The sequence below is a fragment of the Felis catus genome, chromosome D4 (assembly GCF_018350175.1).
Source record: "Felis catus isolate Fca126 chromosome D4, F.catus_Fca126_mat1.0, whole genome shotgun sequence".
In the NCBI taxonomy this organism is placed as follows: Eukaryota; Metazoa; Chordata; class Mammalia; order Carnivora; family Felidae; genus Felis; species Felis catus.
The window spans coordinates 30,234,771-30,295,718 of NC_058380.1; the positions used below are offsets into that span (position 1 = coordinate 30,234,771).

Sequence of the window (60,948 nt, forward strand, 5' to 3'; positions counted from 1 at the left end):
ATATCCATCTCCCTCCCTTTTCTCCCCCCACCCTAACCCCTAGCAATCACTAAATGTCCTCTCCAGCTCTATGATTCTGTCATTTCAAAAATGTTACATAAATGGAATCATACACTATGAAATATTTTGAGATTGCCTTCTTTCTTTCAGCCTTATTCCCTTGAGATCCCTCCCAACTGTTGAATGTATCAATAGTGCATTTTTATTGCTGAGTAGAATTCCACAGTATAGATATTCCAGTGTGTTTCACTATCTGTCCATCAAAGGACATTTGGGTTGTTTACAATTTGAGGTTATTTCGAATAAAGCTAATACGTATATGCCGTATATGCTTTTGTGTGGACATAAATTTCAATTTCTCTAGGACAAATGCCCAGGAGTACTATGATTGGATCATACAGTATGTTTAGTTTTATAAGAAATTGCTAAATGATTTTCTAGAATGGCTATGCCATTTCACATTCCCACCCAAAAGGTCTGAGGAGATCCGGTTTTTTCTCTGCATCATCACTAGCATTTGTATTGTGACTATTTTTTATCTTAGCTATTCTAACAGGTGTGTAGCGATATCTCATGGAGACTTTTCAGAAATGGTTTATAATTTGCTGCGTATCGGTTCAACTACTTTGCATTCCTGTTCTTCCTCTGAGTCCCACTTCTAGAAAACTCATGAGAGAAAACTCATTCCACATCCCCTTCCCTTTCCTCACTTCATTATTCCTCTTGGAACTAAAGGAATGTAGGAAGTGTCCCCATTTTCTCTTGGGTCGTATTGCCCTAACAAAGCCGCAGTTCCGGCCTTTCCTTTGCTTTCACCACTGGCCCTGCAATCGGCAGGGAAGGAAGGAAAGATGCAGCTGGCTAGAGGAGCGAGCCCATCCTTTGTGGATGTGGAGATTAGTTTTCTAGTCACAGAGCAGGTTGTTTTGCTTTCTGCTGCTTGGAGAGAGAGGGAAATGTAAATGTACTTGCTGTCATGTGAGCCTTCTGGACAGTGAAAACAGAGGCAGCTCTACTGCCTTTTTCCTAAATAATGTCAGCTAACCTCTTAAGAGAGCTCTTCAAAGATGATGTACACGTTTCAAAGAGTTTTGAAGCTAGAAGGGGTCCTGGGCAAGACCCTCAATAAACATCACTTATGTGCCTACTGTGTGCCGGGCTCTACGAGGGGCACCGCGCTGGAGCCCTGCATATGAATTAGCTAGACTCTTCATCTCCTGTCAGCAGATGTGATTGAAGCAGGTGACGTGTTGAAGCAGAGAGGAACAAGTGGCTGCTGGGAGTCAGAATAACCCCGCAGTTCATTGCCAGGAATTGGGGAGCTCATTGATCAACTCACCCAATTCTTCTCAAGCCTGAATGAGGCTAAGAACCATGTGGGGGGCCTGCTAAAAATATAAATTCCTGGATCCCCCTCCAGATGGACTGGATAAGAACCTCTGGAGGAAGAACCCAGGAAGCTGTGTTTTAAAACAAGCTGTCCATATGTGCTATGGACTAAACTGTGTGCCCCCCTCGCGAAATTCATTTGTTGAAGTCTTAAACCCTGATGTGATGGTATTCGGAGATGGGGCCTTTGGGAGGTAATTAAGTTTAGATGAGGTCATGAGGGTGGGGCCCTCATGATGGGATTAGTGCTGTTATGAAAAGAAACACCAGACACGTGCATACACAGATAAATGACCATGTGGGGACACAGCAAGAAAATGGCCATCTGCAAGCCATGAAGAGGGCCCTTACCAGGAAATGAATCAGCCAGCACCTTGATCTTGGACTTCCAGCCCTCAGAAGTATGAGAAAAATTCCTGTTGTTGAAGCTACTCAGTCTACAGTATTGTGTTATGGCAGCCTGAACAGCCTCATTCAATACGATTCTTAGAATTATGCTGATTGAGAACCATTGACCCAACCCAGCCGCCTCATTTGACAAGTGAGGAGACCTGAGCACAGTGAAATTAGAAACCTCATTTGGTGTCCCCATGTCTAGTGAATGGCTTGCTCATGATTGAGTCCAGGTTCTCTGACTTTTAGACCAGGGCCCATTCTGCAGCCTCTAAGATGACAAGTAAGTATGTGCATGTCAACTCTGGTTGATTGCCAGTGGCTACCAAAGGGACTGTGTCCAGAAGGGATCTGACGACAACTCCAGGCTCGGGTGGTATGGATACCATGACTGGCAGAGGAGGACACATGGAGAATAAGAAGCATCATGATTTGGGTGGGAACCCTGGACTTGGAATCCAGCTACTCTGTTGGATACAAAGGCTCTCCTCACTTGAGTTCACCAAGAACAGTACAACTTGAAGGTGTGGCCCATGACAGCAGCAGCAGCGGCACCTGGGAGCTTGTTAGAGATGTAAATTCTTGGGTCCTACCCAGAGTCACTGGACTGGGCTCCCTGGGAATGGGGCCCACAAGTCTGTCCTGATGCTTATACATGTTCCAGCTCGAGTAGCGCTATGCTAGAAAATAAGGACAACAGCACCAGTGTCTCTGGGTGGTGACTGTGAGAAGATGTCATAAACTAAAATATGCTCTACACATGTGAACTAATGTCCCTCTCCCTGGCAGGGGTCTTATTCCGCACATCGGTGGAGAAGCGCCTGGACTCCCCACCCACCTTGGGTCTCAGTATTTAGCAAGGCGCCTCTCATGTCCACTCCCCTGATTGCGTGTGGAACAAATGGAATCCCTCAGAGACCTCCTGAGAATGTCAGGATGTTTCTTCCAGCCCTCATCCCTCATAACCAATGAAAAAATGCCAGGGCTATGTATTTTTAGTTCAGGACATCTGTATTTGCCAGCCCTGAGCCCGCCTCCTTATCACGTGGCCCACATTGTGCAACCACTACACTCCTTTATTACAAACCCTTCCATTTTCTGTTAAGTAATGTGTTTGGAAGCCTGGGTGAATTAGAGACAGTAAGCATTTGATTGCTTACATTATTTTGGTTCAAACATGGCTCAAGGCCCAGGACTAATTTATTTATTTTTATATGGTACATTTCTATTTCACTTGGGGATTTGCCACCCCCATTCTCTCTTCCAGCTGCTCTCCCTTCGCCCGTCCACTCCCCTTGCCACCCTTCTTTCCCAGTCTGACTCTCTTGTGGGGTGGAAAGTTTGTAAAAGATGCCCCATCAGCAGCCTCCAAGCCAGTGACTCTGTTCCCTGCCAGTGTGGTTTGCTCGCACGTTCGGCCGCCCACCCAGGGCCTCAGACCACCTACCAGCGGCTCAGCAAAGGCATGCCTTTCCCACGAGCTAGCCAGCCTTCTCCCTCTGGGTGCACATCTCGGCGTGTGGGTGCGGGTCTGAGCTTTCAAAGGGAGGACCCTTCTACCAGGAGCCCCCAATCCTGGGTGAGAAGGTTGTGGCAGGTTTTTCGCTCACCGTCGTCCAGGGGAAGGCAACCAGCAACATGGACATGACAGAATCAATATCCTGTTACAGGTCCCCTGAGCCAATCTGTCCCCTGCCTACCCTTGCCCCCATTTGCAAAAACAGACTGCTCTGCATATGGGATGGAAACTGTGTCCTGGCAAAACACAAAAAGTAAATATTTAAAGGGAAAAAGGCACACACAAGGAAACAAGATGCCTTGCGTTTATGTTTCCATGGTCTGCTGCCAAGTACCTCCCAGCCTCTCCCGGCTCGTGTTCAGCATGCCATATGGTTTGAGACCAGTGGATTAAACCCCTCCACGGTTGTGAAAAACATCAGTCCATTTGGTCTGGCCTTTCTCTGCCTGCATTTGTTGTTCATTTGCGAGTTTCTCACATCCTTCGGCCGACTGCTGTCAGTGTGTTTACAGGTTTTAGATTTCTGATGGAATCTAAAACACCACGCCACACAGAGCCTGCTGCAGACCATCTCCAGGAGGAAGGAACCTCCTGGCGCCCTCAAATGAACATTTGCAACAGAGCCCTGTGACACGTATGATCAAACCAAGCTCCCATTTTGATGTTTCAGTGATGAATACTTCCCCCCAAAACTCAAGCCAAAAAAAAGTGATTTTCTGTGTTATCCCCCACTTGGCCTCCTACTGTGATACTGGTGACCCAGAAGCTTGAAGTGTGAGGCCTTGCCAGGCATGGGGTGAAAAACTGGCCAGCATTGGAGGGAAAGGTACAAGACAGGAATGATGGGTAAACCAGGACCATCTAGAACAAAGTCTCTCCCACTTCTCACTTGGGGTTAGAACTAGACCCCTAACTTCTCATGTTGACGGTATTATAGTAAGTTGTCATCAGAAATGAAATGAAAACATCCCGTACCAGGTCTCACACATCCTCACCCCAATCCGGAGGCTGAAAGCACTGCACGTGTGTGATGATCAGGGGAGACAAACAGATATAAGGGAATGCCTGTCCTACTCAGGAAGCCCAGAGTGTGCAGTTGGAGTGTGATTTGCACATCCAAATGGGACTTCTAAGCCTGGCGCTCATCACCTTTTCCCACCATCCCTCTTACTTTGCCTAGTGACTTCTACAGACAGAGCCATATGGAGAAAATTCCATTCTTATTTCTCACTCAGCTCTATCCAGTTCACACTGGGATTCTGTTTGATTCGGGCCCTATAACACATTGAGTTGGTTGTGGGAGATTATTTAGCAGGATTCATAGGCGCCTCTTGGCTGTGGATATCTGGGTGGGCTGAGGGGCCAACAGATGTGTGTTCATCTTTGAAGACAGGGGAAGACATAATACAAACTCATCACATTTATTTTTTTGTAGATTCTAGCCTGGGTTCACAGAGAGGCTGTCACTATCATGATTTGGAAGTTCTTTGATTTGGAAAGCTAGGAAGTACACTTCTTTATTATAATAAATCATGCCTTGAAGTTGTATGATTATTAGAGAAAAGGCTCTAGGGACCTTAAGAAGTCATTGCACGTTTGCCTCTGGTCCTTTGAGTACTAACTTTCAGTTGGGACTTTTACAGGACCCCTGATTTGATAAAATGTCCTAATGTGTCCCAAAATGTCTAGCATCATTCACGTAAATGAGTGCTGTTCACTAGACCAGAAGTGATTGGCCGTTAACCCCTGGGTATCCTAGTAGAGAGGTAACGCCATGAGCCAACACCACCAACATAGCTACGTAAGACTAGAACCACGTGCCACCAAATAAAGTAAGCCCGAGAATGGGCATGAGAGACAAGTGAAGGAACACTTATTTATTTTGAAAGAGAGACAGAGAGACAGTGAGGGAGGGGCAGAAAATCCCAAGCAAGCTCCACTGTCAACACAGAGCCAGATGCAGGGCTCGAACTCATGAACCATGAGATCATGATCTGAGCCAAAACCAAGAGCTGGATATTTAACCGGCTGAGCCACCCAGGAGCCCTAAGACAAGCAATCTTAATTGTGATACATACAAACTAGACATTGAATGACATTCTCTTGAAAAATACTAACATCATTTAAAGACCATAAATTTTCCTCAGTGTAATGATCTGACCATAGCTCTTACCTTTGGATAAGAAGTTTTTTTCTTTCCTTAAGTTCAAGGTAATTTATCATTTTGAATTTGTCTTTTTATCCTTTTAGTAGCTACCACTAGATTATTTTCCCAGAGTGTATGCCAGTTTAGACCCTCCCAGCATCATAAGGCATGAGAGAGAAGTCTTCCCACATCTTTACCAGCATTGGATATTATCACTATTTTTATTTTTTGCCAAGCTGATTGACAAACCACTGGATCTCTTTATTGTTATATAACACTCCCCCAAATACTAGTGATAATACTAGTGGAAATTCAAATGTTTGACATTCATTTTCATTTTAACTTCAGTGAGTTGCCCACTGTCCTAATTTCTTTCTTTTTTTGCTCAATAATTTGTACTCTCAATAGTAGAAGTACTAATGCTCTATCATATGTGTGTCAAATATTTTTCTAGTCCCCTCATCTCTATGTTATTATTTTTGTATTGTATTTGGCCCTGCAAAAATACTTAAGTTTTATGTAGTCAAATTTGTATGACTTTTTCTTTCAGACATTCTGGTTTCCTATCTTGCTTTAAAAGGCCTGCCCACCCTAGACATGGACAAACATTATCCTAAGTTCCTGATTAGAATGGCGTTAAATTAGGCATCAAGTTAGAAAGTTTTGTGTTTATGTTCTTGTCTTCCTCCAAGGAATCGATGGCCCGGGGGCCAACACCAGCCCATCACCAGTTTTCCTAAATAACATTTTGTTGGCTCCAGACACGCTCATTAATTTGCATATGGTCTGTAGCTGCTTTTGCACTACAATGGGAGAATTATGTAGTTGTGACAGTTGTATGGCCCAATACCCTAAAATATTTATTATCTGGTTCTGACAGAAAAAGCCTGCCAACCTTGGCATTGTAGGATCTCTGAATGTCTGTCCATTTCTTCAGATGCTATTTCATTTCTTTCTTTGAATCTCTGTATGTCTCTCCATTTGTTCAAATCCTATTTTATTTCTTTCAGTAATGTTTTATAATTTTTCATCATTTTTAGAAGGAGGCTAATGACAGTACCCATCTTATTGTTGTGCAGATTAATTAAGTTAATTAACATGAAACGCCTAGCACGATGCCTGGCTCATTAAAAAACTCTCAAAAAAAAAAAAAAGATAGCAGCCATTGTTTTACCCTGGCACAAAGAGGTGCAATAGACAATAAGGCAAAATTCTCACCATTCTGAATTTCCTGATTACTGTAGATTTTCTTTAAGTCATCAACTGGCTTATTAGAATTTCTTTTCCTGACTGTAAAATTAATGCAAATTCATTCCAGAGATTAGGGGAGAGAAATCAAGCAGGAAAGTTTTAAAAATTAAAATCTCGTCTGACTCCCCTACCCAAAGAAACCGGTGTTACTATGTTGATGTGTATCCAGCATGGTTTTCTGCTGGTACATATGCGTGTGTCCGTGTGTCAGGTGGAATCGCACTGTCCCATGAGGTTTGGGTCCCGGAGACATCACGTCTCGTTTTCTAAATCAAATCTCTGCCTGGCTGAGCTTAGTGAGAAGGCAACTGTCGGTCATTTGGGGGCTCCATCCTGTGCTTATAGTAGGCCAGTTAAGGATGCGCACTGCTGTGCTTGGGGGCAAGGACAGGCACAGTCCCTGCTGCGGGTGGTCGCCACTGACATTATGCAGCATCAGACAACGATGCTGCTGCCACCAGATAGCAATTCTTCATAGTTGGTAGGCACTGCCACCCCAGAGGGCACCGGGACACCCTCCACAGTGGTCTTCCCTGCAGACTACTTGCTCAGCCCCAAAGATGTTTGCTGCCATTCCAAAGCCATGGCTTAGTGAACCACATCAGGCAGCCACCTGGGATTGTGCCTGAGAGCAAAGCTTCCATGCTTTCACAAGGTCTTGAGGTATCTGCCAACCCACCTTCTCAGTTGGGCACCCTGCCCCTCTCCACCTCGGAAGCACAGAAGTTGTGCTTTTCTTCAGAGGACTCAACCCTTTTCAACAGAGACCCAGGTGGGCCCTGAAACATTTTTTAAGGGCTGTTACATATTAATCCCCCCCCCACACACACACTAGTGGGGCATCCTCAAGAGGAGGAAAAGAGATACTTCCATTTTTCCTTGGTACATCCACAAATACAAAGTAAAATTTAAAAGATACTGGTTGATTTTCCATTTGAGATGATTCTCTAACACTGTTTTTGCAACCTACTGTTACTGAATGAATAACATTTGGGCATGTTTCCATATTCTTAAATAACCTTTAAATTACATTAATAAGTACATATATGTATTATATTTGTGTGTATGCACATGTAACTATACATATATAACAGTTTCCATTAAATGTAAGAATGTACCTATGTTTGGATTCAACCTTGGATTTTTGCCAAAACCTTCTTCACCTTTGGCATCAGCCTTTGGAAGGCCAAGGAGCTGAATGCTGACTTCAGCATCATTTCCAGGAGCCCCAAACTTGGGTGTGACCAATGATTGTAAAAGCCCATAGATTCTCATCATTTCTAATCAGGAGAACAACAGTAGTAATATGAACAGAGCAAGATGTCATTTGAATTGAGAGTCGATATCTTATTATTTACTTTAAGGTCTAGGTTAGCATTCTGGGTATAACATGGGGCAAAATCTCCTTATTTATTTTATATGTTAAAATTCTGTCAGTCAGTTGATACATAAATAAGTAAAATGATGAAATAAACAATATAGATTGTGGAAAAATGTTAACTTCATGTGAAAAACAATTACCAACAACTTTCTAATGATTAAATGGGGGCATAGATAAATGATTAATACAAGTGTTTAAAGAGCATGTTAGCTAAATAACTTTAAAAAGAGTAGTTTATTGGGCCATCTGGGTGTCTCAGTCGGGTAAGCATCTGACTTTTGATTTTGGCTCAGGTCATGATCTCACAGTTCACGAGATCCAGCCCCACATTGGGATCTGTGCTGACAGTGCAGAGCCTGCTTGGGATTCTTTCTCTCCCTCTCTCTCTGCCCCTACCCAACTCTCTAAATAAATAAATAAATAAATAAACTTTAAAAAAAAGAATAGTGTATCTTTTTAAAGCCAATACACAGCAATAAAAATTTAAATAATACAAGGGGGAAAATAACCATTCATTTGTACTAGAATTCTAATATTTATAGAATTATTTGGCAGGGGAGCAAAGCAAACTTGAAGAACTATGTTGAATTTTTGGTTACTTAATTCCACATAGACCATGAGTCTTTTCAGGAAAGTTCCTATTTAGGAATTCTTATCTATGAGGATGAATTCTAGGCAGAATTTCATTATTTGTCATCCCGAAATTTCTTAAGGAGGAAAATAAATCCAAAGGCATGCACTACAACCTACATGGCTTGATAAATAACTATTAATCCAGACACAATAAAGAATGAAAATTAATTAACAACAGAAGAAAGTAGCACAGATAAATGAGATGCCCAAAGTGTATGTTTTCACTAGCCAAATTTCAAAACAACAGAGTTTGTATTAATTCTTTCAACAGATAATTTTTATGGTTTGATGTCTATGGAAACTAAAATCTTGAACAAAAACTCGTCAAAATGTTGTTCTGGTGAAGACTGTTCTCAGTAGATGAAGACAAAAAACTTTTGTGAATTACTAGAGTGATTAGGTACCAAATTCCTTCCAGAAAACATATTATTAAGAAGCTTTTTTTCCTGAATCATATTCTGCTGTGTGCAGAAGGTCTAGTGGTGTTATTAAATGTGCTACTTTTGTACTTTTTACATCAGTTTGAAGTCCAGTGCACTTCATCTATTTTGATGCCAACAGGCTCTGATCCTTCCCAGCAAAGTGAATTTTATTGAAAAAAATATTTATAAAATGAAAAGCCCATCAAGAAAAGTGTTGGGCAATTGCCTCTGACAAGAACAAACACAGTGAAGGCTACAAGTGATTTAGGAGTCTCCAGCATCCCACGGTTGTTTGCATTCTGCAGCTGCGTACTAAGACAGCTATTATGGCACAAAACTGCTGCTTGTAACTGCCAGGGAGTGGGCCTTCCATCATTCTTTTCCACCCAAGAATAAACTACATGACATAGAAGAGATTTTGGAACTGCCTTATCGTGTAATTTTACAACATGTTCCAACAAACTGGAATAGCCGCTATTATGTTTTCAAAGGCTGCTTGGGCAAAAAAAAAAAGCCTTAAAACTGCGCCATGCAGAGAATGCCAATCTAGCATGAGTACAAACGACCAAAGTTTGCTTGCAGAGCAAGTAGCTCATTGGTGGACTGTGCTGAGGAAGGGCACCACATGATGGGCTTTGAGAAGGCAAGCATCTCATTCTCCATCCTGCTGGAAGGTCCTCCTACATTCCCACTGCCAGAAAGGTATTGCACTTGGCACGCACACCAGGGAAAGCTGAGGGGTAGGTGGAAATCCAGATGATAGTGTTATCTTACAAGCCAATTATGTTGCTCCTCTGCTCTATTTTTAGAGTGAACGCTTAAGGACAAATTTTTCCTCGAGTGCATGCAAAAATATTAGAAATAAAGATGACTGGGGCACCTGGGTGGCTCAGTCGGTTAAGCATCCAACTTCAGCTCAGGTCGTGATCTCACAGTTCTGAGTTCAAGCTCCACATTGGGCTCTGTGCTGACAGCTCAGAGCCTGGAGCCTGCTTCAGATTCTGTGTCTCCCTCTCTCTCTCCCTCTCTCCCACTTGCTCTCTCTCTCTCTCTCTCTCTCTGTCTCTCAAAAATAAATAAACATTTTAAAAAATTTACAAAACAAACAAACAAAAAGAAATAAAGATGATGGAGGTTTGTTCTTTCTCTCACCAAGGTTTGTTGGAGTTTGGGTTTTTCTTGCTCTAAAGGGCCTGTAGAGTTCTCTCCAGGCTACTTCGTAGCAGGTTGAGTCTTGAGCATCACCTTCCACTGGAATCTGACTCTAAGCCTGGTCTGTGACTGGGCTTTCAATGGACTCACCAAAGCAAAGCAACTTTACCCAACCTGCGCCCCGGAGTCTTCTTAGATGCCCAGTGAAGAGAATTCCCAGGATGGCTCAGCTGCCTCTCAACCTATCTCAGAAGTATTAATAAAGACCTGTGGCAAATTGACCCTCAACCCTATTATCAAACTCCCCTCCTCCCCTCTATCCAAATATCCACCACAACAGGAGGACAGAGAGAAGAACCTACAGGGGCTTATTGACTGCACATTCAGCAGGAAGAGGGGTGGAGTAAGGGCATCGTTAACTGCTCGGAAAGAAAGGATGGAAATGGTGGCGCGATTTATTAAGTACCAGCACTACCTCAACCAGCGTTCCATGCTTCAGAAAGAACTATGGCAGAAGGAAATTGATGTTGACTGCATCAAGAGTGGAAAGATCTTGATGTAGCTGTCATTATTGGTTGTATCATAGAGATCTTTCTGAAGATACGGGCATGGAGAATAATTACAATACAGGGTCGATGTAAACAAAAACCCTATTTTTGTACTGTTTTTCCCTGCTAGTAATGTGAGGATCATTATGCAGCAGCTTGGGAAAGCTGCTCTACATTAGGACAGACTGTATAATATTTTGATAATCTCTGATACAAGCTCTGCCTTTTTTTGTGTCTTTTCTACTTTGATACCAGTAATGTGTGAGGAATCCATGGATTTTGTGTTTGAGTGACTTCAGTATACTTTACCTCCACTTTTTGATTTGACCCAAAGAAGCACTAATAGGTTTTGAGTGTTGCCTGTGTGTTTTAGAAGCCTGAGGTCATTCAGATAAAACCTAACATCAAACATTGGAAGTCAAGTAGCTTGTACAGAGGGAATACATAGAAACATTGGGTGGTTTGGCTACAGTATAATCAGGGCAGTGTGCACAAACTAGATTTTCTGGTTTTCAAAAATTTGAATGGTAACAAAAGTTTTTTGGTGTGCTCTTTCAATGTGCAGTAGCAAATAAATGTGTGTGTGTGTGTGTGTGTGTGTGTAGAGGATCTTATTAAAATTGAGACTTATTTGAAAAGAAAAAGAAAAAGAAAGATGACCAAGTGAAGGCAGCAATCCGAGGTTATATTCAGAAAGCCTCTTCAAGCAGTGCATTCATTGTGAGTTTGGGGGTGTTCCAGCTCCACAGACCAAACCTTCAGGCCCCGGAGATGAAGATGGCAGGAGACTTGACTTTAGCTGGGTGTGTTTACAGCAGGGTTTTTCAAGGTTTGCCCTACTGGCATTTCCAATTAATAATTCTTTGTTGTGAGGAGCTGGCTGTCTTGGGCCCTGAAGGATGTTGAGTAACATCCCTAGACTCTACCCAACAGGTGTCAGTAATACCTCTACCCCAGCTATGACCATCAAAAATGTCTCCAGACATTGCCTAATGTCTGCTTGGGGACAAAACCACCCCAAGAACCACTGGTTTAGAGGAAGGACATATTAATCATTGGTAGAGACATTTCTTATATGATAAATCTCCATAAAGATCCTGCCATCAACACCCCCCCACCGGCCCCTCAGGCACTAGCATCTTCTACGATACCCAGCACTGACAAAGTTGCCACAATTCACCTCCCTTCCTGCACTGATTCCAGTTGCAAACAGGCTTCCGTTTAGCTCACACACGTGAACACAGGATCACAGGAGCACTCTGTTGGTTGATGGTACTGAGATGTCACTGTTACTACACTGTACTATCAAACTTCAAAAAGTTCACTACTGGAGTTCTTTAGTGAACACTGAAACATTAGCTAAATTTTTAAATAAGATTTCAGATGTATCCATGAAGCCCTGAAGTGCTAAGATGGCAATACGTGGCTCTCATGGGATATCAATTTACAAACACGTGCATTCAACGTTGGGTCAAACTATGTGTTCAGAGCACATGTCTGAGGAGAACCATCCTGAGGTAGCACTGGGGCCAGGGCCACAGCGGGCACCATGGCAAGGTGCTCAGTAGTGTCTGCTGAATAAATGCTTTGCTTACCCAATCCTATATTGTGGAGCATTGACGTTGTTTGCAATAATTTGGTCTTATGGGTTACTTTGTGACAAACTTTTTAAATTAGAAAGCAGTGAGATCCTATTTCATTATTGTCTTCAAAAAAGTTTCCAGAAGTAGAATTATGACATCAAGAGACCCAAACACTTTTATGCTTTTTGATACTTATTATTGTGTCCTCCAAAAACCTCATTTACACCATTGACAATGAGTGTCTTGGGAGACCCTGGGTACTATCATTTTTTCAAAGACCTTTACTAATATAACAGGAAAACACTGTATCTTTTTTTTATCATTTCACATTTCTCTGGTTTCAGAACAAACGGCAACTATTACATGGTGCCAAAACAACCATTGATCACCATTCCTTTAGTTGAGCTTCTGATGAGATAGTTGGATTGCAGTTAAGGTGCATGAGGTATGAAATATATGCAGCCTTAAGCCTGAGAGTCACACATGGGCTGCTGAGATGTTTGCACCCCGGGGGCACGAAGGAACTGAGATCTGTGGGGGAGAAGCATGTGCTTGTCCCCCAAATACAGGTTCACTGAATGGAAGAGTGAACACACTCAAGAGATTTTCAGGCTGCCTTCTTTGAACAAGATATTTAAACACGCTGGGACACATTTTTAACTTTATCTGTCTCCCCACTCTCTCCTTGCCAAGCACGGATAGTTGGATTTGCAAAACATGAACTCACATTGGACGTGGCTGTGACACTATAATACTTACTGAGTCGCTGCCCTGTGTCATATGTCATAAGATCCCACTCACTCTTTGAAACAATCTTCCAGGTAGGCAACATCTCTCTGTGTGTTGTAAATAAGGAACCTGAGCTTTAAAAACCTGGTCTCAGGTCTGAGGCTAGTGAGGAGCCAATCTGGAATTCACATCCAGTTGTGTCTGAGTCAAAAACTTCTACTCTTTTATTTCCTATATGTTATACCACTATCAGCCTCAAATGTTCACGTTTTCTCATGATTCCCACCTTCCCTTGAGAATGAACAGCCCATGGTTCTCTCCAATTTGAGCTCAAAGAAAGCTGCTGAAATTAATTAATTATTTTGATGACTATTATAGACCATCCGGTTCTCCTTTCCTCCTCTGTTTGATGGCAGGGAAGAACAGGTGGGGTTGTAACAGAATAAAAGGGGAATTAAGTTGCCCAGTATGAGGAATCACAGCATATCACAGAAGTAAACACTTGTTCATTTGTTTGTCTCTCAACCCCCTCTGGTTTTCAACTTGGTGTCACAGCGACATGATGTGAGCAGAGCCTGGCCCAGGCTATATTTTCATGTTCCCACTGGAAGATGTTCGAAAGGGTGAAATCATTTGCTTCCTCCCCAGCAGGACTCTCCCTGGCATCCTGGAATGGTGTCCCTCTGAGGCCATCCTTCTGTGATTATTTCTGTCTAGCCCTCACGGGCTCTTGCAACTAGAGTCACTATTATTAAACAACCATGGTATTCAACCTGCAAAACAGGCTACCTCGCCAGCTCTACAACAGAATTCTCAGTCTTCCAGGGGTAGGAGAATGGGCAGTTCCTGTCCAGTCCCCACTGAGTACCAAAAAGAGACAGGTGCTGTGCTCATTTCTTAAGTTAGATATGGGGGAAGGACATCAAGTGCCTGATGATTTGCGTTCCAATTCTGGAAGAGACATTTTTAATCGTGTGACCTGGAGGAATGGCCTTAACATTCTAGACCCTTTATTCTTGTGAAGATCCCATAGAATATACATGTCCTGGTCCATGGAAATCTTGAAGCCTCACACAAACATAAGCTACAGATTAGTATTACTCAAATAACACTTTCACCATCTAACCTACTATATGTTTGACTTATTCACTTCATTTCTTTTTTATCCTCACATTTTCCAAACTCCCTTCACCCCCAATGTAAGTGTAATGTAAATCCCATGAAGGCAGGGATGTGGGCACTTTCTGATTATTATATATCCCCAGAGATCAGAAGAAGGCCAGGCATAGAGTCAGCACTTTATAAATGTTTGTTGAATGAATGGATGAATGAATTGATGATAATCCCTCTGGAGAATTACCAAAGTAGCCCATAAAACTTTATTCCCTGAAAGACGTTAAAAGAAATGTAGGCAGAGCGCTATCCAAATGAGTTTAGTGATAATACTACCTTCAGGACAAGAGTGGAACCAGGAAACTCTGACGGTTACTTTTAATCCTGATTCTATGGTTTTATAGCTCTCTATCGTTATTGGTTCCACTGGACCAGGCCACCCTCCATGTTCAGGTCAGGATTCAAAGACTGATCACCACATTCCTTTAAAATCTATAAGGGGCACCTGGGTGGCTCAGTTGGCTAAGGTTCGGCTCAGGTCATATGGTTCGTGGGTTCAAGCCCCACCTCGGGCTCTGTGCTGACAGCTCAGAGCCTGGAGCCTGCTTTGGATTCTCTCTCCAGCTCTCTCTGCCCCTCCCCCCCCCTCAAAATTAAATCAACGTTAAAAAAAATAATTAATTAATTAATTAATTAAAAAATAAAATCTATAAAACTTGGGCTAAGAAAATCTTAAAATCTTGTTATAGACTGATCCTTTCCTCACTTATCCTGGGGGGGGAAAATGCATTTACTGATCATAGATTCAGCTACTGGACACTCTAATACACCTGAGGCACCAAGTGTGTCCAGGACTTTTCCAAATTGCCTTCAACCTGGCAGGCTGGCCAAGGCGTTTCCAGGATGCTGGTGACGAGCCACCAGTGGAATCCAGAACTGCAATATTTAGTCAGCAGCATTCAGCTTGTACATTCTGTCCCCTCCTTCCCCCCTCCAGGAAAACATATGGTGAGAGCTGCTTTTTTTGGAGCAAATCCTTAAGGGAAAACAAACTTTTCATCTTAAAAAAAAAAGTTCCAGTAAACCCTTCTTACTGATTTCTAAAGAAATCACTTCAGAGCTTAATTTTGCATTTCCCATCAGAGTAATCACTTCTGTTACTAGAGAAAGTGCAGCTGACGAGGGTTTTGAGTCAGCAGTGAGTGTGGGCTTGAGCGCCCAGGTGGGCTTGAGCGCCATACGTGTGTGTGCAGACCAATGTATACAGTACGCTTATTAATCACTGAAAGCAGTGCTCAAGAATAGTCCACTTGCTTTTCCAAAAATGGCCAAATCATGACATTGTTGACAGTCCAGCTAGGCAGCATCCGCTGAAATTTTGGGCCCTGGAAATGCCAGGTGTTGATGGCTCCCTCCTTCCTCGGTGCCTCTGAACACTAAGGGCTCTGTGTGTGTCTGAGGGGCAGACACTGTGCACACAGAAGCAGAAGGGAAGGCAAAGGTAGGTTCTCTGGGTCTTTGCTTCCTTCGCTTCCCCAAACAATGGCAGGAGTCAAATGCCAAAGCCTGTACTGAGGGCACCAAGCGTCAGCCCTACAAACAGAAATGCATTTGAAATTAGTGCCGACGTGAACTACGCTGAAAGAGAAACTCACTTTTGTCCTGCATTTGGAGATCACGTCCTATAGGAAAGCCCTGTTTCTTTTTTTGCTTGCAGTGTTCAATGCAGGATTTTATTTTTTTCAAGAAATAGATGGAAGTTTAAGTAATATTGTTTCCTTCTTCTTTCCCCAGACACCTGCAATGTCGGTCTCACCAATACAGAAGCTACCGCCTTTCACTTTTCTAAAAGCTGATACTTCTTTTCACCGGCGCAGGTGTGCCCAGCTCTGCAAGACAGGGAGGGTATCATCCCTCACTAACTGCCTGGTGGGCAGCTCAACCCTGATTCTCTCTGGAGCCCCCACCTATTCAGAAATGCAGTGATTCTTGAAGGGAGCTGCATGAATTGTTGAGCAGGTAGACCTCTAAAGCCATGTGTGGGGCAGTAATATCAGGCACTACCAGCTGCAAGGGCTACAGAGAAAGGTCCATGCCAAGAACTGAGCATCAGGCCTCATGCCCAAAGAAGAAACACTCAGGGGCGCCCGGGTGGCTCAGTCAGTTAAGCATCCGACTTCGGCTCAGGTTATGATCTCGTGGTTCGTGAGTTTGAGCCCCGCGTCGTGCTCTGTGCTGACAACTCAGAGCCTGGAGCCTGCTTTGGATTCTGTGTCTTCCTCTCTTTGCCCCTCACCTGCTAGTACTCTGTCTCTCTCTCAAAAATAAATAGTAATTAAAAAAACATTTAAGAAAAGAAGAAGAAACACTTGGTAACTGATAGCTCCAATTTTTATCATAAAATATTAAACACTCTGGCATTTATTAGTTTCCCCCAAAGAAAGAATAGAGCCAGAAGTCAGAAAGATGAAAGTGGGGGGTGGGGTGTGCACAGGTGTTCTTGACATGGCTTTTGAAAAAGTCCAGGAATGTCTTTGGGTCTCCACTTAGGGTTTCCTGCATCAGGTGACACAAGAAGGATGTCATTTGCTTCTTTATATCCTTGTCCAGTGTCTTTAGTCCAGTGCTAGGCTGGTCTGGCAAGGAACTTCAGTGCACCAAATTCACAGCCACAAACGTGTGGGGTGCCTCTGCAAGAATGAGAGAAAAAGCACCCCCTATGGGTGGACACGGCCCTTCACCAGAGTGTACAGCTTGGGGAACAGAGCAGGTAGAAGTCTGGCCCCTGCCCTGTGGTGGGGACCTTCATGTGGCGCTGAAATTGAATAAGTGGGCACAGCAGAGCCCACAGATTTGAAGGTGAGGCTAAGGAAGGGAGAAAATAGGGCTTTTCCATCATCTTGGGATGCTACCAGGGAGGCATGGTCCTATTGGTACATTTCAAGGAAATCCCCAAACTGGAAAACTGGCCAACCACAGCAGTGGTCTTCTTCACTTCCCTGCGTCAGGAATCAGAGTCCACCTGGCTTTCTCTCTGTCTTCTATCCATTGCTGGTATCCAGTCTCACACTCAGTGGAGCTCTGGTATACAAAAAGTGCTCAATAGACGTTCGGAATTGGCTGAACGGACTTGCTAACTCAGCATGCTCAGAGAATGTGAACATTTTCCTCAGGCAAGCTTTCCCCTGCTGGATTCATTGACCCCTTTGTTTCAGAAGATTTCACGCAGGGATGGCTTTCTGACACGCATCCTGGTTTTCACGAAAATCCACAAATAACAACAGATGAGGTCTTCACTCCACACAGTTAGCACAACCCAGACCATCCACACTCCCAACCAGCAGGAAAAAAATTAAATTAAAGCAGCAGGCCAGGAGCAATTCAAGTTCATTTCACCCTGGCAAGACTTCTTAAGATTGAGTCGAAGAGAAGTAAATGTCTCTAAGGCAAGAAGTCTGGTGACCTCCCACTGGTCCTGGAGGTGATTCAACCACAACTCCACAAGACCCCTGCCTCCCCCACCACCCACAGCATCTGTACAGTCTTCGGTGCAATTGTAGTCGGTATTTGTTTGTGGTTTCCTCTGGGCCAGGGGGAGGTGGGGGAGAATGCAACTCAGATATGAAGAGACTAAAATACAGAGACATTTATTGGCCACAGCGAGTCAGTTCCTTTTCTGCTTAGAGCCACTTCTCTAATTGGGGTGTTGATAGAAACCACGTCAGTAAATGTGGTTTTTCCAACCAGAACAAGTCCGAGGAGACAAATACAGACATTGGTACCTGCGCCATATTGAACCCCTGAGCCCACTGCTTATGAAAGCTTTGAAGTTGAAGCCGTATTGAATGAAATCCGACTCATCACTTCAAGGTTATATAAAGTTGGGGGCCACCCTAACATCGTCGCGAGTAGAGAAGCAACAGGTCTTTTCTTCCCTTGGGAACTAAGCCATATTTTCACAGCATGTTTCAGGCTTCAAGTGCTATGTTAATTTACATTTTTAGGTAAAAAATGGTTTTTTCAATAATCGTCTCTTGATACGTTGTCTAATTTCTCCCTAACCCCACCTGCCCCTCTGTTGTTCGCAACAGGGCAAGTTATTCTCATCAGTGAGTCACCTGAGGAGCTTTGGATAAAAGATTCTGGTATGTCTTTTGGCGCAGGACTCTCCCAGAACACCACTGGGCTGGTGACTGTGTTGTAAATGGGCAAACACCTCTAGACACGAGAATCTTCATCAGGGGGCATTGGAGAAGGGGGAGGGCCACGAACGGTTTATATCCACAGAGCTCAGGCATGCTTGTAGGCAGAGAAAGGAACTTACTGACATGTCCAGGATAGAGGGAGAACAGGATGCAAGCAGGCAGGCTTCTCGGGTGGGAATTTCTACCCCTCAGGACCTCTGGCCACTAGTGAGAAAGACAGGGAGGGACAAACAAGAAACATGAAACAGAAGGCACGTGATTCTACTTTCTCTGTCTCGTGTCCTCCTTACACAACCCGTACCCCAAAAAGTGATTTCTCTCTTTTTTTCTTCTTCTTGCTCTTAATGGGGATTTTACAATACACCTTTTTTTGTGGTTCTTCATCCAAAGTCTACATTGTTTGCTCTAAGGCCCCACCTACACAGAGTTGTGTAACTTTGTTTCCAAGACGAAATCCAGGAACGTCTCTAAGAAAGAAGTCACAGAAGACATACAGTTTTTATTGCACATAAATGGAGGGCAGAAAGACGGAGCAGAATTTCTGTAGATTTCCTGGGAGCTTATAATGCCCTCATCACTTATTTTTATTTATTTTTATTTTTTAAAGATTTTAAGTAATCTCTACACCCAGTGTGGGGCTTGAATTCACAACCCCCAGATCAAGAGTTGCACTCCACCGACCCCACCCTCATCATTTATTATCTGTGTTGCTCCCTGTAACTGTATTTCTGATGGTTACAAGCAGTGAAAAAAAATTGAAACTGAAGCAAAAGTGGCAGAAGGTTTCTGGGATTTATTTTGGAGGGCAAGAGAGATACATTGTACCTCATTGCCCTCTGTGTAACCAGGAGAGAGAATTCTGGTAGAAAAGCAAGAGGAAGGCAAATTGGAAAGAAAGGCAATGGCTTAAGTCCTCTGGGAGAACAATAAATAGAGGAAAGGAGGATTCGCTTTTGAAGAACTGGCTTTGGGGAATCTATCTCCATGAAAGTCACTTTCTGACATCCAGTCTTAGAAACTTCCTGATAGCTGTTGTTGAGTGCTTAGCAGGTGTTGAGGTTAGGCAGAGCAGTGCCCCTTGAAACTTCACTCTTCTGATTACTAACAGTTCACTGAAGTTAACATCATTTAAAACCTTCTTTCCCCAGAGCCAGAATTAATTCCCAGTGAGAATTTTCAATGAAAGCTGCAGATTTCTCACCTAGTTGAGTGTCTGTTGTTCCCCACCTGTCAACATTGGCTTAATAATCTACTGCAAGTTTCATCCTTATAAAACAATAATAATAATAATAAACATTGGCCAACATTTATTGAGCATTTAATACATATGAAGCACTGCTTTATGTGCTCTGAGTATAAGAACTCATGCCTCACCACATCTCGTAGGAAGAGACCACTCTTATTACCACTTTACAGATAAGGAAACTGAGGCTTAAAATCTTAACTAGTTGGCAGGGGAGCCCTCCGTGCTTGCAGACAGTGATTGCAGAGCTCTTAAACTCGTAAACACAGAACATCTAAACACTAAGCATCCTCCATCCAATACAGACTTCAGGCTGGGTTTGCTGTTTTCCCAGACCACCCACAGTCCTGTAGCTTTCAAAATGTTTAACCCCATGAGCTCCTTTCTTCAAGTAAAATCTTGCACAGAAGCCACAAATTTACACTAAACAGATAAAATGGAGGTTCCCGGGTCAAATGAGGAGGAGAAGCAAGGATTCCTGCCCTTTCCGACCTCCAATCAGCCCCTCGCTGGTGCCCTAGAATGTTCCCCAAGGCTTCTGGGGAACACAGTTGGAAAACCCCTGGACCAGTCTCTTATCTAGTCTCCTTCCGCTGGTAAAATTGCCAGCCCCAGAATTTCTTTCCAACTTGCTTCCAAAACTCCAGTGTTTCCTGATGCTTTCAGGATAAGTTTTGAAATTCTGCACTGGGAATTCCAAGTTTTCCAAATCCTGTCCACCATGCACCAGGCTTTCCTTGCACACTCCCATCCCATCCAGCTGGTCTGGCCTCCTTGCCATCCTCAAATAGGTATCCTTCTTTGAACCATCTGAAGTGACCTCTACTTTATCCTCTGCTTCTGGAAATTCTAACAGCAGAAAATGAGTGGAGTGCAGTTTCTCCATAAAGCCTGAGTACTCTAGTCCTGCTCATGCTCACTCAGGCCCTGACACTTCCTGTAATAATTAACAGACAGGTTCCACTACCACAACAGAGACCAGAACAACAATGACTTAAACAAGATACAAGTGTCTTTCTCTTGCAAGAATTATCTGAGCATGTGCACCCTGGGCTGATATGGCAGCCCCACTGTGGAGTTGGCGGGGGGGGGGGGGGGGGGTACCCATGTTTCTTCCATGTTGTTGCTCTGCAGGCTCTCTGTGGCAGCCATGGCTCACCACCACAATATCTGAGTTCCACCAGGAAGGGGAAGGGGAGAGGAGGACACATCCTTCTTTTTAAGGGCATCAGCCTCTACTTAGAATTGTATCCCACTGGTGAGATGAGAATGGGTGTTTAGAAAACTAGCAATCTCTTCCACATTGAGCCATCTCAAGGAAAAGGAGGAGAGGCATTTTCTCTCATCTCCTTTATAAACTCCTGGAATAAAGGGTCTCTGTCCCACACATTGTACCCCCCACATGCCTGTGTAACCTTGGTGTCTTTCTATATGCCTTCAATGTACTCAATAAATATTAAAGAATGAATAGATAGGTATAAGTATTAGTGAATGAGAAAACAAATACATGGACATTTTTGGAAACCAAAGATAATGTTGAATTTCTTTATATCAGTGCTAAATTTAAAGTGTCTAGCTACTGGGTCCTAAATCTAAAATGGTTTTACAATCTTGCTTTTAGAAAAGTTACCCTAAGAAAATATCTGAATGGGTAAGACTTTTTTGAACTGCCTTCCTCCTGCGCTCTCCACACACACACACACACACACCTCCAATTTATTCAAATATAGAATCTGAGAAACAGCTTCATTTATACACATACCTCTTTCCTAAGACAGGTAATACAAAAGCAATGAAAGGTTTAGAAATCTGAAGTTTAAAACATAAAAACATAATGATAAAGTGACCCTCCCATGTAGCCGTCTGTGGTGATAGCATCTTAGATGATTTACTGAGCACTTTACCAGGTGATAAGAACTTTGGCAATGTGTCCATCCAGGTGATGTTACTCTATTGTTTTATGTTACCTTCTTTTTCAAAGAGAATTTATTTTCAACTATTTATTTTATTATTTCTCTTACATACTTGTCATGTAGGCAGTATTTGCCTTTATGTGTTGATTAATTCATCTCCACACACACCAGATACGGCATGTGCTACCAAACGTTTTTGAGACGTTTCAAGGTAGCTACAGTTAAGGAACAGTAGCTCCACGTGCCCTCTGTGCCAGTTGCAAAATATTGAATCAGGTCTGACTTGCCGGGTCTTGAATGAAGCGTAGGAAAGAACAATACTAACAATAAGGACAGCAGCTTCTTGCTTGTACCTTCTCTGGGACAGATACTGTACCTACTGCATCACCTGGATCTTTCCAATCCTTGGACAGTTCTATAGATAAAAAAAACAAGGCTCAGAGAAGAGATCATTAAAAGTCCTTCTGACCTGGATTCAACCCCAAGAAGCGTGTATTTCCAAAGGCCTTTGCTTTTTCAAATACAGAGAAATCAACTTAATAGTTGTCACTATTCTTCATGTGTGTTTGGTGTGGAGTCCTAATCCAGCTGTTTATAAGATGGCACCAATTTGTGTCACTGGGTATTTGTATGCACATCTCCTGGCATAATTAAAGGGACAACAAACCATACATCTACAGATGCCCTACCAATGAGCACAGAAAGGCTCTTTCAGTGACTAGGAATCTCAGGAGACCCCGAGTGCCACCAAAGGTGGCTGCTCTTCTCGTGAGAGCCTGGCCAGGGTGGGACAAGGCGATGTAAAGATGCTGACCCAGATCACACAAAAATGGAGGCAGGTCCCTCAGAGGAGGCCCCACTGCTTGCCCACCTGAACATCTAGACTGTCCCTCCCTCGGTGAGGCATTCCCCCGCCTGCCTCCCCCACTCCTGAACGCTGTTCTTGCCGCCTGAGTCTGGGCTCTGGCACAGTCGGAGTGAAGGCCAACTCCCTTTCTCCCTGCTATCGTTACAACACTGGGAGAACTGACAAAGCTACTTTGTACTTTGAATTCGATGCTTTCGGCAAGGACCAATCCTCCAGGCCCGGACACCCCAGGCTCCGTCCAGTCATACTCAGCAGGAGTCTGGAAGCAGCTCAGCTGGCACATTCTTCCAGACCCCTCAAGGAAATAGTGGGGATTTTCACTTTGCCTCACTACAGAAAATCGTCCAACCCCCTTCAAAGAACCTGGCTGGGAGAGGCTGACTCAGAATCACACATGCATGAAAATATTCTAGGATTTAACCCTCCCTTGATGCTAAAATTGCAGGATAGGACACAGGCCAGCACATCCCAAGTAGACGTGGGTGGCTTGTGTCTGCAACATGCTCCTCAGTGGCATGGAATCTCTCATAGATCTTCACAGCCCCGGCCACATGGGCCTTATCTTAAAGTCTTTCTCAAGAAGTTTCTATCTCTCTTTGTTCTAGCCCAGGGTCATTCAACAGCAGTACTATCAACATTTTAGTCCCGATAATTCTTTGTTGTCAGGTCATCCTGTGTATTTTGGATATCTAGCAATATCCCTGGTTTCCACCCACTAGATGCCAGTAGCACCCTGCCACGTGTGAAAACCAATAGTGTCTCCAGACATTGCCAAATGTCCCCTGGGAAGCAAAATCACCATTGGAGACGTGCTGGTCGAGCCAGTTGAGTGCCATCCTCTGGCACTGAGGTTCTGAAGGCCTCAAGCTGCTTTTCTCTGAGTCCCCAGGCACATCCCAGCCCACTAGGGACTCTCAACGTTACCTTCAGATACTAAAGCTCTGGCATGTTTGTAGACACCTATAATGCAGGTGCCCCTGAGTTTTCTAGCTCTTTGAGTTCATGCTTCCCCACTAATACTCAAACAGCTATGGTCTGAGTGTCCTTTCTGTGGATTGCAAGAATATCCTTTCCTGGGCATTTCTGCAAACAGCAGCTTTCCCACTCTACCTGAGCCCTGTCATCACAGCTGTGCCGTTCTGTCTACATTACCATTCAGCCTAACCACGGGGTTGGGGTATTTCCTAAGCCATCCTGGAAGGAGATGGTCACGCTTAGTGATCTTAACTAGCAGCCTTGAGGAATTACAAGGCAAAGAGAGAAAAGAAGCATAGATATTAGACCTCATGGCCCCTAAGCACCAGTGGGCATGCCTCCTCATGGGAGAACCTCCTTCTGATTCTCTCCTCAACCACTAGCCCAGCCCATTGTCACTTGAGTGTCATTCTTCCTTGCTCCTGCCACGCCCTATCCCCAGGATGGTCAGTAATCTCTGCAGAGATGCACTCTGCCTCAGCAAAGACCAGCAATTGCCCTTCATTAAAAGGGTACAGAATGTTCCATCCTGATGTGTGAGGAAGCTGGACATCTCCTTGACAGCGAGCAGGTGTTTGCTGTGCAGTTTCCTGATCTCGGTCCTCACCCAGCCTCAGGAGCCACACGAAGCAGGGGTTACAAAGCCACCGCACCCTACTCGGTCATTTAGGACCCTGTTTCTTCTTAGCATCACATCGGCTACCACAATCAAAGTTGACACCACTTTAAAACATGACTTCGATTTTAGTTACTTCAATGCTGTGGGGCCAAGAAGCCAGATTTCCGGTTTTGATTTTTGTACCATGGAAACATCTGAGTGGAATCGTATGAGTAGTAGTTACTCGTTACCATTCCAGGAACATCCCTACTCTGCCACTTTCGAAGAACCAAGTGAGAGCTGGAGAATTGCCAGTGTTGGTGTTCAGACTTCCCCCAGCGAGACCGCCCTCTCATCGCACATGTCTGGCTGAGGCCTTGGGTGGAGTTGTGCCAGCTGACGCAGACTGGGCCTGGACATGACTTCAGGACTGATGACCTGAAGTAGAATCGAAACAATGATGACCTCGGACCTTGCTAGAAGAAGGATGCTGTGAGGAGGAGCCCAAAGGGTTTCCCCAGATCAGGGGCTCGACTTGGCAATGCTGACATTTGGGGCTGGGTAATTCCCTTTCAGGGCGGGGGCCGTCCTGTACTCTGCAGGGTGTAGCAGCATTCTTGGCCTCGCCCTCTAGATGCGCCCTCCCCTGAGTCGTGCAAGTTGTGACGATCAAAAATGCTTCCACCTCCAGACATTGCCACATGTTCCCTGGGGGCAAGAGTACTCCCAGCTAGAACTACGGGTGTATCTGGAGCACAGTGGACTTAGAACTGTGGAAGATAGAAAGCGTGTAAGACACTGTTCTTATCCTCCAGAAGCTTAACGGTTAGCTGGAAGGCCAAGTAAATCACACAATGAGATATTTCAATAACAACAGGTCAAGATAACAAAAGATGGGGCTCCTGGGTAGCTCGGTCAGTTAAGCGTTTGACTTCCACTCAGGTGGTGATCTCACAGTTTGTGAATTTGAGTCTGGTGTTGGGCTCTGTGCTGACAGCTCAGAGGCTGGAACCTGCTTCGGATTCTATGTCTCCCTCTCTCTCTCTGCCCCTCCCCCACTCTCTCTCTCTCTCAAAAATAAATAAACATTAAAAAACATTTTTTAAGATAACAAAAGATATCATGAGGTGCCATGTAATTAATACCATCTTAAATAACACTTTCCTAACACTTGTTACATTATATTTTATTGAAATTATTTAATTATCTGCCTTCCTTAACATATGGAAATGCCATGAGCACTTTCTGAATCTTTTTTTGTTGACCACAGTCAGCCCCCTCCAGTGTCTGACACCTAGTAGGTGGTCAGTGGTCGGTATTTGTCAAGGGACAGCCTTGCACTGGGCATTGAAGGAGATCCTGTCCAGGTGGCTTCAAGCACTAAACCGTGACTGGGGAGGGGGGTTGCAATCTGAATGCTTGACATGCTTGACTGTACCTGGTCAGGGGCTTTTGAAGCACTTTTAATTTCAAACAATATATATCTCCTGGCTTTGAGACAGAGTGTGCATGGAGAGATAGAGACAGAGACAGATGTGTGTGTGGGAGAGAGGGAGAGAGAGACAGAGCTCAACAATGTGAAGGAAATCTGTGGGGAAGGAAGATTTCCAAGGCAGCCCCAGAAGAGAGCCATCCTGTCCCTCCATCACTGGCCCGGCTTGCTTTTGATCCTCTCAAAAAGGCAAGTGGAGGGCAAAATCCAGCCACAAACCCTGGGCTCCTGGCTGGGAGAGACAAGCTGCGCCGGGCAGGGGCAGAGATGAATTTCTGGGAAGGAAAAGAGGAGACAATAATCCAAACCCCTAGCCGGTCCTTTTATGTCCATCATTTGTTGGTGTGTAAAATGCGCATCAAACACCTGCCCAGTGCCTCCAGAACCAGTCTGTGCGGCCCGCGGACCCTCCCCCCCCCCTTTGAGTGGCGGGGACTGCAGTTGACTGCAAAGACGGGGACTGGCCTCGGGGAGTGTTTGGGGCAGAGGTGGGCCAGCAAGAGCTCCCAAGGGAACGAGAAAAAACCAGATGGACAGGCCCACATTCCTCACTATGACAGTAGACAAAGATAGAGCTGCGAGCTTCTCTTTTCCCCTCCGGTTCCTGGAATGTCCAGGAAAAGACTCGGTCACAGCCCCCTCAGGGACACACGCCTCCGCCCGGCCAGTGTCGCGGTGGGTGGCAGCGGGGCCTCTTCCCGGTTTGGGCCGGGCCTCGCAGGGGTGAGGGCGTGGGGCAGGCACAGCCAGCCTGCGCCTCGGCCGGTTTATTTACTCAAACAGCAAACATCCCGCCTTCCGAGGGGCCAGGCCCAGGGCAGTTCCTGAATGGGACGAGACACTGTGTCTTCACAGAAGCCCACCCACGTCGCCGGGCCCGGCGGCCCTGCCTCGAGCGAGGAAATGACAGGCTGCGCGCAGGGCGCCCGGGAATGTGGGTGACAGCCGCCCGCCCACCCCAGGGGGACCCCTCCTCCGAGCAGCTCCTTCCTCTTCCTGGTCTGGCTCCCAACTTTGCCTTCAGAGTTTGTATTCTTCTCATCTGCAGTGGTGATACAGAAATGCAGATAAAAAGCGGGGGGGGGGGGGGGGGGGGGGGAGGCGCGGGGGGCGGGACAAGAAGAAAAAAAAATTGTAAGCTTTCTCCTTCAGAAAGGAAAACAGAGCTGAATAAACAGAATGTCACTGAAAAGACAAACAAACAAGACTCTTTCTGGAAGAACCAGATGGACTTCCCAATGGCCCACAGGGCTGCCCTGGGGCTGCCGCTGGGTGTTGGTGGGGTGGACAGGCTGGTAATTGACATCAGGATTCTGAGTTCTGCATGTCAACCCGAAAAAATGGAGGCGATGCTGGAAACCTCAAACCTCACTGAAATGAAATAAAACAAGCCCTTTATTATCTTCGATTTTTTTCTAGCATGTCCTGTATCATTACTTTCTTTCTGACAGCTCACCAACGTCTAGAATAAGGAATTGCTGACCAGATTCTTTCTTATTCCAAAGTTGAGGGAGGGTTGGGTGTTTGTTTTTGTTTTCATTTTTCTGAAGCTTTCCCAGACTTAGCTAAGTGGCCATGCGAGTAGTTAGATGGGTCAGTTCATGGGGCCCTTTCTCCTTATCTATTTCATTGGTCCTTTATCCACTAAACCAACTATGTTTTTAAAAACGGTATCTAACTGATACCCAAATTCTTCTAATAATTCCCAACAGCAGGGTGATGTATGCCACACAGACTGAAGGGGAAAACATTTGTCTTAAAAACCATTTTTCCATTCTCTAAGGATAAATTCTAATTTTTTAAAATAGACTTTCCTTTTAGAGCAATTTTAGGTTTATAGCAAAATTGAGTTGGTACAGATTTCCGATGTAACTCTTGTCCCCTCCGTGCATGGTCCTCCCCACTAGCTACACCAGAGTGGTATGTTTGTTACAATCAATGAGCCTACACTGACACATCATTATCACCCAAAGTCCATAGTTTACACTAGGTTCACTCTGGGTGTGTTGCATTCTGTAGGTTTGGACAAACACACAATGGCATGTATCCATCATCATAGTATCACACAGAGTAGTTTCCATGCCCTAAAATTATCCTTTCCGTGTTCCACACAGATAAATTCTATTTTTCAAAAAAAAAAAAAAAATCAAAGTATGAAGTATCTCCTATTCTATGCCACTCATCTATTAGGAAATTTCTTTTTTGTCAAATCTTTAACTCTGAAAGGTTTGAAGAAGGGCATTAGCTACCCTAGTTGCTAGAATAAGTGCTGGTGAGATACCCCCAAACAGAAGTCTGAAGTATGTTGCCAACATCACCAGGGGTGGAAATCTAGGTGCCAGTCATTAGTGGAAGCTCAGGCACCAAGGTCCTGCTGGTCTACCAGATCTGCCCAATTCTAAGAATGGCCTGGAGCCCTCAGTGCCCCACCTGACACCTGACACTTGAAATTCTACCACTGGAGCTTCCTTCCAAGCAATGGGTGTCCCAGGCCCCACCTTCAGAAGCTTCTCTGGCAGCACATTTGACTGGTGGCTCTGAAGAGATGGAAGAGGAGGCAGCACCTGAGGGGGCAGAGGGATGGGGGCCAGCAACACACCCAGTACACCTTGGAGCAGTGTCCAGATTCAATCCTCCTTGGGCACAGGTGAAAATAGGCCAAGTAGAAGGTATGGCAATGGCAGATCACAATGTATTACCTAGTGGGCATACGTGACATTGGAAAGCAGAAAGTCTGAGCTCATATATTGGCTCCAATTCCACTGCCATTTACCGACTAGATTTTGAGCAGGCTGCTCTACTTCTCCAAGCCTTGGTACCTTAACTGCAAAAGGGAATAGTCAGAAGGCCATAGCTTGTTGTGGAAATGTACAAACCAGTGTCTATAAAGATCCTTTCACCATGATATGTGTTTTCTTTTAATGAATGTTACTAAGGCAACCCTATTTCCAGGTGTGTGAGATAAATGTAGATAAGCACCTTAGGACAGAGACATCAGATTTTAATTTTTTGATATAAAATAAGAAAGGAAGGAAATAAAATAAGGAAAGAAAGAAGAGAGGGAAGAAGAGAGGGAGGGAGAAGGGAAGGAAGAAAGAAATGAAGAAAGGAAAGGGGGGAAGAAAGGAGGGAAGTAGGAAATAAGACCCAAAGCAAAAGTGGTCATGTGTTTTCGACAGCACTGATGGGTTTTCAACTATTCCCTTAGTTTTCAGGTTGAGGCAATTCCAAGGAGCATTATTTTCTAGTATCAAAACTCCACTACAGGCTATAGTTAAGAAGTAGAATAAAAAGAAAAAGAATCTTCATCAAGGCTCATAAACTTGTTCACAGCAGAATTACAACATTATATCATGGCTTAGCAATTCCAGAATTTCCTAATATGTGGCCTCGCTTCAAAGGACATGGTGACACTTCATCAAAACATGAATTCATCATTTCCTCAATGTGGCCTCTTTTCATTGGTTGACAAAGAATTTTTTCCAAGCAACAGTTTGTCAGGCACATTTTATGAGCCTTACCACACAAGAACAAAGCCACCAAAACCATGCCCAGCTGTCTTGTTCACCTGTCCACATCCCATGCCTAGAACCATCGTTCTCCATCTTTAGGGTTGCTCCAGAGTCACCTGGAGGGCTTATGAGGACACAGACACCGGGCCCCACTCCCAAAGCCTCTCTGCTCCTGCAGATCTTGGGGCCGGGGGGGGGGGGGGGCAGGGCCTGAGAGTTTGTGTTTCTCACAGGTTTCCCTGCGGATGCTGATGCTGTTCATCTGGAGGCTACATCTGACATCCACTGGCCGAAAGGAACACTCGGTACAAACCAGGTCCTCGATATGTGCTGTCTGCATGAAAAGGCAGTGTCTCAGACTGCGTTTCTGCCAGTGAAGGGTGAAGAAGGCTTCGTGTTTTGGGTTGCAGTGCAACATTTCTGAATGACTAAAAGAAGAACAATAGTAGCCAATGACTTTCAATTCCTCCTGTCTTCCCCTCCCACAGTGTTAGCCGGCCCTGTGTACTTACCCAGAATTGTCAGCCTATTGTTCTGTTTCTACTACCAAGGCCTAGTTCCACAAGAAGGTCTTATGGATCTTCATGGCCAACTTTGCATTCAATTTGGATCTTAGGCAAGTTCCCAAGTTTTCTAAGGATGAAGAGACTGAGGCAGTCACCTGAGCTTTTCAGACTCACCCAAAAGCTACACTAAGAACTAGTGGCTCATAGCCTGTGATGGGATTATCTTCCCCTGGATAGACAGTTGACTGCCCCGCAGTGTCCTGCTGCCCATCGATTACATACAAGTCTGGCTACCTGATGAGTCCAAGTAGGCCCCCTCCTTTTCTGATGAAACACAGGGCACCCCTTTTAGGTCTACGAGTGATAGAAATCCAACCATAATATTCCTCTGGTGATAAGATAGAGCCACCATGTATCAACCTGACCAGGCAAGAAGAAAGCTGTTTCATCTCTCAAGATATGTTAATATGAAGCATATTGCCCCCAGTCACTGAGCCAGACCGCTTCAGTGAGGAAACAGCATGGAACTATTGATTTTCCAAGCTCTTACAAGCAGCAAAGGGCACCAGGCAGATGCTGAATACAGGAGTGTTTTTTTGGTTGATTGCTATGTTTAAACGTCTCCTTTGAACCTGGGTTCAATCCTGTGGTGGCTTTCAAGGAGCAAATCTTTGACATTCTAAACAGAGCCTGAAAGCCTTTAATGATAAGGAGAAATAAGTGTAAGTTTGATAGTAAGTCAGAGAATTGATCCTACAACCAGGCCAGGGGAAAATACTTGCAGGGGCTTAGGGAGATAAGAGGGAAAGAAGGAGAAAAAGAAATGCCTTATTGGAGTATGCCGTATAAAATTACCATATTTGTGGGTAAAAAGTGGTGCAATATTGACAATTTCATGTGGTTCAGCCAAACGGATAAGAGACGTGCTCTCTTATTTCCCATCCAGCACATACAATTTCCCTTCCCAGAGCCTGGCCAGTTCCACCTCCAGCCGCTTCCTTACAGCAATGCAACTACTGCCTCAGGGGAGCAGAAACAGAAGGTGTAAAGGCCCTGGATCAACTAACTCAGGGCAAAAGGAAGGGGCAACATGTGTTAACTCCAAGCACCATTTGGTTTCTCCTTTGGTCTCTGAAAAAATGAACTGTTGTAAATACCTCTTTGGGTTAAGCTCAAGCAGCAAATGGCATTTTCTGAGATGAACCAACTCAAAACCAGTCATGAGTTACATGAGAAAAAGTGTCCTTCACGGAAGAAAACCTAAAACTTTCATATTCAGTAAATAAGTACATTGCATCAGTGAAGTTAATATTCTACAACCGTAATAGCGTAACAAGGTAAAGAGACATAAAATGTGGGATGGGAATATTTAGAGCATTATTCTTCTTATGGAGATCAGGAGTTAGGATCCTACTCCATGACCAGCTTTGTGCCCTTTGAAATTCATTTCACTTCCCTGAGCCTCAGATCCCTCCCTCATCAAGTCAAAGGAGAAGACTGGATTCAGATAATCTAATGCTACCCCTTAATCCCCTTCCCCCACACCCGGCGGTTATAGTCTATGACCTCTTGGAGCTACACCATGACTGTCCTGAAAGACAATAGTAAATAATGAGCAGGTGCATGTAGGGGTGGACAAGAAAGGTGTAAATGACCACAAAGCTCCCCATTTAATTCATATCATTCAAAATAATTAATTCCAACTTCAATGAAGGAAACTTGTAAACTTCCAGTTTGAGATGCAGGACTTATTTAAGAAGAACAAAGACAAAAGGCAATCATCCCCATTAGGTTGACATATGTCCACCACATATGTCCAATGTTTGCCTGCCAGTTTGTTTTAAGGATAGTTGGTCTAACTTGGTACAGCAGAACATAAGAGATAAAGAGCAGAGATCAGGGGCTTTAGCTGATGGAATGAACTGATACAAAGGATAAACTTATACATTATGAAAACTTTTCCTTTCAAGCTTTAATAACTTAGGTCTTGGATATGATGGAAATCATCTCTTATTGGCGATGGAAAGCAAATACATTACACTTCAAAGCTGTTTAGAAATTGAGGTCAGAATGTGATAGCAACAATGTCAAAGTTGTAGACTCAGTCCCTATATGACCACACACTGTTGATGGCACAGGTGGGGTCTGGGCCTCCCTGTTGTATTCACCACTGTATAGCTAGTGCCCTCAACATACATTTGTTGAATAAATGTACAAGATTGTACACAAAACACATGAATCTCCAAAACTTTAGAAATAAGATAACTTGAGGGGCTAGCAGAGTTGAAGTCTTTCTGAACTATGACAAGAAAATTCAACTTAAATGGCATTTATAGATTGTTTCTATGCCATTTTCAAACTAAAGTTTTACAATTTAAAAAAATGTGCAATGGTTCAAACTAGATCCTATGTTTAAAATATGCTTGTAAGAAAATTTGAAAAAAAATGACTAGCCCATATTCATTTTTTACTGCCTTGTCCCAAAGTATGCAAATAATAAAATTAATGATTAATGTGAGAAGAAAACATGTAGTATCTGTATTGAATATCCTTTTAGAGTTTGTTTTGAACCTATTTTTAACACCAAGTACTGATAAGTTTGGGGCTTTTCTAATTCTAAGATCTTTGACCAAAAATAGAAACCGGCTGAGGACAGAAGGCTCTAAACTTGTCCTGCTTAGAAAAAATACCGCAGAAGGTATTTTTGCCCTGCCTATGAAAGAAAAGGAACCCTGATAATTCTTAGAATTTAGAGACAACTAACTAATTGTTTTCTGGAATTAGCAGACAACTGTTTGAGAAAGATTACCCCAGGACATTTGAATATCCCAAAGGAAATTTAAGAGCTGAAGAATTGCAAGCTTTACAAATCTATCGTACTGAAAGTCTAAAGATTCTTTGTTTAAAACACTGTAAGAAAATGAGGGAGAAAAACAGTATTTTTAATTTGAGATTTGCATCCAAGTGCATGTATTCTTGTACTTTAAAAGGAATTCAAATATTCTTTTACATGCCAACATGAGTAAACATTATGCTTTTAATGTTAGCAAGCAAATAAATTTCGATTAAGAAAAAAATTAACTGAATGGGAAAATGCTCTATATTCTATCACTTCAGTCAGCCACTACTATGGGAAGCCCCCTCTTTGGACCACAGAGCTTAGCATAGGAACCCCCATTCATAGGCATCAACACGCACAGGAAAATAAAGGTTTCCCTTGAGCGTGTTTCATAAAACCAGGAATGATGAGAAATGTCTCAAGTGCTGTCAACATGGCTTTGAAATTTCCCATCTAAATTTTTAGTCTTCTTGGCTAAGTAGACAAGCCACAATTCTCAAGGCAAGCATAAAATAGGATTCAAATAAACATCTACTGAGTTTCCAGTTTTAAAATTTACCTAATATTTGTTGAATGTTTATTATATACAAGGGACCTGCTGAACATTTGCAGGGAAACAAAGATGACCAAGACATAGATCTTGATTTTCAGGGAAGTTACAAACTACCAGAGAAGAAAAACAAGTCTGCACAAATAATATCAAACACACAAGTATTTTCTTTAAGGGGAAATATGCAGGTGTTCAAAACCATCTTCTCAGTGTTCAGAAGATGGCTTTGACAAGAGTGAGGGATGAAACATGAAGAAGCTATCATTTAAGCTGGATCTTGACACATTGGAGGGCATTAATAGAAAGGATTAACAGAAAGGAGCAATGACACAAAGTAATGGAGTTTATTGGTTAAAAGTGAAAATCACAGATCTGCAGCCCATGGCCAAATCCAGCCAACAGATGTGTTTTCTTTGGCTTGAGCAAGGTTTTCTTTGGTGTGTGTGTGTGTGTGTGTGTGTGTGTGTGTGTGTTTAACTGAACCAGTTGCCAACATTTTAAAATTGAGATTCCACATAAAAATCTGGATTTTGCAGCTTCTCTTGAAAAAATTGGAAGATGTTAACATTGGGTTCACATACTAACAAGAGTCAACTCAAGCTCTGTCACAGTTCGTCTGTGCACCATGAGCCGCACTCAGTCCTCTGAGCCCCCCATGGGAGATTGCCTGTGACTCCTGATTTAAAGTAGGAGTGTGGTCAGACCAGTGGTATGCTGGTGAGTGTTTAACAAGACTTTCTAAGGAAAAAAAAAAGCCCTGAGTATAGCATTTGCCATCTTCTGTGGTATACTCTCACCATGGCCAATTTCAAGCTACCCACGTTTTGTCACTGAACGTGGAACTGGGAAGAGATGTACCCAGTGAGCACTCACAAGTCAGTAAAAACCAGCCCCAGCATTTCGCAGTGTCACACAGACCTGAGTTCAAAGTCAGGGTCTCCTGGGGAAGTTTCTTACCTCTCCAAGCAACAGTTGGCTGGCTCACAGGACTATTGTGAGGTTTAAATAGCTCCCCAGGCCTGTCTACCAATTCAGCAGCTCACAGTGTGGCCAGCCTCATGTGCAATCCCAGTCCTGAGTTGTTTATGTCACACTGGATCTTTTATTTCTGGAATTCATATTTTGCTCTTTTTCTAAAATTCTATTATTGTAAAACCATATCTTGTTTTTGCCTTATGTGAGGTCATTACTTTTGTCACCTCCTTGAGCAAGATGCTCCAGGTGGCCTGTTGTTTGTCCTGTTCAGGTGGGAGATCTCTCAGTGCTGCCTCTGCACACTCTGTTCCACTGAGGGCTTGTTTTCTCTGCAGTTGGAAGTTTCTCATGAGGGATCATCTTCAGGAGGAGTTTGCGGAAGAACTGTCACCTTGGCTACCACATGATGCAGCAATGTGGGTCTAGCAAACATTTGATATTAATTTATGGGCTTGGGGTCCCAAAGTGCATGAGTAAATGGGACCCCCAACCCTACATGGACAGCCTGGGGTTTGAATTTTAGCAGAAGATTCTCTTTCTTCCTCAACCTTGAATGGACAACCCTTCCTTGCAACAGCACTGAACTGAGGAGTAGAATTTTTCTCCCGTGGTGCATCTCTAACCTTAGAGATCCCTGGCTACGTGCAGAGGGCTCACTTCCAGCTCCTCACATGCCTGGACTGAAGGCCTTCACCCGTACGTGGTGTTCTCGGTTCCAATCCTTTCTGACCCTGGATTTAGCTCCTGCTTGCCACTCTGGCTTTGCTTCTGGCACCCAGGATTTCCCTTTCTGAATTTTGAGTTTACTTTGAATGTTTGTGTTAAATTTCTTATACTTGGGTAGCAGGAAGGGCCCGTTAACTACCTGTCTTTGAAGAGTAAAGGAGAAGGGCACCTGGGTGGCTCAGTTGGTTCAGTGTCTGACTTCAGGTCAGGTCATGATCTCATGGTTCATGAGTTCAAGCCCCGTGTCGGTCTCTATGCTGACAGCTCAGAGCCTCGAGCCTGCTTCGGATTCTGTGTCTCCCTCTCTTTCTGCCCATGCTCTGATCGCACTCTGTCTCTGTCTCTCAAAAAGTGAATAAACGTTAAAAATATATGTATATTTTGAAGACCAAAGGAGATAGTGCAAGCTGAGTAAGTACCTAGGACAGCTCCTGGCACACACTAGGTGCTCCACAAATGGCGATTACCCTCCGCGGAGACAGGAAAGTCTCCAGCAGCGTCTAGCTGTGGGAACACAGGGCCGTGAAGAAAGGTCCCAAGGATGAGACTGAAAAGCGGGTTTCATCCAGATCCTGAGAGTTGAGGGAGGCCAGGATCAGACTATAGCATGGCCTGTGTCTGAACTATGAATCCAGACTATAGCCTCAGACAAGAGGGCCCAGTGAAGAATTTTGAATGGAGAAGATGAGAGTCCTGCTTTTAGAATTCAATTCTGGAAGCAGAACCAAGAAGATTAATTAGGAGCAGATGAGATTCCTGCTTTTAGAATTCAATTCTGGAAGCAGAACCAAGAAGATTAATTAGGAGCATCTTGCCACAGTGAAAGGAAGGGGCCATGGGAATCTGAGTGGGAGGCTAGGTATGGTATGAAAATGAGGGACGAGATGTAGGAGATGTAAGATCAGTACGTTCTGAAGCCTGACTTAGCTGTGGACCGTTATCAGGAGCACGTACATGTAGGAGCACACAAGAGGGAGGACATTGAGGATTTGTTTAATCATATTTTGGCTAAAGTCCAATCAATAGATGAAAACAGGAGGCTGGTGAGGAAGCTAATGGCACCTTGTGCTCACTGTGGACTTAGCTTAAGGGGCAGGCCCACCAGGTAGGAGCCCTTCCATTGGCCTCTCTAGATCTATCCTCCACCATTTTCCAACCTGTTGTGTGCCCTGCAGGCTGACCTGCTGCAACACCCTCAGATTACCTACCCTTATGGTTCCTGGTGGGTTTGGGTAGCAAGGAGCCCCAGCAGTATCTAGAGGGAGGAAGGACAGTGAGCCTTGGCATTTATTCACTCCTTCTCCCCATAAAGTCATTCAGTCTGTCTGTACCCCACAACTGGAGCCTCCTGTCAAGCAGGCCCTCTCGTTAGCCCTCTGCAGCTTCTGGTCCCAACTTCATCCATTCAGCTCTCTGTTGTTAGGCTCAGGTCCTGCACAGTCCCTTGTGGTTTCCCTACAAGGTGCCCACATCTTTGTAAAGAGTCCCTTTTAAGTGTTTCAAGCTGGAAAGAGCTATGAAAATCATTTTGACCGGTTTCTGAACTTTACTGAAGAGGAAATTGGAGCGAACAATCATGATTAGCACAAAGCAGGGCTGTGGCAAAGGAGGAACCAGGTAGAACACAGGATCCCTGAATCTCCATCCAGAGGTATCCTTCTGACCTGTAAGTCCTGGACTCCATGATGGTGGCATCATCCTCCCAAAACCAGAGGTGAGCCCATCATATGTACACCTACACCCATGCAGACATGTACACAAATACACACACATAAACGCAGACACACACAGAGATAGATAAACACACACAGAGAATGGCACACATATACAGAGACACACAGATACACACAGACACACACACACACACTCTCTCTCTCACACACACACACACATTGTTATGCAGGCACAATCAGGTTCAAGAGGTTATAAAAAGCCTTCTTGGGAAACTAAGATGGGAGCACCACAAGGGGTTTGTAGGAAAGGAGAACAGAAGTTGTAAAGAAGACATCCAGATGGCCAACAGGCACATGAAAAGATGCTCAACGTCGCTCCTCATCAGGGAAATACAAATCAAAACCACACTCAGATATCACCTCACACCAGTCAGAGTGGCCAAAATGAACAAATCAGGAGACTATAGATGCTGGAGAGGATGTGGAGAAATGGGAACCCTCTTGCACTGTTGGTGGGAATGCAAATTGGTGCAGCCACTCTGGAAAACAGTGTGGAGGTTCCTCAAAAAATTAAAAATAGACCTACCCTATGACCCAGCAATAGCACTGCTAGGAATTTACCCAAGGGATACAGGAGTGCTGATGCATAGGGGCACTTGTACCCCCAATGTTTATAGCAGCACTCTCAACAATAGCCAAATTATGGAAAGAGCCTAAATGTCCATCAACTGATGAATGGATAAAGAAATGGTGGTTTATATACACAATGGAGTACTACGTGGCAATGAGAAAGAATGAAATATGGCCCTTTGTAGCAACGTGGATGGAACTGGAGAGTGTGATGCTAAGTGAAATAAGCCATACAGAGAAGGACAGATACCATATGGTTTCACTCTTATATGGATCCTGAGAAACTTGACAGAAACCCATGGGGGAGGGGAAGGAAAAAAAAAAGAGGTTAGAGTGGGAGAGAGCTAAAGCATAAGAGACTCTTAAAAACTGAGAACAAACTGAGGGTTGATGGGGGGTGGGAGGGAGGGGAGGGTGGGTGATGGGTATTGAGGAGGGCACCTTTTGGGATGAGCACTGGGTGTTGTATGGAAACCAATTTGACAATAAACTTCATATATTGAAAAAAAAGAAATAATTGTTAACAGTAAGTGGTAAAAAAAAATAAATGTATGTGGTACTGGAGTAGTAATCACTACTCCACACATTAAAAAAAAAAAAGGGGGGGGCACCTGGGTGGCGCAGTCGGTTGGGCGTCCGACTTCAGCCAGGTCACGATCTTGCGGTCCGTGAGTTCAAGCCCCACGTCGGGCTCTGGGCTGATGGCTCAGAGCCTGGAGCCTGTTTCCGATTCTGTGTCTCCCTCTCTCTCTGCCCCTCCCCCATTCATGCTCTGTCTCTCTCTGTCCCAAAAATAAATGAACGTTGAAAAAAAAAATTAAAAAAAAAAAAAAAAGAAGTTATACCATTTGCCACCCTGGTAGTGGAGATGGCTAGGGACCCACCACAGCCAGGCTCAGGCCTCTCTTTGCACCCACTGGTCACGTCACCTCCTCCATTCGCTTGCTTCCCACAGTCACTGGGAGTGAGCACAGGGCCCAGTGGATATGATAAACATGCTTTCCAAGTCCCAAATAAGGCCAGCGCAGACCCATGGAGCAGCTTCCAGACTCAAAAGGCAGCATAAGAGACATAGTTTGAGCACTGCTTTTCCAAGACTTCTGGCTATCTCAGTGGTTTATGGGGGAACAATGATAAAATATGGGATTCTAAGATTATACTAAAAAATTCAGGACCTGCTGGAGGCAGGGGCAGTTGGAAGAGGGAAAGGAGTCATGAAAACAAGGCTAGGAGAGTCCTACTCTTTCATTTTATAAATCTTTTTTTAGTTAACTTATTTATCTGAGAGAGAGAGATAGCACAAGCAGGGGAGGGGCAGAGAGAGAGGGGGAGAGAGAATCCCAAGGAGGCTGTCAGTCTCACAATCCCATACTGTCAGGGTTTGAACTCATGAACTGTGAGATCATGACCTAAGCCGAAACAAAGAGTTGGACGCTTAACCAGTTGAGCCACCCAGGCGCCCCAGCCTACTTTTTAATCTTAGAGACAGTTGTGTGGATAACTGCGTTTTATTACACAACCTCCTCAGGACTGACTGTCCAGAAAATGCTGCCATCAGAATTTGTGGTCGACCCACATTCCTTCCAGCATCCTGAGCATCCAAGATCTGACTGTACATGGGAAATCCTAGCCACCTAAACAGCATCCCAAGAATTTGTTGGTGGTGGTGTTGATTTCTTATCAGTATGCAAAGCACTTCATTCTTTTATTTTAAATTCCACTATAATTAACATACAGTGTTAAACTAGTTCAGGCGTACAGTACAGTGATTCAACAATTCTATACATTACTCAGTGCCCATCAAGGAATATCCCAGAACTTGATGGAAATTTTATTTTTGGAACTTAAAACACATACAAAGCAAGATTTATATTCTATGGCTAAAATCAAGAACACAAGAACCAACGGGTGTTGGCGAGGGGATGGAGAAAGGGGAACCCCCTTTGCACTGTTGGTGGGAATGCAAACTGGTGCAGCCACTCTGGAAAACAGTGTGGGGTTTCCTCAGAAAGTTAAAAATAGAACTACCCTATACGACCCAGCAATTGCACTACTAGGTATCCACCCAAAGAATACAAAAATATTAATTCAAAGGGATACACACACCCTAATGTTTATAGCAGCAGCATTATAAACAATAGCCAAATTATGGAAACAGCCCAAGTGTCCGACTGACGAGTGAATAAAGGAGATGTCGTATGAATATATGTATACATATCTTATCCTTCTTCCCCTATATGTATATTACTCAGCCTTAAAGAAGAATGAAATCTTGCCATTTGCAGCAACATGGATGGAGCTAGAGAGTATAATGCTAAGCAAAATAAGTCTTTCAGAGAAAGACAAATACCATATAATTTCACTCATATGTGGAACTTAAGAAACAAAACAAACAAGCAAAGAGAGAAACAAAGAGAAAGAGAGAGGCAAACCAAGAAACAGACTCTTAACTATAGAGGACAAACTGATGGTTACCAGAGGGCAGGCAGTGAAGGATGGGTGAAATAGGTGATGGGGATTAAGGAGTGCTCTCATGTGATGAGCCCTGGGTGATGTACGGAAGTGTTGAATCACTGTATTGTACATCTGAAACTAATACACTGTGTGTTAACTATCTGGAATTTAAATAAAGCCTTTTTTTTTTTAAGATTTACATTCTATACACACTTGGATAGATGCCCTTCCTTGATGCCCAATATCCCTCACTGTTGTGACCAGCTATATCCAGGTGACTTCTTGATTTCCCTAGAAGCAGACCCAGAGACAGCACTCAAGCAGAGGCACTGGAACTCTGATAGGTAGAGCAGGGACAAGGGAAGCCAGTAAAGGGTGTGCCATCAGGCCAGCTGCTAGAGTGGGTGACTGAAGGTTAAGCCAGCAGGCAGCCCTAAGACAGAGCAGCCCATGCCTTAGAGTCATCCTTGGAGGGGCAGGTATTTGTGGTATTTCTGCACTACTCCCTAGAGTCACCGCTGAGGGCCGGTCCCAGGGTGTATTCATTCTTTGGCACTTTTTTTTTTTTTTTTTAATTTTTGGGACAGAGAGAGACAGAGCATGAACAGGGGAGGGGCAGAGAGAGAGGGAGACACAGAATCGGAAACAGGCTCCAGGCTCTGAGCCATCAGCCCAGAGCCCCACGCGGGGCTCGAACTCATGGACCGTGAGATCGTGACCTGGCTGAAGTCGGACGCTTAACCGACTGCGCCACCCAGGCGCCCCTCTTTGGCACTTTTTGTGGGCCACAGGCAGGCTGCATGGCTTGATGTAACTAGGGGACAAGGGAAATGAGTTTCAGAGGGAGAGTGTCTAGTACACAGGATACTAGCAAATCCATACGTTGGCACATAGCCAGCAAAAAATCGCTGTTGAATGCTTCTTGAGGGCAAGAGCTGAATCTTTTACACCTTTGACCTCCCAGCTAAGCAAGACCACTGTACCTATGGTTTCCATATTGTCCAAGCAAGCATATTTTCACCCTTGCGGGAGGTCATGGGTCACCACAGGGAGAAAGGAAGGATGACACAAACCAAAGCCACCAGAAACTTCCTGCCAAAAGGGACTTATTCTTTTCAAGTTCTCATTACTGAAAACTTTCATTTCATGTCACTTCAAACCTTTCAGTTCATAGCAGTGTTCTGAAAATAAATACATGAAATGAAAGTCAAACCATTTGATTAGATTGCGAATCATCTTCACATACATATTTTGGATGTGGATCACAGACAATATTCTCAAATAAAGTGCTAGACTTTAAACACAGCTTCAATCACAACACTGACAAATGTTTGGCTCAAAAGAAATGTCTTGATCAGCCGTTACAAAAATCATGTTTCCCCCAGCCTTCCTGAAGGAAAAGACAGAGCAAGAGAAGATGGCATTGATCAAATGGAAAGAAAACCATAAAAGATAGTGACACAGAGGGGACAGCAGAGCTCCCATTGGCCCTAACTGGTCTTGAGAGAGCACTGATGCTCTGATGGAAGTGCCCGTTTGTGTTGAAAAGTTATTGTTCAACAGCATTTTATGACCTCACAGCTTTTTAACAAGAGGAACTTTACCAAGGAAGTTTCCTTCAAAGTTTCTTTATGAAGTGAGCAAGTGAGTTCACTATTTCTCCTCTAAGATGTTTTCTTGTCATCTTTCATATATTTAAAAGAAAAAAGAGTAAGAGCAAAAAAACAGTTGAGTCAGTTTCCTAGAGAACAATTTTAAAGAGAGGAAGAGATGGAGAGACAGAGAAATTACTTCTGAGGCCAGGAATCTTCCCTGAGGTTGGTCTTCCCAGGACTAAGATCCTGTAACACCTCACAGTCCATGACAGGCGTCTCAGCTTTTCCACATCTCTTGTTGTGGGAACTAATTATTATTTTCTCTCATGGAAGTTCTTTCTGGGAAGTTATTTGAAAACCAGTAGTGTTGTCTTAGAATTAAAGGAACTCCAACTCTTATATCAGGAAATTGAAGTCACTTTGATGTCACCACACAAAAAATCAGGCTCAATGAAGCACTGTCATGTCAGGTGTGACCATTCTGGAAATGACTGGCCCTTCTGACTTGGTGCTTTCCTGAAATTCTGAATTGGAGACCATCTCTTAGCATTCACCTCACTTGAGAATCTGTAAGAAACAAATGGCCCATCTGTTGGCTGGTCCAATGATAAAAGCCATATTTTTTATCTTGGATCTATAGTTTCTACATGATCAAAACCAAGCCACTCCTTTATCTCTTAGCCTCAGGTTCTTCACTTACAAATGAGGTCATGGTTCTGTAGGGTATCAGAATGGATAAAAAAAAAAAAAAAAACAAGACCCATCTATTTGCTGCCTACAAGAGACTCATTTTAGACCTGAGGACACCTTCAGATTGAAAGTGAGGGGATGGAGAACTATCTATCATGCTACTGGAAGTCAAAAGAAAGCTGGAGTAGTCATACTTATATCAGAAAAACTAGACTTTAAATCAAAGGCTGTAACAAGAGATGAAGAAGGGCATTATATGATAATTGCAGGGTCTATCCATCAGGAAGAGCTAACAATTATAAATGTCTATGCACCAAATTTGGAGGAACCCAAACATATAAAACAATTAATCACAAACATAAGCAACCTTATTGGTAAGAATGTGGTAATTGCAGAGGACTTTAATACTCCACTTACAACAATGGATAGAACATCTAGACAGAGAATAAATAAAGAAACAAGGGCCCTGAATGATATATTGGATCAGATGGACTTGACAGATATATTTAGAACTCCGCATCCCAAAGTGACAGAATATACTTTATTCTAGAGCGCACATGGAACATTCTCCAAGATAGATCACATACTGGGCCACAAAACAGCCCTTAATAAGTATAAAAGAATTGAGATCATATAATGCACACTTTCAGACAACAATGCTATGAAACTTGAAATCAACCACAGGGAAAAGTCTGGAAAACCTCCAAAAGCAAGGAGATTAAAGAACACCCTACTAAAGAATGAATGGGTCAACCAGGAAATTAGAGAAGAAATTAAAAAATATATGGAAACAAATGAAAATAAAAATACAACAATCCAAACGCTTGGGGATGCAGTGAAGGCAGTCCTGAGAGGAAAATACATTGCAATCCAGGCCTATCTCAAGAAACAAGAAAAATCTCAAATACAAAATCTAACGCACACCTAAAGGAACTAGAAGCAGAACAGCAAAGACACCCCAAGCCCAGCAGAAGGAGAGAAATGATAAAGGTCAGAGCAGAAATAAACAATATAGAATCTAAAAAATCAATAGAGCAGATCAATGAAACCAAGAGTTGGTTTTTTGAAAAAATAAATAAAATTGATAAATCTCTAGCCAGGCTTCTCAAAAAGAAAAGGGAGAGGACCCAAATAGATAAAATCATGAATGCAAATGGAATTATTACAACCAATCCCTCAGAAATATAAGCAATTATCAGGGAATACTATGAAAAATTATATGCCAACAAACTGGACAACCTGGAAGAAATGGATAAATTCCTAAGCACCCACACACTTCCAAAACTCAAACAGGAAGAAATAGAAAATTTGAACAGACCCATAACCAGTGAAGAAATTGAATCAGTTATCAAAAATCTCCCAACAAATAAGAGTCCAGGACCAGATGGCTTCCTTGGGGAATTCTACCACACATTTAAAGCAGAAATAATACCTATCTGTCTCAAGCTGTTCCAAAACAGAGAAAGGGAAGGAAAACATCCAGACTTATTTTATGAAGCCAGCATTACTTTGATTCCCAAACCAGACAGAGACCCAGCAAAAAGAGAGAACTACAGGCCAATATCCCTGATGAATATGGATGCAAAAATTCTCAACAACATACTAGCAAATTGAATTCAACAACTTATGAAAAGAATTATTCACCATAATCAAGTGAGATTCATTCCTGGGCTGCAGGATTGGTTCAATATTCACATATCAACCAATGTGACACAACACATTAATAAAAGAAAAGAACCATATTATCCTGTCAACCGATGCAGAAAAAGCATTTGACAAAATTCAGCATCGTTTCTTAATAAAAACCCTCGAGAAAGTAGGGATAGAAGGAACATACTTAAACATCATAAAAGCCATTTATTAAAAGCCCACAGCTAATATCATCCTCAATGGGGAAAAACTGAGAGCTTTCCCCCTGAGATCAGGACAGGACAGGGATGTCCACTCTCACCGCTGTTGTTTAACATAGTGTTGGAAGTTCTAGCATCAGCAATCAGACAACAAAATGAAATCAAAGGCATCAAAACTGGCAAAGATGAAGTCAAGTTTTCACTCTTTGCAGATGACATGATACTATGCATGGAAAACCTGAAAGACTCCACCAAAAGTCTGCTACAACTGATACATGAATTCAGCAGTCGCAGGATACAAAATTAACGTACAGAAATCAGTTGCATTCTTATACACTAATCATGAAGCAACAGAAAGACAAATAAAGAAACTGATCCCATTCACAATTGCACCAAGAAGCATAAAATACCTAGGAATAAACCTAACCAAAGATGTAAAATATCTGTATGCTGAAAATTATAGAAAGCCTATGAAGGAAATTGAAGAAGATACAAAGAAATGGAAAAACATTCCATGCTCATGGATTGGAAGAATAAATATTGTTAAAATGTCAATACTACCAAAGTAATCTACACATTCAATGCAATCCCAGTCAAAATTGCACCAGCATTCTTCTTGAAGCTAGAACAAGCAATCCTAAAATTTGTATGGAACCACAAAAGACCCCGGATAGCCAAAGTAATATTGAAGAAGAAGACCAGAGCAGGAGGCATCACAATCCCAGACTTTAGCCTCTACTACAAAGCTGTAATCATCAAGACAGCAAGGTATTGGCACAAAAACAGACACATAGACCAATGGAATAGAATAGAAACCCCAGAACTAGACCCACAAACGTATGGCCAACTAATCTTTGACACAGCAGGAAAGAATATCCAATGGAAAAAAGGCAGTCTCTTTAACAAATGGTGCTGGGAGAAGTGGACAGCAGCATGCAGAAGAATGAAACGAGACCACTTTCTTACACCATTCACAAAGATAAACTCAAAATGGATGAAGGACCTGAATGTGAGATGGGAAACAATCAAAACCCTAGAGGAGAAAGCAGGCAACAACCTTTTTGACCTCAGCTGCAGCAATTTCTCAACACATCTCCAAAGGCAAGGGAATTAAAAGCAATTTACTCAACACATCTCCAAAGGCAAGGGAATTAAAAGCAAAAATGAACTATTGGGACCTCATCAAGATAAAAAGCTTCTGCACTGAAAAGGAAACAATCAACAAAACTAAAAGGCAACTGACAGAAGGGGAAAAGATATTTGCAAATGACATATCAGATAAAGGGCTAGTATCCAAAATCTATAAAGAACTCACCTAACTCCATACCCGAAAAACAAATAATCCAGTGAACAAATGGGCGGAAGACACGAATAGACACTTTTCCAAAGAAGACTTCCAGATGGCCCACAGGCACATAAAAAGATGCTCAATGTCACTCCTCACCAGGGAAATACAAATCAAAACCACACTGAGATAACCACCTCACGCCAGTCGTAGTGGCTAAAATGAACAAATCAGGAGACTATAGATGCTAGTGAGGATGTGGAGAAATGGGAACCCTCTTGCACTGCTGATGGGAATGCAAACTGGTGCCGTCGCTGTGGAAAACAGTGTGGAGGTTCCTCAAAAAATTAAAAATAGACCTACCCTATGACCCAGCAATAGCACTGCTAGGAATTTACCCAAGGGATACAGGAGTACTGATGCATAGGGGCACTTGTCCCCCAATGTTTATAGCAGCATTTTCAACAATAGCCAAATTATGGAAAGAGCCTAAATGTCCATCAACTGATGAATGGATAAAGAAGACGTGGTTTATATATACAATGGAATACTACTTGGTAATGAAAAAGAGTGAAATCTGGCCATTTGTAGCAATGTGGATGGAACTGGAGAGTGTTATGTTAAATGAAATAGGTTAGGCAGAGAAAGACAGATACCATATGGTTTCACTCTTATGTGGATCCTGAGAAACTCAACAGAAGACCAGGGGGGAGGGAAAGGGGGAAAAAAGTTACAGAGAGGGAAGGAGGCACACCATAAGAGACTCTTAAACACTGAGAACAAACTGAGGGTTGATGGGGGGGGTGGGGGAGAAAGGAAAGTGGGTGATAGGCATTGATGAGGGCACTTGTTGGGATGAGCACTGGGTGTTGTATGGAAACCAATTTGACAATAAATTCATAAAAAAAATAATTCTGCTTACGGGAACAATCAACAAAACTAAGAGTCAGTTTATGGAATGGGAAAAGATGACATACCTGATAAAGGGATAGTATCCAAAATCTGTAAAGAATTTATCAAACTCAACACCCAAAAAACAAATATGCCAGTAAAAAAAACAAAAAACAAAAAACAAATGGTTCTGACTCCATCTCATTTCGCTATGGAAACAGGAGAAGAAGAAGGAAGGAGAAAGGGAAAATGTCTTAGTAAAACTCCTTACCCAAGAAAGAAATGGGGGGTATGGTTTGCAGACTCAAGGTCAAATCATGCCAGGTGAGAAATTGTCCTGTGTAAGGAAATCCTTCTTTCAAATCTTATTATTGGTCACCCAGTCTGTACAGTTATAGTGGACTCCCCATGTGACATGCAGACCACCATGATAGTGCTGTAAGAAGTACAAAAGGAAGACACAAAGCTGTGATGGCAATGTTTCACCATTGCCCCGCTCAGCAGATCTATTTCACCATTGCCCCGCTCAGCACCCTCTTCACCCACTTGGGTGGGAACCCTTCGCCCACTCTTACCTGCTCACTGTTCTCATTGTCTTTGCTCCCCTCTGCTTCCCTCCAACCCTACTTCCTGGTATCAAAACCTGCTCTCCACCAAAAAAAAAAAAAAAAAAAAAAGACCTTGGTGCTCATTCATACTAGGGTGCAAATGACTGATAGCTTAAAACCCCCCAGGGAGATTAAAATTTTTCCCAGGGCTCAAGGCCTTTAAGGATTGAGGCTCCTATGATGGGATCTCAGCCATCACTGTCCCATATAAGAGACGTTTTGTGGGCTGGAAGCTCCATTCAACACCCAGAAGTTACCCCACTGAAGGTTCCACCAAGACCAGCACTGTCTGAAAGAAATAAAATAGGAGAAATAAAATTACACAGATGTAATTTAAAATTTTCTAGTAGCCACCTTAAAAAATGAAACAACTGAAATTCATTTTAATAATATATTTTTTAAGCCAAATATATCCAAAATATTAGTTCAAGAGGTAATCAATATAAAAAGAAATATTAATAAAATATTGTACATTCCCTTTTTCATACTAAGTCTCCCAAATCCCCTGTGTGTTTTACACTGGCAGCTCACGTCAGTTTGTATCAGCCAAGTTTCGGGTGCTCATAGCTACCTGTGACCAGTGGCCACACATTGGACAGCAGAAGTCAAATGAATGACTGTGTGCGTGAGACCCTCAACTCTGAAACACCGCATAGTAAGTAGCTGGTAAAACTGCCTGTTTCCCTTCTTCCTCTGCATTCACCTGTCCTGTTGCTCTTCATAACAGTTCACACTCAGTGAGCACCCACAGGGCACGGAATGGCCCTGTTAAGCCCGGTCACCTTCAGGCCAATACTGGTGAGGAAGGGGGGCACAGAAGGGAGAAACTTGCCAGCGGTTCTCTAGCTAAGAAGTGGGAGAGCTGGATGAAGCACTCAAAAACGATCACAAGGAAGCAGCAAAAAGGAAGACAGGGGCAGACAGGCTGAGCTGGCTGGAGCCATTTGTGGACAGGAATGTCACCCGAACGTGTAGGTGCCTTGGCTGACAGAGAGGGACTTGCAAGTGTAGCATCACATAGTCTATGTCCCCACAACTGTCCTTTTCTCCCAGAGGCACGCAAAGCAGAACCCCCAGTCACACGGCTCTGTTCCTGTGACCCTGTGGCTTGTTCAGACCACATATATCTGTATGTACTGCACAGAATACAGAGAAACTAGAGCACAAGCCTGCCTGCCAGGTGCTGGCCAGCTGGAAGGTGTCACCAGTGCTGGGGCTTCCCTCCCAGTAGAAAGGAAAGTGTTTTTGATCTCTGACCCTTACTCCCACCCACCCTTAGGAGGACAGCTTCTGTCCCAGTATTCACAGAAAATATCCAGACATTCCTTTTGCTTAGGTCACCCGCCCACTCCTCAGTGACGAGCTCCGCCCAGGGCTGTCCGCTGATGTCAGGGATGTCAGCTGATGTTGGCTCACTCAGAATCCCCTGGAGATCTGGATGCAGCTGTTACAAAGAGGGAGGAGAGAATGATACAAGCAAGGATAATGGAAAGGCAACCACCAGTCTTCCATGACACTGAGTCTCTTAGGTGTGCATATCTTGTCCCGGTTTATTTTCTGGTTTTCTTGTTGTTGTTGTTGTTTCTTTTCTTTTGTTTTGTTTTGATTTTTAGAGAGAGGGAGTGAGCAGGGGAGAGGAGCAGAGGGAGAGAGAAAAAACCATAAGCAGGCTCCATGCTCGGCACAGATCCCTATGTGGATGGAACCTGAGATCATGTCCTGAGCAGAAATCAAGAGTTGGACACTCAACCAACTGAGCCACCCAGGTGCCCCCTCTTGTCCAGGTTTTAAGGATAAAGTGTTGCGGGTTTGGTTTGTTTCCCGAAGCATCTTTGTGCAAAAGGACCCAGGCCGATGTTGCTGTGAGTGATGATTTCAGGGAGCTCTTTCATCCTCCAGTTTTCTCCCTTTCTAATTATTCACAACAAAGCAAACCACTTTAAATCTTAATGTCACAAAATAGAAGCATCTACAGGAGGGTGTCTCCACCTCAATGCTATTGACAAGTTCAGCCAGATCATTGAAGTGTAGGATGTTTCGTAGCATCCCTGGCCAGCTGCAAGTCGTGACAATCAAAAATATCTCCAGGCATTGCCAAATGTTCCCAAGGGGGCAAAACTGCTCTCGGTTAAGAGCCAGTGCTCTGTGAAAGTTCCTCTCTGGAGGCAGCCATGACACCCAGCCAAGAGAATCAAGTTCACAAACAAAATACTATAGGGGATCAGGGACATGAGCTCAGGGGTCAGTCCTGTCCTCTCCTCTGTAGCAAGGGGATACCGCGGCTCCTGCCTCACAGTGTGGTTGTGAACATCACAAGAGATCATGTATATGTAGCTCTCATCCAAAGGTAGTTACCAGTACCGGTAGCTATTTTCCTGGCACTGCAGTGAAAACATGCATTTTTTAGATTGTGTGTTTCTGGAGAATATTTGCAGGGGACAAGGGGGATGTTTGCTTGTTTGTTTTTTTCTTTTTAAATTGGAGCCCTGATCACCTTTTGGGATGAGCACTGGGTGTTGTATGGAAACCAATTTGACAATAAATTTCATATATTGAAAAAAAAAAAAAGAAAAAAAATTGGAGCCCTGCTATGGAAGAACAACAAAGAAAACTTCTCTGCCCACTGTGTTTGTGGTTAGGCCTCCTTGTGTCTCCCCTCTTCAAAGAGAGCCATTCTTTGTCTCTTAGAGGAGACAAAAGTCAGACAACCTGCTGGCTAGCTGAAGGCTCTGGGAGACACAGGCCCTGAAGTGTGCTCTGGGGGCAGCGGCCACAGGCCCTCCTGCGCGGTAGGCTCTCCCTGTGTGGTCCCTGCTGCAGGTTCCTGGGGCTGACTGAGGCTGCCTGCCGCCTACATGGTCCCCATGCAAGAGAAGGGCTGCCAAGATGGCGACTTTGCCTTAAATAACTACGCCCTTCTTCCATATGAGGCATATGCTTGCTCTAAAATGTCGACCATTGCTCTGCTTTGCTTCCCTGCCTCCCCCACCTCTTTTTATTAAAAAACAATGCTCTGTCAATCTCTGAAACCCTTAACAAAGAAGGTTGAAAATGCACAGTGGCATGAATCACGAACTTTGGGGCTTCCCAACATGACATGGAAATCTGGGAAGCCGGACGTGGCGACCACACTCTAATTTTATGACCCCGACTTTATTGCCGGCATAGAGGCAATAAAGAGATATAATAAATGAAACAGCAGCCGGGCTGAATCTGCACAAGGCACTTAACCCTTCTACACAGCAACTTCCCAGACCAGGGAAGGGAAGCCAGGGCTCCTCCAGGCATGGCTTCCAGGTGGCTTCATTAAAAAAATACATCAAATTCTGTGTTCCTGTGAAACTGTGCACAAGTTAGTGGCATGGCCATCAAGCATCAGAAATGGGAAAGCAAATGAGAAAGGGGTGGATTCTCGAAATCATGACCTGGTGAACCAGAATATTAAAATGGATGAAAATGAACATAAATTGCTTGGGATGTATGTTAACTCATAGTACAACCGTTCTAAATGCATTATCATCAAATTCTTAGTTACCAGTATATTTCAGTTTAAGAATCTGTTTCACTAAGTTTTTACAGGTAAGAGAAAAGATCCTTTATCTTCTCATAGAAGATCCTTTGAGAAGAGTACTTTGTAAATTAGATTTCCAGCTCTGGGTTTTGGTTTCCTGATTTGTGGAATTATATGAATCAAAAAAAAAAGATTAATAACAATTTAAGGTCTCAGGACACAAGAACAGTTAGCAATTTGTTGATGTTTCTGTTTTTCAGGTGTCAGAACTTTTTTTTTTCAATTTTTATTTACTTTTGAGAGACAGAGAGACAGAACATGAGCAGGGGAGGGGCAGAGAGAGAGAGAGAGGAAGACACAGAATCTGAAGCAGGCTCCAGGCTCTGAGCTGTCAGCACAGAGCCTCACGTGGGGCTCGAACTCAGGAATGGTAAGATCATGACCTGAGCTAAAGGCGGACACTTAACCAATTGAACCACCCAGGCACCCCCAGAACTATTTATCTTAAGATGTTCTGCTTATATCAACACTCTTTACATCCACGTAACAGTAATAACAATGTGTGATCTCATTGAGGGTGTGATAAGTATAGACTAAAATAGGGAACTGTGTTATTGGTTTCTATTTTTTTTAAGTTTTATTTATTTATTTGAGAGAGAGAGAGAGAGAGAGAGAGAGAGAGAACGAGCAGAGGAGGGGCAGAGAAAGAGGAGGCAGAGGATCCGAAGCTGGCTTTACACAGACAGCAGAGAGCACAATGCGGAACTCAAACTCACAATCCATGAGATCATGACCTGAGCCAGAGGCAGATGCTTAACCAACTGAGCCACCCAGGTGCCCCTATTTTGATTTTTCTTTTAATTCCATGAAATCCTTATAGTATTGACTTTACTATTAAATAAATGATGCACTAAAAAACAAAACAAAATGAAACAAAACAAAAAACCATAGGAAAAGGGATCAGATTTGTGGTTACCAGAGGCAAAGGGTAGAGGAGGGGACTGGAGAAAGGTGGTCAAAAGGCAGAAACTTCCAGTTACAAGAAAGTACCAGGGATATAACGCACAGAGGGATGACTGCAGGTAACACTGCTGTATGATACATAGCAAAGCTGGTAAGAGAGTAAATGCTTAAAGTTATCACAAGAAAAAAAATTGTTTTTCTTCTGATTTCACTTTTTTATTGTGCCCGCATGAGATTGATGAGTGTCAACTAAATTTAATGTGGTCATCATGTCACAATAAATGTAAGTCAGACCATTATGCTGCACACCTTAAACAATGAGGTGTGTGGATTAGATCCCAATAAAATTGGAAAAAAATATGTACATAAATGACTCCAACTTGGAATCAGGGAACAACAGGAAACGGAGATGAAACTAATAGAAATACATGCCCAGATGTATATATATATGTGAATATTATTGAAAAGATAGTTTAATAAGCATATCTGAAATACTCTCCCCAAAGTATGTAAAAATAAATAATAAAGTATGAAGGAGATTAAAAGCAAAAGGACCAAAGTGTAGCCAATCAATCTGGAAAATGGAAATCGTGCTCTCCCTTTATTAGTCTCTAGCTGCTGGCAGTACCTTATGCTCGTCAGGGACACAACAGAGCGACCTATTGTGACTATGGGATTCAGGGTGGAAGTGTTTCCCGTGGTTCTTAACGAATTACCAGGCGGAAGAAGCTTGTGGACACAGCTCACCTCTGACTTTTGGTTGACTGTCCTGCCTTTGTCCTCAGCCAAATGAGGATAAGAGCCCGTGGCCAATTTAAGAACCACTTGTAAAACATAAATGCAATCAAGGGAGCGTAATTCCACTAGGAGTGGCCGCGTAGAGTCCTCACGAGAGGTTTGTCCCGGAGCAAGATAGCTCCGCTCCCGCTATCATTTTGCCAAAGAGGCTTTTCTCTTTTGTTTTGGAGTTTCCTTAAGCACTCATTTATAAGCTCATTTTGTGACATGAAGAAAAGAGGCCAACCCAGAGGTCACCCTGCCAACCCAGAGGCCTGGGACCAACACAGCTTTTTCTTTTCACAAACTTTAATTATGAAGAAAGGCTATGAATTTTGACTTTTTTTTTTTAAATCTGGGGGCACAGCCCATATATTTGTCTCAGAATGGAATCAGTTCTCAAAATCAAGATGACCCAGAAGCCAGAACCAATTGGGATCTCATTGCGGCTCTAGAGTTAGTATTCTGCTGTTTTCATAGGAAGTCCCTGAGGAAATAATCCTAAGAAATATTTGTATGAGAGCCTTCCCAACTCACCACTGGCCACAGGGCATGCCTCTTTCCTCCTTTGGGATGCTGGTCATGACCTTCAGGTCAGCCATGTTTGAAGGACCTGCCCTTCTGTGGATAGATGCCTGGGACCCCAAACTCTGTAGTACTGGAGTCTACAGCATGAAAACCATTGTGTCCCCATGTAGCCATCCTTTCTATTCCTCATGGCGCCCTTATCAGATGCAACCTGAGGGGAAATATAGGCCACAGAGGTCTCCTCACCCCTTAACTTGCCACTCTGTCCCTATCCACAGTGTTTATTTGGGACACTATGGGACCCAAAGATAGATCCCACCTGGTCCTATCTAAAATGCGACCCCCTCCCCACCTTAGATTTACTTGCAAGGTGAGAATCACAGGGTAAAACTACCATTTTTAGGTCTTGTTGGCTAGCCTTCCCCTGCCCCCACCACACTGTGTTTCCAGGTAACTGGTGGGAGATTCTGTTTCTAGTCTAACAAAGGCTTACATTCTCAAGGAGGTCTTCTCCCTCAAGCAAGGGGTGAGAAGAGGGATCAGGCCCATAGCAACAGAACCCATTCTGGTTACTATCACTTTTTAACTAGCTATCCCAAAACTTAGTGGCTTAACACAACAACCCATTTACTGTTTGAGGGTATGGTTTATGGATACGGTTTTATTGGCAGGAATTCAGGCAGGGCTCAGCAGAGTGATTCTGCTGCCACATGAGGCAGTCATGAAGGTCACTGGAAGGCATTCAGCTAACAGATGGCTTTACTGTGATGTCTTTCCCTGGGTCTATCACACCTGCAGGCTCTGTGGTCTGGCTGCCTCCAGGAGTGCCTGCTCTGGCCACATTGCTTGTTATGACCCTGCCACAGGATTCTCCTAGTGTCACTGCACCACACCCTGGGGGCCAGACAGTCGCCAGTCTGTGCAGATTCAAGGGCTGGGGACATGGATTCCACCTCCCCAGTGAGGTGTGCCAAAAACTACAAAAGGCCTCATCTACCATTCCCAAGAACTGTTCCCTCAGAATCCTGATTCCTCTGGTCTTCTCAATGACAGAAGAGTGACTGGAGGCTACTGACCCTCTGTCCATCTTAAAGGGTTCCTCATGGGAGAGCCCTCACCTCCCACCCAACCACTACCTATAGGTATATGTCACCAGTGACTTGTACAGGCTCTTCTTCAGTAGAGTGGTTTGACAAACACATGAATGAAACACATTAAGGAAGGGAGTCTTTTTTATTCCCTGTCCTTCACTGAGAACCCATCCACCATATTTGTCAGTGGATCCATATCACCCAGAGGGCCACTTACACGACTTAATTCTAAAAAGGTCAATAGAGTGGAGCTGGCTGGGGCTCATACCCTGCTCCTCACACCCACTCCAATTTAGCTTCCCTCATTCTCCATTTCCACGCTACAAAATGATGCTGAGAATAATAACAACAATAATACGAGAACTAAAACACATGTTAAATGCTTAGAACATTGTATGGCACCTAGTCAATGATCAATAAGTACCAATTGATTATTAATCTGATTTTCAAAGCCTCCCACAAACTAGCCCCTCCTTACATGGATAAAAATCTCTCCACTCAGTTTAGCTGACCCTCTGCCCAAGCTAGACTGGTCTTCTCTCTGCCTAAGAAGGTCCCATGTGGGTTCCAACACCCATGTTTTTTCTCTTCTGGGAACATGCCTCCTCAATATCTTGGCTGACTCTTTTGGCCATTCTGCATTTTTAAATCCCACCTCCCTTTCCTCCTTGAACCAGTTCAAACTCCAACCTCTCCAGACTGGAAAGGGTTCTCTCCTTTGCATAATATGTACAAATTATCAATTCATGTGGCACCATTGGTTTCAAATCACTTAAATCTTTTATTGCCACTTCAGAATTTTATGTGTTAAGGCTCTATCTCTTCAACTAGACTGAATCTCCTTGAGAATATCACAAGCGGGCCTTCCACAGAGTGGGCACTTGGGTCATCACTCTGGAATTGCCATAGTGGCAACCTGGGATTTGCCCAGTGTTTTAGACATATCTGGAGAGAGAGCCTTAGTAAAATTTAAGGTCCATTAAAACCTTGAAGGCCAATCAGAAGAGATTATTTTTAAATAACAGCTCCCTGTTGGCAGCCCCAAAGACCCCAACAATCTATCTTTCAATAACCAGACTCACAGAATTCATCTTCAGAGTCGAGAGGAAAAATATCTATTACATTCCCACTCTATTGCTTGACTGGGGACTTGCACTTTTCTAATTTTGAAAATTAAAGGTAAAGAGGTTCATTGACTGGGTAAAGCAAAGATATCATACCACCCAACAGTCTGATCCAATAAAAAGAAATACTGATGATCCCCAAGTGGAGGATTCAATTCAATAGAAGGACTGATGGCTGACAGCTCAGGAAAGAAGCATCACTCGGTGCAGTGGGGGTGGGGGAGGCATAGTCAATGGGGAGTCACAGCCGTGCACAGGCTGCTCTGCTGAGGGAATAGCCCTCTCTCAAGACAAAGAGGTTTAATAGCTAACAGGAGTGTGGTTGGGCTGTTCTGAACAAATGTGGCTGGTAGAACTAGGGCAACTGCCTCAGCATATAACTGGTTTTATTTGGGGTTTTATTCAAAACTGCTTTTAAAATTTCAGAACCGTACTTAAACTCAGTGCCATTTTCCTTTGTGCATCCCCCAGAATCACAACAGCTTATTCCTAAGAAACCCCTGGAAATTCCTTAGAGATTTGCCTTTATGGTCTTGCTCTTCTCAAAATTAATTTTCTGTGGTCAAAATCTTACTATGTGGCCATGATCACAAGCCAGGAGCCTTGTTGTATAGACACCCTACAGCCTAGAATTCCTCAAATCTTTCTGAATACCCATGGCTGATTAGGACAGTCTTCTTTTTTAAATACTTTTTTTTTAATGTTTATTTATTTTTGAGAAACAGAGAGACACAGAGTGCGAGTGGGGGGAGGGGCAAAGAGAGAGGGAGACACAGAATCTGAGGCAGGCTCCAGCCTCCAAGCTTTTAGCCAGAGCCCAACGCGGGGCTCAAACTCAGGAAACGAGACATCATGACCTGAACTGAAGCTGGATGCGTAACCAACAGAGCCACCCGGGCGCCCCAGACAGTCTTCTGCTCTTGTACTTAAGTTATCTCTTGGGGCCTAGACTATGCTTCTTTTTCAATATCTTTAGGTAAGGATGAAACCCATTTTGAAGGTGACTTGTAGCATCTGTGCCACAGCCTCCATGATAAGCAAGCTTCTAACTCCATAATGGACACCGGTTCCTTTTGCCAATCCCAAAATACCTACAGGCACAGACAAAAACAATCTGTAACAAAAGCCTTCTCTCTTTAGCCAAAGAACAAGGAAAGAGGCAGTCCATCAAGGCAGAAACTTTTAGCTGACAGCAACTCTAGTCCAGCTAAATGCTGCAGAAAAAAACAAGATGCCCAAACTCTTCTGCCAGCAAAGACTAGACAGCTTAGCAGCTTAGACTTCCATCTTCACCAGCCTATAACAAGGCACCCAATCTCTCACCAGGGTGGTGTTAGAGATGTTTGAGTGAGGGCCAGAACTTTCAACCCATTGGGCAGTGACAAGCTCCTCCCAACACACCCCATCCCTTCAGTGTCATTGGAGACCACGTGGAGAGCTTAGACTTCCATCCCAACCTGCAGTAACAAGGCATCCCTCCCCATCCTTGCCCAGGGTGGTATCAGGAGGCCCAGAGGAGAGTCAGGGCTTTCACTACCACTCAGCAGTAACAAGGCCATGTCACCCATGGTTAGTAGAGGCCACATGGGGAGCAGTAATATGGCAACCTTCCCCCATCCCAACCAGAGTGGTATCAACTGAAGTCTAATGGGGAGCTTAAATTTTGAAATGTAAATATGGTTTATCCTGTGATGAGCACACAGGTCTGATGATGAAAGAGAGCAGGTGATGTACTTACCAGGGCACAGGATGATGTTTCTGTGTGAGAAGACCTCACTCATGTGGCTGGAACAGCCCCAAACATACCCCACAACTGCAAAAATAATTCCAATTGTAACCTAGGCTTTAGGATGTGTCCACTTTGGGGAGGCGATTGTCAGGGCCTCAGCTCCCAATTTCTCCAGCTGAGTCATCCATTTACCAAATCCAACATTTACCAAATCCAAAACCAATGCCTATTGATGTCCATGGGCTTGGGGTTTTATTTTAAGTATGATGGAAACCACTGGAGGGTTTTAAGTGGGGTTTGTTAAGTTTGATTTATGGATTTTAAATTTCTCTCCCTTTAGAGCACTGTGGATAATGGATTTGGAGAAAGGGGCAGAAGATCAGCAAGAGCAATAATCAGGTCACAGACGCGGGCGGCTTGAACAAGGGTGATGGAAACAGTGGGAAAGGATCAGATGTGAGTCACATTTTTATGGCAGGGCCAGAAAGACTGCTGTTGGGATGGATATGGAGTGTGAGAGGAAGTGAGGAACCAAGTGTTTCTCATCAAAGCAGCTGGGTAGATGGTGAAACCATTAACTTAGCCAGGAAAGACCAAGGAAGGAAAAGGGAAAGAGACCTTCCGGAAGCAGAAATGGGGAGTAAGGAGGCCATTGAGCTGCACCTCCCCCCTGAGGGGCCAGAGTGTAAGAGGACAAGCCGCCTCCACCACAGCAAGTGGAGTGCTCTGTGCTCAGAAGCAAGCCGGCCGCCACAAAAGCTGGACGCCATGATGATGTCTGAGGGGACTGAGGATGTGAGGAATTAGATCATCCCAGACCGCAAGCTCCCGGAGCATGGGGGAAGGTAGGGGAGAGAAAAGGCCAGGAGCCATGGGGCTTTAAGGATGACTGAGGTGCCCAAGGTAAACAGGAATATGAGGCCCATAATGAGTTCAGAAGGAAGCACCAAATGCCTTCCTCTAAGGAATTCTGCTTTGAGGAAGGCTTTATCCCAAGGCCGCACAGGAGCAGAGGGCACAGTGGGTGTGATGGGTGAGGGCCACCCCTGAGGCTTCAGGCCTGCAAGGAAAGCAGAAGTCCCCACCCCCTGCCCCTTTTGCTGTTCTTCCCTGAGAAGAGCCGTCTCTCCCTTCAGATGAGGAAAGCCCAGGCCTTGATGTCCCTGGGAGCTGAGCTCTGGTGAGAGGTGGAGGAGAAAGCACAAGGGAATGATCAGCAGCTTCCACTGCAGCTGGTTTGCTCTGAAAACATCCAGAAGCCAACACACTGTGCTTCCATGAGGATTGGTTTCGGTCTAAAGATGCTCATTTCTTACCTGTACTAGAGATTCATCTTCCTTCAACTAATGTGATGTTGGCCATATGTCTTAGGGAATAATAAGCTTAGCTTCATTTTGCTAAGGAAACATCTATGCCCTCCCTGCCCTGCTTGTATCACAAATGTCCTCATATTAGCTGCCCATTCATTCATTCATTCATTCCACACGTGCTTACTGAGCACCTACTTTGTGATGGGCCCTGTCCTGAGGGCTGGGGTTACTGAAATGAATAAAATGAGAAGAAAAAAAAACAGACTGAAATCTCTGCCCTGGAGTCTATATTCTAATGGGGAAGATAGAGAGCATTACAAAATAAGACAATTGAAAAGAAAATAGCAGCCACTGGGTGGCTCAGTCGGTTGAGCGGCCAACTCTTGATTTTGGCTCAGGTCATGATCTCATGGTTCATGAGTTCAAGCCCCACATGGGGCTCTGTGCTCACAGCACAGAGCCTGCTTTGGATCCTCTGTCTCCTCTCTCTGCCCCTCCTGCACTCACACACTCTCTCTCTCAAAAAATAAATAAATGTTAAAAAAAAAAAAAAAAGAAAAGAAAACAGCAAGGGAGGCAGGGCACAAGTGCTAAGGGGAAAACAATGCTGGGAAGGTGTGAGGATTTGGTGTGGGGGTCAGGGTGGCAGGGGACGTTTCCGTGAGAAGGAGTTCTCTAAGCAAAGCCCGAAGGACACGCTCCATCCTGCCCAAACCACTTCCGAGGAACCCCTCAGTTTCCCTGCCGGCTACAGCCTGAGGGGAAGAAGAAGTGTTCATCTCAACACCTCGTGCCTTCTGGACCACGTCCTGGCTGGAGCAGTAAATATAGTGCCCTGTTGTCTGTATTACAGTTTACTGCCTCAGATCCTCTCCCTGCCCCAAGGTCCTGTTTCTCCCACCTCCTCCCCTCTCTACCAGCCAGCCCCTCCTCCACTTATCCACACTGCTCTTGTCCCCTGGGCCCACTTGGAACTGATGTCTGAATGCAGGGTCGGTGCAAGCACAGAGAGAGAGGAAATCCTTCCTCCTTAAGACTTAAATGTGCGCGGAGTTATCTCCATTTGCAGCGACACCCCTCTGGCTGCTGGACCTTCCTACAGAAGCTTCCTTCTGTTACTAACCGATATTTTCCATGCTTATTCACTGTCCCTCATCTGCCCTTCCTTTTGCTCCTGTGACTACTTGCATCTCCCTTCTCTCCATCTCTGTCTCTCATAGACAACTGTTTGCGGTTGGGCACAGGGGGACAGCCGATGACAAATCCTGACTTCACCTAATCCCGGAACCCGTTCTGACCTGCTGGACAAGTCTCTTCGACCTCCTTGTGTTCTATCCTCCTGGAAAGCCGGAATGAAGAGCATCACTTCCCTGCAGACCAGAAATAACATAATTTTAATGTATTTTACCAAAAAGCTAGACCTTCGGTTGCCAAAAAGAGCATCTTGTGTCAATCGCGGACATGAAGGGGCTGCCCCCTGCAAAGCTGGACTAAATCTTTAGGGAGAAGAAAAACTGCCAGAAAGAAATGAGAACATGTCAGAGGCAGAAAGAACAGCTCTTAGGGGGACAAGTTGAAATAGAGACAGTGTGCAAGAGAGAAAAGAGGGAGAGGCAAAATAGTAATGGGAGACAAAAGAGGGAAAGATGAGGGACACTGAATAAACATGAGAAAATGGAAGTTAATAACAGAAGGACGCTGAAGAGAAAAATAAGATTGTGTTATAAATACATCATGGTTATTTTCCTTCAGCAATTGAGGTATGTGCATTGCAGCACAAAGCAGGCTCCTACCAGCTGCTATGAGAACCCTCATTCCCAGAGGAGACTTCCCTACTTGGGATCGTGTATTTAACAGTTCAGTTTCAATCCCAAAGAAATATGTCTAGGTAAACAATGAAAGGTGCAGCTTGCTACCAGTTACATTCTTTAGCATATATATAGACACACACTCACACACACACACACACACACACACACATTTGTGGGTGTGGGTGGGGGGTGGATAAACTCTAACAAGAGAGAAAAGCAGTCGGGGGAGCCTGGGTGGCTCAGTTGGTTTAAGCGTCTGACTTCGGTTCAGGTCGTGATTTCACAGTTCGTGAGTTCCAGCCCCGCATCGGACTCTGTGCTGACGGCTCAGAGCCTGGAGCCTGCTTTGGATTCTGTTTCTCCCTCCTCTCTGCCCCTTTCCAGCCCATGCTCTACCTCTCTGTCTCACTCTCAAAAACAAATTCAAAAAATTAAAAAATAAAAAAGAGAAAAGCAACTGATAACAGAGGTTGGTTGGAGGACAGCATAACTTACTGTTCATTAAAGACCCTTTTAAATTAAAGACCCTTTTAAATATTGTATATGCTTTTCTTTTTTTTAATTTTTTTAATGTTTTTATTTTATTTGAGAGGGAGACAGAGTGTGAGTGGGGGGAAGGGCAGAAAAGAGCAGGAGACACAGAATCCAAAGCAGGCTCCAGGTTCCGAGCTGTCAGCAGAGAGCTGGATGCGGGGCTCACACTCGCGGAGGGTGAGATCATGACCTGAGCCGAAGTTGGACACCCAACCAACTGAGCCACCCAGGAGCCCTTTGTATATGCTTTTCAATTATTTTACATATTACCTGTTAAAAAGTGAGATGGAGGAAAAACATAGATAAAATATTTTCAGCCCCTGAAAATACTCATGGATATTTTCTGAGCTTTATACAAGGCTAAACACTGGCAGTGGTGAGGTGGGTGGGGATTGGAATCTACAAAGCAAATTTCACTCAAAACCCTACATCCCCCATATTACTCTCAAATCTCAACAGAATGAGCCACAAGATAAGAGAGTACAATGCCACAAATGGGTCAATTCCAGCTTCTTCCCTTTGATTCTCTTGGGGGCACATTTTGGCTTATAGGTGTATAATATAAAATAAAATGATCTGCTCAAATGCTGCTCAAACGTGAATTTACTCGGGCTTTGGGCATGTCACATGGAATAATAAATCATTCACTGTCTACAAAAAGTATCTGTAGAACAGAGTACCACTGTGCCTATTTTTTTCAAAGTATCTAATTGTGGTTTCTTCATGTCTCAGACATCATAAAAGTTAAAATGCTAACTCCTTCATTTCTTTTTTTATTATTTAAAGATTTTATTTATTTATTTATTTATTTGGTGGGGGGCGATGGCAGAGGGAGAGGGAGACAGAGAATTTTAAGCAGGCTCCAAGCCCAGCATGGAACCTGACATGGGGCTCCATTTCACGACTGTGAGATCATGATCTGAGACAAAATCAAGAGTCGGATGCTTAACCCACTGAGCCACCCAGGCACCCCCTGAGTCTTGTGTTTCTATAACCATGTGGACTGTGATCTAAACAGTGACCAGTGACTACTTGTCCACCCTATGACTCTTTCTTGCTAGAGGCCCCAGGGCTATTCCTCAAAATCAGCATTTTCTTTTCATTCTCCACAAACATGGCTTTGCATGTTCAATAGTGAATGAAGAATTATAAAATAGTGAAACTGTCTTTTCAATAGATAGATTCAAGCTAAGGGAGAAAATAAATAAGGCCTTTGCCTCTGCACTAACCTGA

The 60,948-nt window shown here is 43.8% G+C and overlaps 1 long non-coding RNA gene across 2 annotated transcripts; it reads right to left on the minus strand.

The window, feature by feature from the left end:
• Nucleotides 1–16,648: 16,648 nt before the first annotated feature.
• On the minus strand, nt 16,649–59,374 carry LOC123381622. 2 transcript variants are annotated; one of them, XR_006588865.1, is made up of 4 exons: nt 58,669–59,374; nt 46,001–47,781; nt 18,584–18,668; nt 16,649–17,510 (listed from the first exon to the last, which is right to left on the minus strand). It is a non-coding gene; the product is annotated as an uncharacterized LOC123381622 (long non-coding RNA). The 2 variants fall into 2 exon arrangements; XR_006588864.1 differs by lacking the exon at nt 58,669–59,374 and having other exon boundaries at nt 46,001–48,821.
• Between the last annotated feature and the right edge of the window lie 1,574 nt (nt 59,375–60,948).